Below are 72,089 nucleotides of genomic sequence, written 5' to 3'. Positions count from 1 at the left end.
TCGCAAAATAGTTCGTATCAGAACGGTGGACTCGCCTAGAGCACAAGCGTTAATAGAAGATATAAAGGATCAACTGTAATGCAGCCGACTTGAGGGACGCCGAATATCAACAAAAAGATGTAGAGGAAGTTCATGTCTACATATTACTTTGGAAAGTGAGACTACTGGTGATAAAGTGGTGGTGTGATAAACTTAACAAACCAGGCACAATGATACTACGAGTTCATGGGAGACAGACAAGTGTGTGGCACAAGAAGGCTGTCAACTATGAATTAAGGGCAAAATGGGATGGGAATGAATGCTCTACTCACATAGGAAATATATTACCAGCATATTGTCTAGACCAAAGGAAAAAAAAAGGGAAATGTTCAAACCAAATTGAGAGAGGATGAAAACTTGTTACGAACCAAACATGTTTAACATGATAGCTCTTAGGCTGCAATACCAGGAAAACTATTGGTGACTACAATACTGGGAATATGGTGAGTTACTCATCGAGGATGGAATCAGGTGGAATAAGTGCTACAATTATAAGGAAAACAAGAAGTATCGTTGAAGAATTTAAGAGGATGTCAAGTTTTAGAAAAGGGTCTGTTCGGGCCAATGACTTTGGTTGAATTGAATACATATGAAGGGTGTTGATATGTACTTTGGGAAGTGTTTTGCAGTAAAGAGGGATCGTGAGAATGTTCACAACGAAAAAAAAAAGTGGCTCTTTAAAATCCTTTAAGACTTCTAATGAGGAAAGAGGATAGCTAAGAAAGGTCTGGGCACGATGTTACCTCACATTTGAGGCAATGCCATGCAAGTTGATGTTATCAAGGTGTGCGTGCAAGCTAGTAGATGTTATTCATTTGTAACCGTATCAAGGAAATTTTTGTAGAACTCAGTTCCCATGATGGCATATGAAAGAAAAATCTGATATAGATGTTCCACTAATAATGCAATATGGCAAGATGATCATTTATGCCTCTAGGCAACTCAAGAATCATGAAAAGAACTATCCAACACATGATTTAGAACTTGCGACAGTGGTATTTGCATTGAAAATAATAATTGGCGTCATTATTTATATGGGGTCCATGTGGATATATTCACGGACCATAAGATCTTTCAATAAATTTTCAAACAGAAGGAATTGATATATGAGGCAGAGAAGATGGCTTGAATTACTCAAGGATTATGACATTGATATTTTATACCATCCGGGGAAGGCTAATGTTGTGCCGGATGCTCTTAGCCAAAAATCTATGTGTAGTTTAGCACACTTGGAGGAATATCAAAGGCCATTGGACAAGGAAGTCCATCGATTGGCTATTTTGGGAGTTTGTATTACGGACTATAGTGAAGGAGGGATGATTGTACAAAATAGAGCCGAATAATAACTTGTTGTGGAAGTGAAGGAGAAACAGTACAGCGATCCATTTTTGGTTCAATTGAAAGAGGGGATTCATAAATATAAGACCATGGCCTTTTCTCTTGGCATGGATGAGGGTACCCTAAGGTACCAAGGGCGACTATGTGTTCCAAACGTGGATGATCTTCGTCAAAGAATTATGACTGAAGCTCACACTTCTAGCTATTCCGTGCACCCAGGTTCTACGAAAATGTATCATGATCTTAAGGAATTCTATTAGTGGAACAATATGAAGAGGAATGTAGCGGAGTTTGTAGCGAAATGTCCAAATTGTCAGCAAGGGAAGGCTGAACACCAACGGCCCGGTGGGTTGGCACATAACATAAAAATTCCAATATGGAAGTGAAAAATGATTAATATGGATTTTGTGGTAGGATTACCATGCACTCCACGCAAGTTTGACTCAATTTGGGTGATTGTGGATCGGCTCACGAAATCAACACACGTTTTTCTGGTTAAGGCTACCGATACAGCAGAACAATATGCTCAGTTGTATATCAAAACAAATAGTCAGGTTGCATGGTACCCCAGTTTCCATAATTTCTTATCGGGGAGCACAATTCACTGCTAATTTTTGGAAGATGTTTCAGCAAGGTTTGGGTACTCTGGTGAATCTTAGTATAACCTTTCACCCGCAGACTGACGGGTAGGCAGAGCGGACTATTCAAACGCTTGAGGATATGTTGCACGCTTGTGTTCTAGACTTCAAAGGTAGCTGGGATGATCATTTACCACTCATAGAATTTGCATACAACAATAGCTATCATTCTAGCATTCATATGGCACCGTTCGAGGCTTTATATGGTAGGAGATGTATATCTTCCATTGGGTGGTTCAAAATTGGGAAAGCAGAGTTGATAGGGCCAGACCTCGTGTATCAGGCCATGGACAAAGTTAAAATCATTAAGGAGCGGTTGAAGATTGCTCAGAGTCATCAGAAATCCTATTCGGATGTTCGTGGTAGAAATTTGGAGTTCAAAGAAGATTATTGGGTATTCTTGAATGTTTCACCCATGAAAGGTGTAATGCGATTTGGTAAGAAAGGGAAATTGAGTCTGAGGTATGTCGGACCATACAAAATCATTCAGAGGATCGGTAAGGTGGCGTACAAGCTCGAGCTACCACCTGAGATGTCATTAGTACACCCAGTGTTTCATGTGTCTATGTTGAAGAAAGTAGTTGGAGATCCGACACTCATTGTTCCGGTTGAGACTATTGAGGTAAATGAGAAATTGACTTACAAAGAGATTCTGGTTTCTATTATTGATCGGCAAGTCCGAAAATTGAGAAATAAGGCAACTGCATCCGTGAAAGTGCTATGACGAAACCAACAGGTTGAAGAGGCTACTTGGGAGGCGGAGGAAGAAATGAAGAAAAAGTATCCTTATTTGTTTGAATGACCATGTATTTATAAAATTGTGATCTAGGAAAATTATAAGACTTATTTTCTATGAATTTTGTATCATCTGAAAAATTAGCGTTAAGGGTGTTCCTTTTTGGAAATATATTGCTTATGAGGCCACTGTTGGTATTGTTTTGTATTATGTTACGTCGTTGGATTATGTATATGTTGTTAGAATATGTTTCTGGGGCTCTCTAACCGGTGGATAGGCCTAGTTACAAGGGAAACTCTGGTGAAATATTTGGAGATTTAGGGGGTTAGCCAAGTTTTGAAGCTACTAGTGTGTGTGAATTAACAATTGGGCCACATTTGATGCTAATGACATATTTTTACCCTCATACGAGGACGAATGATCCTAAGCGGGATAGAATGTAACACCCCAGAAAATTTCAAAGTACTTGAGTGTAAAGCCCGGTAAAATTTGCAAAAGAAAATAATGTTTCGTGGTGCCGAATTGGGCTTACGTGTTTGAGGATTGTATAATGCACCGGAAAGTAAAGGAAACTTTTTGGCGGAAAAACTTGTTTATGCGGTCCATTATGCGATCGCAGAACCACTCTGTGGGCCGCATAATGGCCGCAGAAGTGAGGCACGAGAGGGTCAGTCTGGAAGCAGTTATGCGCTTGACTATGCGACCGCATAACTGTTCTGCGGTGCATTATGCGAGCACAGAATAGTTATGCGGACCGCATAGTGACCACAAACACAGACAAATTTTTGGTCGTTTGGGTCAGCAATTATGCGACCGATATGCGGTCCGCATATTGATTATGCGATCGCAGAACCTGTTTCGGAGCTCCATTTTTGGTTTTTAAAACCCGACCCTACTTCGTTAAATACACTCTTTGGGCCATTTTTGAGCTATAATCTGACACTTTAGAGTGAGAGAGAGTTTCCTAGAGTGAGAAGGTGTTCTTCAATAATTGTTCTTTAATTCTTGCTCAAGTTTTGGAAGATTAAGAAGGAAAACTCACTAGGTCTTCATCCTAGAGGTAAGATTCTACACTCTAACCCCTAATTTCGAAATTTTCTAAAAATGGGTAATTAGCAAGATAATATTTGGTCATTAGAGTTGTTTATTTTACATGCATGTGATACTTGGGGTGTAGGAAGATTGTTAAACTAGGCATGGTAAATATTGGGTTGTGGGATGATGGAATTCTCCAAAAAGGACCTTGATACCTTATGCACACCTAGTGTTTGATAAAATGCTCAAATGAGCTAGAACCATGATCATCTTCCTAATTTTCGTTCGATTTATTATATTTCTAAAATAGATTGAAGTTGCTAAGAATTAAGGAACATTTTATAGTTTAAGTAAGATCAATTGAGGTATGTTGGCTAAACTCTGCTCTTAGAATTGGAAGAATAAATTTTCATGTTGGAAGCTTAAGTTGAAATAGTTGACCAGATATTTAATTATGTGTAAACGACCTCGGAATTTAATTCTTATGATTCCAATAGATTCGTATGGTGATTTTGGACTTAGGAGCGTGTCCGAAAAATTATTTGGAGGTCCGTAGTGGAATTAGGCTTGAAATGGCGAAAGTTGAATTTTCGGAAAGTTTGACCGGGGGGTTGGCATTTTGATATTGGGGTCGAAATTCGATTCTGAAAATTATAATAGGTCTGTTATGTCATTTATGACATGTGTGCAAAATTTGAGGTCAATCGGACGTTATTTGATAGGTTTCGGCATTGTTTGTAGAAATTGAAAGTTTCAAAGTTCATTAGGCTTGAATTGAGGTGGCTATTTTATTTAAAACTCGGTCGAGGCACTAGTTACATTAATTATTTGTGAGAGCTATGCGCTATGTGTCCGCATATATGTGAGGTTTGAGCCAATGTGCAGGCACTAGAGCAAGTATTCATACTCGGAAGAATGTTTAGGCTGTAATATGCCTAGAGTTGACTGTTAAGCGTAAAGTTATAATGTTTCCCATATTCGTACCTTGTTGGGAACTATCTGGGCTATACTTGAGGTTACAAAGAAGACGATTCCCTAAAAAAATGGGGTAGTTACTAATTCAGTGTTAAATAATTATCGATTTGAAGTGTGATAACAGACTTTGCACATATTTACACTACGTCGTGCTATTTATACCAGTCCAGGAGCATGAGAATCTTATGTCATTATCATATACAAGTGTACTTGTTTAATTGCTCATGTATGATATGCTCGGACTGGAGGCCTGTGACCATGCCGGGCGATTCATATTATTGGCACGTGAGTTATCCGTGCCGTGTGTGAGAATTCTATTTCTATAATAATTTATCTGATCTATTAATTTCCTTCCTCTACAAATGTGCACATGCACCTACGGTTATCCTCTTCACGAAATTTGAGGAGTTGGTTGTAACATTGTGGTTGTGGTGGTGCTTGTTGAGCTTGCAATATGGTTCTCCTCCTTGAGACATCTCTCATAATTGGGTACACAGATTGCCCAGTTGTAGCTGGAGTTATATTGATGTGGAGTGTCTGTGGGATAGTTGTGTTTAATAGTATAAGGTCATTGAACCTAGAATGGGTACTATCAAGTTTGATTACGGTATATTCGGGAGGACAATATTGGAAGTCGGCTTAGAAAGTGATCATGGTTCTAGTTGGGGCGAGCGAGATCCATGACTTGTTGCTCTGATTTCATAACACCCTGCCCCGAAGGTGAAATCCAAGAAGATTGTAACACCGGCGGACCATAACGCATTCAAACAAGGATGACGACACAACATCACAATGAAAATTTGACCATGCTCGCAAATACCAAGTCTTGTTACTTTACCTGTTGGCAATTTAAACACCGGGCTACAAATCCAACTATATCATTCTTCATTCGCCTCCACCAATAGTGTTGCCTTAAATCCTGATACATTTTCGAGGCACCTGGATGAATGGAGTACCGCGAACTGTGAGGTTCCTGAAGAATCAACTCATGCAAATCATCTACATTAGGCACACTAGAATCAGTTACTAGCATTAGATGGTATCGGGATGTGCGCTAATTCTATTTGACTATGGATTCTACATTTTCGTATAAGAAAGGAAAGAGAAACAATTTTAAATTTGCATAAGGTATTTTCAGAGTGAGTGTTATGGTTGGGGTATTTATCAAGGTGCTTAAGATGAATAAAGTGGCTTCTGGGCCTTAGGGCGATGTGGTTTTATGTTAGGATATCTTGTAGTGAGCTTTGGGTAAGGATAGTAGTGTTTTGACAAGGAGAAATGTCAACCTGAGGGTGATTCAGAAGAAACTCGGAGAAAATATGACAAATGGGTAACATGTTGGATCAGTATGGTAATGGTATGCTCGGATCTTTTGGTTTTTATGATGATGTGGGGCTTGGCTTTACTGGTGTTTTGTGGCAATACTTTCGATTTTGGCAACCTGTGTGGCTTGGTCGAGTTAGAGGAATTCAGTTCTGATGGCTTGGTTATGTGCAATTGGATTTCAAAGTGTTCATGATGGTTTCTACCATGGTTTGAATCGGATATTTTCTACCAGTGTAGGGAACGTGTTGTGTATTGTGATTTCCTCCTGGAAAGAAGCATGAGAGAGGTTTATAACTAATAAGGTATGTAATTTGCTGGTGACTTAGAGTTGATAATGGGATTCTTGTGCTTGTCACATAATGGCATAATAGATATGGTGTGTTGTGCGGGATTAAGATTTATATGTACAAAATGACAGTTCAGTCTTGAAGAGAAGGTAATGAATGTTGGACAGCATGGTCAGTTTCAGATATTTTGATTAACGTTATAACTGCTCGGTAATTCCTAATAAGGGTACGTATTTCATAAGGCGTGTTGTGTTTTGATTTAAGGATGTTCATCGGTATTGCAGTACTCACCTGGTTGATAGACTGTTGATATTCAAATTATTTCTATGTGGAACGGAAGAATTATGAAAGTATTCCTCATGGGATTATCGGGAATCGAGGTCGTGTTAGTCATTTTAGCACTGGAGTTGGGATCAGTTACTGTGATTCGTGTGCTCGATGAATTTTGAGACTGGGAGTTCTTAGAAGGATATTGTTTCAAGGTTGCGACCTATTTGAGGTGGCTATTTTATTTAAAACTCGGTCGAGGCACTAGTTGCATTAATTAGTTGTGAGAGCTATGCGCTATGAGTGCGCATATACGTGAGGTTTGAGCCCATGTCCGGGCACTAGAGCATGTATTCATACTCGGAAGAATGTTTAGGCTGTAATATGCCTAGAGTTGACTGTTAAGCGTAAAGTTATAACGTTTCTCGTATTCGTACCTTGTTGAGAACTATCTGGGCTATACTTGAGGTTACAAAGAAGACGATTCCCTAAAAAAATGGGGTAGTTACTAATTCTGCATTAAATAATTACCGATTTGAAGTGTGATAACAGACTTTGCACATGTTTACACTACGTCGTGCTATTTATACCAGTCCAGGAGCATGAGAATCTTATGTTATTATCATATACAAGTGTACTTGTTTAATTGCTCATGTATGATATGCTGGGACTGGAGGCCTGTGACCATGTCGGGCGATTCATATTATTGGCACGTGAGTTGTCCGTGCCGTGTGTGGGAATTCTATTTCTATAATAATTTATCTGATCTATTAATTTCCTTCCTCTACAAATGTGCACATGCACCTACGGTTATCCTCTTCACGAAATTTGAGGAGTTAGTTGTAACATTGTGGTTGTGGTGGTGCTTGTTGAGCTTGCAATATGGTTCTCCTCCTTGAGACATCTCTCATAATTGGGTACACAGATTGCCTAGTTGTAGCTGGAGTTATATTGATGTGGAGTGTTTGTGGGATAGTTGTGTTTAATAGTATAAGGTCATTGAACCTAGAATGGGTACTATCAAGTTTGATTACGGTATATTCGGGAGGACAATATTGGAAGTTGGCTTAGAAAGTGATCATGGTTCTAGTTGGGGCGAGCGAGATCCATGACTTGTTGCTCTGATTTCATAACACCCTGCCCCGAAGGTGAAATCCAAGAAGATTGTAACACTGGCGGACCATAACGCATTTAAACAAGGACGACGACACAACATCACAATGAAAATTTGACCATGCTCGCAAATACCAAGTCTTGTTACTTTACCTGTTGGCAATTTAAACACCGGGCTACAAATCCAACTATATCATTCTTCATTCGCCTCCACCAATAGTGTTGCCTTAAATCCTGATACATTTTCGAGGCACCTGGATGAATGGAGTACCGCGAACTGTGAGGTTCTTGAAGAATCAACTCATGCAAATCATCTACATTAGGCACACTAGAATCAATTACTAGCATTAGATGGTATCGGGATGTGCGCTAATTCTATTTGACTATGGATTCTACATTTTCGTATAAGAAAGGAAAGAGAAACAATTTTAAATTTGCATAAGGTATTTTCAGAGTGAGTGTTATGGTTGGGGTATTTATCAAGGTGCTTAAGATGAATAAAGTGGCTTCTGGGCCTTAGGGCGATGTGGTTTTATGTTAGGATATTTTGTAGTGAGCTTTGGGTAAGGATAGTAGTGTTTTGACAAGGAGAAATGTCAACCTGAGGGTGATTCAGAAGAAACTCGGAGAAAATATGACAAATGGGTAACATGTTGGATCAGTATGGTAATGGTATGCTCGGTTCTTTTGGTTTTTATGATGATATGGGGCTTGGCTTTACTGGTGTTTTGTTGCAATACTTTCGGTTTTGGCAACCTTTGTGGCTTGGTCGAGTTAGAGGAATTCAGTTCTGATAGCTTGGTTATGTGCAATTGGATTTCAAAGTGTTCATGATGGTTTCTACCATGGTTTGAATCGGATATTTTCTACCGGTGTAGGGAACGTGTTATGTATTGTGATTTCCTCCTGGAAAGAAGCAAGAGAGAGGTTTATAACTAATAAGGTATATAATTTGCTGGTGACTTAGAGTTGATAATGGGATTCTTGTGCTTGTCACATGATGGCATAATAGATATGGTGTGTTGTGCGGGATTAAGATTTACATGTACAAAATGACAGTTCAGTCTTGAAGAGAAGGTAATGAATGTTGGACAGCATGGTCAGTTTCAGATATTTTGATTAACGTTATAACTGCTCGGTAATTCCTAAGAAGGGTACGCATTTCATAAGGCGCGTTGTGTTTTGATTTAAGGATGTTCATCGGTATTGCAGTACTCACCTGGTTGATAGACTGTTGATATTCAAATTATTTCTATGTGGAACGGAAGAATTATGAAAGTATTCCTCATGGGATTATCGGGAATCGAGGTCATGTTAGTCATTTTAGAACTGGAGTTGGGATCAGTTACTGTGATTTGTGTGCTCGATTAATTTTGAGACTGGGAGTTCTTAGAAGGATATTGTTTCAAGGTTGCGACCTATTTGAGGTGGCTATTTTATTTAAAACTCGGTCGAGGCACTAGTTGCATTAATTAGTTGTGAGAGCTATGCGCTATGAGTGCGCATATATGTGAGGTTTGAGCCCATGTCCGGGCACTAGAGCATGTATTCATACTCGGAAGAATGTTTAGGCTTTAATATGCCTAGAGTTGACTGTTAAGCGTAAAGTTATAACGTTTCTCGTATTCGTACCTTGTTGAGAACTATCTGGGCTATACTTGAGGTTACAAAGAAGACGATTCCCTAAAAAAATGGGGTAGTTACTAATTCTGCGTTAAATAATTACCGATTTGAAGTGTGATAACAGACTTTGCACATGTTTACACTACGTCGTGCTATTTATACCAGTCCAGGAGCATGAGAATCTTATGTTATTATCATATACAAGTGTACTTGTTTAATTGCTCATGTATGATATGCTGGGACTGGAGGCCTGTGACCATGCCGGGTGATTCATATTATTGGCACGTGAGTTGTTTGTGCCGTGTGTGGGAATTATATTTCTATAATAATTTATCTGATCTATTAATTTCCGTCCTCTACAAATGTGCATATGCACCTACGGTTATCCTCTTCACGAAATTTGAGGAGTTGGTTGTAACATTGTGGTTGAGGTGGTGCTTGTTGAGCTTGCAATATGGTTCTCTTCCTTGAGACATCTCCTATAATTAGGTACACGGATTGCGCAGTTGTAGCTGGAGTTATATTGATGTGGCGTGTCTGTGGGATAGTTGTGTTTAATAGTATAAGGTCATTGAACCTAGATTGGGTATTATCAGGTTTGATTACGGTATATTCGGGAGGACAATATTTTAAATCGGCTTAGAAAGTAATTATGGTTCTAGTTGGGGCGAAAGAATAGATGAGCATCTAATGTGAATACAAGTCTGGAAAATACGGTCTATAATAGTCTAAGTCCAAATACAATAAACAAGAAGATAGGGAAGGAAAGACTAGGTCTGCAAAACATGGCAGCTACCTCTGAATCTCCGAAAAATCAACTGTACGAGAGGATCATCACCCGCTATGTCCGGAAATACATGGATCGGCACACGAAGTGCATGTTGTAGTATGAGTACAACCAACTTAGCAAGTAACAATAATAAATAAGGAACTGAAGATAGTGACGAGCTACACAATTATAGTTTACTTTCAGTAATTCCAGCAAGAATAGACATGCTTACAAATCCAGCAGTTTAAGTCAAATCAGTTCTATACAGTTCAAGTTCATGTATTCCGGATATAAAATCTTTCAGGAAACTTCACAACAATGTCAGATTGCAACTAAGTGCAACAACAAATGAAATGCAAGTACAGCCTCTCAGGACAACAATCACTCATTGGGCTCCCAGCCCTCAGCACTCACACTCAATGGGTACCCGCGCTCACTAGGGTGTACAGACTCCGGAGGGGCTCCTACAGCCCAAGCGCTATAATCCGCACGGACAACTCACGTGCTATAGTATAATATCTCATAATCAGGCCCTCGGCCTCACTCAGTCATAAATCTCTCCAGTCTCTCGGGCTCTCAACAATCATGAAATTAGCCCAAACAACAATGATATGATGCATCAATAATGAACAATAGAGACTAGGATAAAATAATCAATTAAACTGTGACTGAGTACAAAACAACAATTAAGCAGATAGTTCAAAATGTACAGGACCTCTGTGGGTCCCAACAATACCAACATATATCCTAAACATGGTTTCTATCATGACTTACAGTCATATTTCCACAACACATAGAGAGCATATAGCTAACAACAAGTTATTCGACTTTACAGTTTCTATGGAACGGACCAAATCAAAATCCCCTCGGTGCATGCCCACACGCCCGTCACCTAGCATGTGCGTCACCTCCAAAATAATCACATGACACAAAATCCAGGGTTTCATACCCTCAGGACCAGATTAAAAACTATTACTTACCTCAAACCATGAAGTTCTTATTCCTCTAAGTCTTTGCCTCATGAATTGGCCTCCAAATGCCTCGAATCTAGCCACAAATAATTCGATTCAGTCAATAAAATTTATTGGAAGTAATTCCATAAGAGAATGTTAATTTTCCACAAATATCTGAAATTTACATCAAATATTGCCCGTGGGACCCACGTCTCGGAACCCAACAAAACTTACAAAATCCGAACACCTATTCCGATACGAGTTCAAACCCAGAAGAGCAAAAGATGTTAAAACTGAGCAAGGATAAATGGTTTACGCCTAAGAAGCCTGTGAGTTCTGAGGAAGCAGAAGAGTTTTTCCGAAAAATGAAAACTTCGGAATATGCAATAATTGACCAGCTCAGGAAGACTCCTTCCCAGGTTTCACTTTTATCTCTTTTTATTAGCTCAAATGAACATCAGAAGGTACTCCTGAAAACATTGAACGAGGCATATGTCCTGGTTCAAACTTCAGTTGAACAACTGGAAAGAATGGTTGAACAATTCTTTGAAGTTAATAGGATTTCCTTCAGCCGTGATGATTTTCCCCATGAGGAAGCCGCCCACAACAAAGCCCTTCACTTAACTGTCAAATGCGAAGGTTATCATATGAATAGAGTCATTCTAGATGGTTGGTCTGGGGTCGACATTTGCCCTCTCTCAATGCTCCAGAGGATGAAAATTGGAACAGAAAGAATCCGACTAAACAATGTATGTGTGTGCGCTTTTGATGGTCAAATTTGAACATGAAAACCAAGAAATTGTTGTCCACGGGGAGGATGAACAGTCCATTTACAGGGACCCTTTAGTCCCATGTCTCGAAGCTAGAGAAGGAAGTGAGTACATTGTCTACTAAGCCTTCGAAATTGTGATCGTTGATCAATGCGAAGAAGGGGCCCCGTTCCCTCAACCTTGCTTATCTAATGCCTCGGTCATGGTCGCCACTGAAATGATTAAACATGGGTACAATCCCGGAAAGGGACTCGGGGTATATCTACAAGGCATCACAGAGCCTGTTACGTCAACCGCCGATGAGAAGTTCTTCGGCGTAGGTTTCCGAGCTACAGAGGCCGATAGAAAATGGGCTGATGAGCGCAAGAAAAATGGGTGGGTCCTGCCTCAACCCGTTCCGCATCTCGCCAAGTTATTTATTGATCCCAAATATGTAGAAGAAGAAGAAGAAGAAGAGGCCTTCACGGCTGAAGAGATTGAGGATATTTGTGAAGCCATAAAACGAATGATGTATGAGTCCCACATGGTCCAGTCGGGGGAAGGAACGAGCACTGCTGAGGTGTTATATATGGGGTCAAATGCCAAGCTTCAGAATTGGAAAGCTACCCCATTCCCTGTCAGGCGGGAATCCCGGTAGTCCAGTCTTGCCATCTTTTCTACATTACGAGTTATTTCAGGGTGTAACTCGAATATTTTTATTTTATTGTCTTTTGATTTCGATGTAAAACCTCTTATCTTCAATTCAATGAAATGAAATAAATATTTCATCATCAATGGATGTTTCCTTTTTCTTTATTCTAATTTTGCTATTTTTCTTATATTTTCCTTTTCAGTTCTAATAATGTGGACTTAAATAACATGACATGCTTGCGGACTTCATGCCCAGATCCTAAAACGCTGTCTAACTGTGAAATAATGAATCAAGATCCAGAATATGATGAAGATGATGCTTTTAGGGAAATAAATCGAGAATTGGAACAATTTGAGAATAAGCCTAAGCCAAACTTAAATGAAATCGAGCCAGTTAATTTGGGCAGTCCAGAAGAGGTCCGAGAAATCATGATAAGCATTCACGCCGATGAAAGAACTAGGGATGCATTGATCCAACTTTTGTTTGAATTCAAGGATGTGTTTGCATGGTCCTATGATGATTTGCCAAGTTTGAGCGTTGATTTGGTAGTATATAAATTACCAACTTATCTCGGTTACCCACCCGTACAACAAAAGCAAAGAAAGTTTAAAACAGAAATCAGTGATAAGATCAAAGAAAAAGTCACCAAACAATTAAAAGCTGGTGTGATTCGGGTGGTCCGATACACCACGTGGTTGGCTAATGTGGTCCCAGTGCCGAAGAAAGATGGGAAAACCCGAGTGTGTGTTGATTATCAGGATTTGAACAAAGCAAGTCCCAAGGATAACTTTCCACTGCCAAACATTCATATTCTTGTTGACAATTGTGCCAAACATAAGATACAGTCTTTCGTGGATTGTTATGCTGGGTATCACCAGGTTCTGATGGATGAGGACGACGCAGAAAAGACGGCTTTCACCACGCCGTGGGGCACTTATTGTTACAGATTCATGCCATTCGATTTGAAAAATACCGGGGCAACTTACATGAGAGCCATGACTGGCATCTTCCATGACATGATGCACCGGGAAATTGAGGTGTATGTGGATGATGTGATCATTAAATCCAGAACACAAGAAGGCCATGTGCGAGATCTGAGAAAGTTCTTTGAGCGTCTGCGCAAGTATGATTTGAAATTGAATCCAGCCAAATGTGCATACGGATTTCCATCTGGGAAACTTCTAGGGTTTATAGTCAGCCGGAGGGGTATTGAGTTAGATCCAACAATGATAAAGTCTATTCGGGATTTGCCACCTCCGAGAACCAAGAAAGAGGTCATGAGTCTGCTAGGGAGATTGAACTACATCAGCAGGTTCATTGCTCAGCTTACTACCACGTGTGATCCCATATTTAAGTTTCTGAAGAAAGATGCAGCTATCAAATGGACAGATGAATGTCAAGAGGCTTTTGATAAGATCAAAGAATATCTGTCAAATCCGCCAGTGTTGGTTCCACCCGAGCCAGGAAGATCTTTGTTCTTGTATCTGACAGTCTTGGAAAATTCCTTTGGCTGTGTCCTGGGGCATATTGATGTGACTGGGAAGAGAGAGAAGGCCATATACTACTTGAGAAAGAAGTTTACCATTTATGAAGCCATATATACTTTGTTGGAAAGAACTTGTTGTGCCCTAACTTGGGTCGCCCAAAAGCTCAGACATTATCTTTTGGCCTACACCACATATCTCATAACTAGAATGGATCCTCTGAAGTACATATTCTAGAAACCAATGCCCACGGAAAGGTTAGCAAAATGGCAAATCCTGCTCACTGAGTTCGACATTGTCTATGTCACCCATACAGCGATGAAAGCTCAAGCCTTGACGGATCATCTAGCTGAGAACCCGGTTGATGATGAATACCAACCCCTAAGTACTTACTTTTTGGACGAGGAAGTAAATTCAGTTGAAGTAATTCCAGAAGACACCAATGCTTGGAAAATGTTCTTTGATGGAGCTGTAAATGCAAAAGGTGTCGGGATTAGGGCAATTTTGGTTTTACCCACCGGTCATCACTATCCGGCCACAGCCCGACTTCGGTTCTTCTATACCAACAACACCGCTGAGTATGAAGCTTGCATTATGGGCATGAATATGGTAGTTGATCTGGATGTGGAAGAATTGTTAATCATGGGAGATTCAGATTTGATCATTCGACAAGCCCAAGGTGAATGGGAAACTCAAGATATCAAGCTTATCCCATATAGGCAACATGTGGAAGATCTTAGCAAATGATTCAAGTCCATCGAGTTCAGGTATATTCCTCGATTCCACAATGAGTTAGCTGATGCATTAGCTACTTTGGCCTCAATACTGCCGTATCCGGGCAATGTCCATATTGACCCGCTGGAAATACAAATTTGAGAGAGGCATGGTTATTGTAATACAATTAAAATAGAACTAGATGTTCAGCCATGGTATCATGATATCAAAAGGTTTATGAAAATAAAGAAATATCCCGATCAGGCTAGTGGAGACCAAAAGAGAACCATTAGAAGGCTTGCCAGCGGTTTCTTCTTGAGCGGAGAAATCTTGTACAAAAGAACTCCAGATCTGAATCTCTTGAGGTGTGTAGATGCCCTAGAAGCTGAAAAGATCATGAACGAAGTGCATTCGGGAGTATGTGGACCTCACATGAACGGATATGTCCTTGCAAAGAAAATCCTTCGGGCAGGTTATTACTGGATGACCATGGAAAACGATTGCTTCAGTTTTGTCCGGAAGTGTCATCAGTGTTAGATACACGGTGACCGGATTCATGCACCGCCTTCAGAGTTACATCCTATGTCAGCACCTTAGCCGTTCGTTTCCTGGGGTATGGATGTCATTGGGCCAATCGAGCCAAAAGCTTCAAATGGGCACAAATTCATCTTGGTTGCCATTAATTATTTCACAAAGTGGGTTGAAGCAGTCACTTTCAAAGTCGTCACCAAGAAAGCGGTGGTGGACTTCGTGCATTCTAACATTATTTGTCATTTTGGTATTCCTAAAACTATCATTACAGACAATGCTGCAAATCTGAACAGCCACTTGATGAGGGAGTTATGCGAACAATTTAAGATTATGCATCGTAATTCTACTCCTTATCGCCCCAAAGCTAATGGTGCTGTTGAAGCTGAAAATAAGAATATCAAGAAGATCCTCAAGAAAATGATTCAAAGTTCTAGACAGTGGCATGAAAAGCTGCCTTTCGCATTATTGGGATATCGCACAACCGTGCGCACATCAGTTGGGGCTACGCCTTACTTATTGGTTTATGGCACTGAAGCCGTAATACCTGCAGAAGTTAAAATTCCCTCTCTTTGAATCATTGTTGAAGCTGAGATTGAGGATAATGAATGGATCAAGGCCCGATTGGAAAAATTAACTATGATTGATGAAAAGCGAATGGCCGCAGTTTGCCACGGGCAGTTGTACCAACAAAAAATGGCCCATGCTTACAACAAGAAAGTGCGACCCAGAAAATTCGAAGTGGGGCAAATCGTTCTGAGACGTATTCTCCCGCATCATGAGGAAGCAAAAGGAAAATTTGCTCCAAATTGGAAAGGTCTGTACATTATAAGAAAACGATTGCCGAAATGAGCGTTGTACTTGGGAGACATTGAAGGAAATGACCCCGAAACAGCTGTCAATCCAGATGCGGTCAACCCTTTTTTGTTTCTTTGATCACCCTCTTTGGAACCTGGAAGTTACTACGGAAAAGGAGAAAAAAAGAAAAACATAAAAAAAAAATTCCTTGAACTACGTTTGACTTGATTCCGAAAGGATACGTAGGCAGCCTCTCTCTGGGGTTCAGTCACACCAAAACAAAAACCCAAATTTTCTCAAAAGTGAAACTGGGGCAGATGTTATAATGGTTTGGCGATGGTTTTGTCTGAAAGGTTCCAAAGTTGTAATTCAATCCAAATCCTTTTTACCCAAATCCTTTTCAAGTCCTTCCGATCAATCGGCAAAGAGATTCAAAATGGGAGGATACAGTTACTCGGATCTGATACAACAAAATGAGAGAAATAAAATGAGAGAGTCTTATTGGTGAAAACCTCACGGGCACCATAGGGCGATGGTAAGCAGAGAAATTCGAAAATGAGAGTCTTGTTAGTGAAAACTCACAAAGAGCACTATAAGGCGATGGTGAGAAGAGAAATGAGAGAGGCAAGCTGGTGAAAACCCGCAAAGGGCACCACTGATCGAAAAGAAGATCCTCACAGTCACTGGCATCGACACAGTCCTTGGCAAAGTTTCTCAGTCTCAAAGCAAGAGTTGTGATGAATTTCTGAGAGTTGGACAGTTTACACAGATCAGGCATCTAGTCCAAGAGGCATGTCATATTCATTGAAGTCTGCATACACTCCAGATAAGTCCTTCTTTCTTTTCCCCGAAAGGGATACCTCTTGTCTAAATTCATTTGTCCATTCCATTGTTTGCTTTTCTTTGAATCCTTTTCGGTTTAACTCTGTTTTGAAACTAAGACAAAGAAGGGAAGTCATGATTGATTTACAGGGTTCTCACTTGATACAAGCCAATATGCAAAAGAAAAGGCACCCAATCTCGGCAAGGGCATCAAGTTGACTCCAACTGGCCATGTTGGCCGATGTTTCGAAATCAAAAACTGTTGAAAGAGGAAATTCAAAATCAAATGCCCACAAGGGAAAAATAAAAGTTGAAAAGGTTAAGTCCCACGTGACTAACCATCATGGCAAAGTACGGAAAAGCCAGAGGTTCTCCGAGGTTAGAAATGCAATCGATATTCAGGAAACAACCAGTTGCAACTGAAAGGACCGAGACCAAGTGACTGAAACAATCAAGGCCACAAAACCAACCACCGTTTCAAACTGACAAATTATTCTTTGTTTGAAAAAAAATAGGGAAACATGTGCAATCCAAAAGCAACCTTGCAAGAAGCAGGTGCAACCAAAATGAAATTACGCAAAGGCTAGAAACAGTTTTGCAGCAACTACTGCAAAAGAGAAGTATTCTCCAAACTCTTTCCCGCATTTTACTCATTATCTTAAAAAAATATATGAAATTAAAAAAAAAGAAAAAAAATGGTAGTATAAGGTCTCCAATCCCTAACTGCGTTTTCCAACATAAGGTCTCCACTCCCTAGTTGATGATTTTTAGACATAAGATCTTCACTCCCTAGTCGCTTTTCCAACATAGGATCTCCACTCTCTAGTTGATTTTATTTTAGACATAGGGTCTCCACTCCCTAGTCATTTTCCAATATAGGGTATCCACTACCTAGTTGATTTTATTTTAGACATAGGGTCTCCACTCCCTAGTCTTTTTTCGAACATAGGGTCTCCATTCCCCAGTTGATGTTTTTAGACATAGGGTCTCCACTCCCTAGTTGATGATTTTCCAACATAGGGTCTCCACTCCCTAGTTGATGTTTTTAGATATAGGGTCTCCACTCCATAGTTGATAATTTTCCAACATAGGGTCTCCACTCCCTAGTTGATAATTTTTAGACATAGGGTCTCCACTCCCTAGTCTCTTTTCCAACATAGGGTCTCCACTCCCTAGTTGATGTTTTTAGACATAGGGTCTCCATTCCCTAGTCTTCTTTTCCAACATAGGGTCTCCACTTCCTAGTTGATGTTTTTAGACATAGGGTCTCCACTCCCTAGTCGCTTTTCCAACATAGGGTCTCCACTCCCTAGTTGATGATTTTTAGACATAGGGTCTCCACTCCCTAGTCGTTTTTCCAACATAGGGTCTCCACTCCCTAGTTGATGATTTTTAGACATAGGGTCTCCACTCCTTAGTCGCTTTTCCAACATAGGGTCCCCACTCCCTAGTTGATTTTATTTTAGACATAGGATCTCCACTCCCTACTCGCCTTTTCCAACATAGGGTCTCCACTCCCTAGTTGATTTTATTTTAGACATAGGGTCTCCACTCCCTAGTTGATGTTTTTAGACATATGATCTCCATTCCCTAGTCTGCTTTTCCAACATAGTGTCTCAACTCACTAGTTGATATTTTTAGACATAGGGTCTCCACTCCCTAGTCTGATTTTACAACATAGGGTCTCCACTCCCTAGTTGATGTTTTTAGACATAGGGTCTTCACTCCCTAGTCGTTTTTCCAACATAGGGTCTCCACTCCCTAGTTGAAGTTATTTTGGACATAGGGTCTCCACTCCCTAGTCGTTTTTCCAGCATAGGGTCTCCACTCCCTAGTTGATGAGTTTTAGACATAGGGTCTTCACTCCCTAGTCGCTTTTCCAACATAGGGTCTCCACTCTCTAGTTGATGATTTTTAGACATAGGGTCTCCAATCCCTAGTCGCTTTTCCAATGTAGGGTCTTCACTCCCAAGTTGATTTTATTTTTAGACATAGGGTCTCCACTCCCTAGTCGTTTTTCCAACATAGGGTCTCCACTCCCTAGTTGATGATTTTTAGACATAGGGTCTCCACTCCTTAGTCGCTTTTCCAACATAGGGTCCCCACTCCCTAGTTGATTTTATTTTAGACATAGGATCTCCACTCCCTACTCGCCTTTTCCAACATAGGGTCTCCACTCCCTAGTTGATTTTATTTTAGACATAGGGTCTCCACTTCCTAGTCTCGTTTCCAACATAGGGTCTCCACTCCCTAGTTGATGTTTTTAGACATATGATCTCCATTCCCTAGTCTGCTTTTCCAACATAGTGTCTCAACTCACTAGTTGATGTTTTTAGACATAGGGTCTCCACTCCCTAGTCTGATTTTCCAACATAGGGTCTCCACTCCCTAGTTGATGTTTTTAGACATAGGGTCTTCACTCCCGAGTCGTTTTTCCAACATATGGTCTCCACTCCCTAGTTGAAGTTATTTTGGACATAGGGTCTCCACTCCCTAGTCGCTTTTCCAGCATAGGGTCTCCACTCCCTAGTTGATGAGTTTTAGACATAGGGTCTTCACTCCCTAGTCGCTTTTCCAACATAGGGTCTCCACTCTCTAGTTGATGATTTTTAGACATAGGGTCTCCAATCCCTAGTCGCTTTTCCAATGTAGGGTCTTCACTCCCAAGTTGATTTTATTTTTAGACATAGGGTCTCCACTCCCTAGTCGTTTTTCCAACATAGGGTCTCCACTCCCTAGTTGATGATTTTTAGACATAGGGTCTCCACTCCTTAGTCGCTTTTCCAACATAGGGTCCCCACTCCCTAGTTGATTTTATTTTAGACATAGGGTCTCCACTCCCTACTCGCCTTTTCCAACATAGGGTCTCCACTCCCTAGTTGATTTTATTTTAGACATAGGGTCTCCACTCCCTAGTCTCATTTCCAACATAGGGTCTCCACTCTCTAATTGATGTTTTTAGACATATGGTCTCCATTCCCTAGTCTGCTTTTCCAACATAGTGTCTCAACTCACTAGTTGATGTTTTTAGACATAGGGTCTCCACTCCCTAGTCTGATTTTCCAACATAGGGTCTCCACTCCCTAGTTGATGTTTTTAGACATAGGGTCTTCACTCCTTAGTCGTTTTTCCAACATAGGGTCTCCACTCCCTAGTTGAAGTTATTTTGGACATAGGGTCTCCACTCCCTAGTCGCTTTTCCAGCATAGGGTCTCCACTCCCTAGTTGATGAGTTTTAGACATAGGGTCTTCACTCCCTAGTCGCTTTTCCAACATAGGGTCTCCACTCTCTAGTTGATGATTTTAGACATAGGGTCTCCAATCCCTAGTCGCTTTTCCAATGTAGGGTCTTCACTCCCAAGTTGATTTTATTTTTAGACATAGGGTCTCCACTCCCTAGTCGTTTTTCCAACATAGGGTCTCCACTCCCTAGTTGATGATTTTTAGACATAGGGTCTCCACTCCTTAGTCGTTTTTCCAACATAGGGTCCCCACTCCCTAGTTGATTTTATTTTAGACATAGGGTCTCCACTCCCTAGTCTCGTTTCCAACATAGGGTCTCCACTCCCTAGTTGATTTTATTTTAGACATAGGGTCTCCACTCCCTAGTCTCGTTTCCAACATAGGGTCTCCACTCCCTAGTTGATGTTTTTAGACATATGGTCTCCATTCCCTAGTCTGCTTTTCCAACATAGTGTCTCAATTCACTAGTTGATGTTTTTAGACATAGGGTCTCCACTCCCTAGTCTGATTTTACAACATAGGGTCTCCACTCCCTAGTTGATGTTTTTAGACATAGGGTCTTCACTCCCTAGTCGTTTTTCCAACATAGGGTCTCCACTCCCTAGTTGAAGTTATTTTGGACATAGGGTCTCCACTCCCTAGTTGCTTTTCCAACATAGGGTCTCCACTCCCTAGTTGATGAGTTTTAGACATAGGGTCTTCACTCCCTAGTCGCTTTTCCAATATAGGGTCTCCACTCTCTAGTTGATGATTTTTAGACATAGTGTCTCCAATCCCTAGTCGCTTTTCCAATGTAGGGTCTTCACTCCCAAGTTGATTTTATTTTTAGACATAGGGTCTCCACTCCCTAGTCGCCTTTTCCAACATAGGGTCTCCACTCCCTAGTTGATTTTATTTTAGACATAGGGTCTCCACTCTCTAGTCGCTTTTTCAACATAGGGTATCCACTCCCTAGTTGATTGTTATTTTAGACATAGGGTCTCCACTCCCTAGTCTCTTTTCCAACATAGGGTCTCCACTCCCTTATTGATGCTTTTCCAACATAAGGTCTCTACTCCCTAGTTGATGATTTTTAGACATAGGGTCTCCACTCCCTAGTCGCTTTTCCAACATAGGGTCTCCACTCCCTAGTTGATTTTATTTTTAGACATAAGGTCTCCACTCCCTAGTTGCCTTTTCTAACATAGGGTCTCCACTCCCTAGTTGATTTTATTTTAGACATAGGGTCTCCACTCCCTAGTCGCTTTTCCAACATAGGGTATCTACTCCCTAGTTGATTGATATTTTAGACATAGGGTCTCCACTCCCTAGTCTCTTTTCCAACATAGGGTCTCCACTCCCTAGTTGATGATTTTCCAACATAGGGTATCTACTCCCTAGTTGATGATATTTTAAAAATAGGGTCTCCACTCCCTAGTCTCTTTTCAAACATAGGGTCTCCACTCCCTAGTTGATGATTTTCCAACATAGGGTCTCTACTCCCTAGTTGATGATTTTTAGACATAGGGTCTCCACTCCCTAGTTTCTTTTCCAACATAGGGTCTCCACTCCCTAGTCACTTTTGCAACATAAGGTCTCCACTCCCTAGTTGATGTTATTGTAGACATAGGTTCTCCACTCCCTAGTCGTCTTTTCCAACATAGGGTCACTCCCTAGTTGATTTTATTTTCGACATAGGATCTCCACTACCTAGTCGCTTTTTCCAACATAGGGTCTCCACTCCTTAGTTGATTTGATCTTAAATGCAGGGTACACTATCCCCCGATATCTTTGCCAATATAGGGTATCCCATTCCCTGGCCACATTTTCCCAACATAAGGTACACCAATCCTTAGTTGAGATCCTTTTGACAATAAAAGAACACAATCATAAAAATAAAAAAATAAAAAAAAACATGACATTTTCAGGGTACACCACTCCCGACCTTTTATTGCTTTCAATAAAGAAGTGGTTTAGAATTTTGTTACAATAACTCACGAAATTTTTCTAGTACAAACTGGGGCAAAAAATTTTTGTTTGATTGCTTATTTTGGTGTCTGAGTAGGTTTTACCTCGAGGCACAGGGTTCGAAATGACCAAAAGAAGAAGTCTCAATTCACAATAAAAGAAAAGAAAAAAACAAGTGAATCCAAAATGCAAAAGCAATTGAAAAGATGTGGAATGCTAAGACATGACTGAAGCCACGAGCATTGGAGTTCCGTTTTGATTAGAAGAGGCTATAGAACAATGAACTAGAACCTACAGCTAGCGAGCATCAAGGTTTAGATCAGAGTCTGCATGAAGAACCAGCGAAGACTCAAGATCAAGTTTCCGAAGACTCATAAATAAGAATCTTGTAACTCATAATTGATAGTCTTGTTTAGTTTCTTTTTTATTTTGATATAATAGCAAACCGCGGACCGGAGCCTCGACGGAACCTCCCTCGACTCCTCAACTCATCATTCCACCATTCTCCTTAAACTACACGCGACCTGATTTCCCTATAACTCGGGATATGTAGGTTGTCCAAAACCAGGACTTGGTTGCACCCTATCATTTATTTCTTTTCCTTTTGAATAATGGTTTGGTCAAAAATTAGTCACGTGGCTCACCTAGTCTTTGCCTGAAAACTCTTCATATTTCCAAGCAAAGAGAGGCAGCTGTGAGCATCTAATATTTTACTATATTTGAATTTTTATCACCTTCTACTATGTAAATATTTTCAAAATTTAATATATATTTTTTAGCTTTGTTAGCTTTGTTACACTTATATATATATATATATATATATATATATAGAAAAATTATTAATAATTTAAAAGGTCAATTATTACTATTAGTATTATTATTATCTTTATTTTTGAATAAAATGAATTAAAAACCGAAAATAAATAAATATTAATTTTTTTTATTTTATTTTTTTAAAAAAAATAATAAATTTCGGATGGGAATTGAAAAATAGGAAAAGTAGAAATATAAAATTAAAAAGTAAAAGTAAAAGTAGGTGGAAATTATTTAATAAAAAAGTAAAAGAAAGTGAAAAATTTTAAAAAATAAAAGTAAAAGAATGTGAAAATTTTAAAAAATGAAAAATAAAAGAAAGTTGGAATTAAAAAATAAAAGTAAGGGTATCTGATTTTTTTTAAAAAAAAAGTAAAAGTAAGTGGGAAATAAAAAAAAAAGTAAAATAAGTGAGAAATAAAAAAAAAAAGTAAAAAAAGTGAGATTTTAAATATATTAAAAGTAAACAAAGTAAGAAATTAAAAAATAAAAGTAAAGGAAAGTGGGGAATTATTTTTAAAAAAAAATAAGAAAAATGGGAAGTGAAAAATTTTTTTAACTAAAAATAAAACAATAAATAAAAAATAAGAATCTGAAAATTCCAAAAAAGTTTTCTATAAATAGAAGAGAAATGTGAGGGAAAAAAAGAGGAGAGAAAGAGAAAAAAATAGGGAGGAAGGAATTGAGAGAAATTTATTTTCTTCTTCTAGGATAAGAAAATTTCTACTCGTGTCATTCTTTTCGTCTTTCTTTCAAAAAATCCAGCAAAATCACTCCACCCCCCCCCCCAACAAATAGCCTTAAACCTAGCAAAAAACAAGCCACTAAATCATCGGTCTTGCAAGGTTGATCGGGGTTGCAAGTCGCGATTTGTTGTTCGAGGTTTCGTGGCCGGTGAAAGCTCCAGTCAACACTCGTCGAATTGTTTAGCGCTCTTGTAATTTCATCTCTGTTAATTTATATCAAAGGTCCGTTATTTTTCTTTCTTCACTGATTATAATTGTCCATTTACCTTCTTGTCTATTGACTATTGGTGTGATTATTGGGTAGCATGAAGTAGTAGTTCACTCTATTGATATTTGGATCATTTGAATATAATTGTTTCATTGTTCATATGTTTATTGGACCATGATGTTAATTTTAGAGTTGCAAAATTTTATTTTGAGTTGATTTAACCAGATAAAGGGTCTATTGAATCACTGTAATTTGGCTTGTTTCATGAGATTGTGGTGTCATTAGTTTTGTTTAAAAAATGTACAGAATATGGGATAATGTGTTGGATAATTTGCTTGGGCCACGATTTGTTTCTAAGGAAATTATTTTTTTTGGGCTGTTGGAGAAGAAAAGATTTTGGGCAAAAAAATTTAGTCTCATCATACCCAAAGTAATAAATAACATAGCTGGCCCATCTTTCTCTAAACTAGCCTACTTTTCTATAAATAATAAATCTAATTCTTTCACAAATAATTACATACCTCATGACCTTACAATAATCTCAAAATTAGTAATTGAATAATATTCGAACATCGTAGCTTGCTTTAGGCGCGATTAATAATAAATCATCGTGACTGTGGGGTACGGTTCCCGTGGCATGGTCACGATATGTAATTCCCAATTCAAGTGTGCGTTTCACGTGACTCGACCACAACTTCAAATAATAATAAATAAAATTAAACACGTTGTAGATTGCGGGTGCGTTTCACGTGACGCGATTTGCGATATGTATAAACAATGAGTGTACGACAACGTAACTCATCTCATATTAATTTCATAAAAGTTTAAAATGTAGTAATATAATAAAAGCGGTAAAAAAAATAAAAATACACATATAGGTTTAAAACATGTATTAAATCAGATAACTATGCCAATTATTAATAGTTGAGCGACCGTACTAAAACCACGGAACTCGGGAGTGCCTCACACCTTCTCTCGGGTTAACAGAATTTCTTACCCTGTCTTCTGTGTTCGCAGACCATAAATAAGAGTCAATTTTTCTCGATTTGGGATTCTAAAATAAATCGGTGACTTGGGACACCATAAATTATTCCAAGTGGCGACTCTGAATAAATAAATAATCTCATTTCGAATAATGTCACTTAAATTGAAAAAACTCCATATCCCCTATCCCATCGGGAAAAAAGAGGTGTGACACCCCACAGATATGCAGGCTCCCTTACAGAGGGATTTTGTGATGCTGCAATGAGGGGGTAGTGACCCATCTCGCCTAGGGGAGACATTGGGCGTTGCGCCTTCACCTGCTGTTTCGCAACTTTCGTTGATGACGTTCATGAGGTTAGTTGGGAGGTCATTGATTATCCTCGTCCTTTCTTCCTTGTTACCTGTTATGTTAGGATTTGTACACAAAGAAAGGAGATCTTTTTTTTTTACGTTCGGGATCCGCGTCAGTAATAGATCTAGAAGAAACTAAAAATTTAACTAGAAAATTCCCACAGACAGCGCCAAATTATTTGACCAAAAAATATAATTTTCGACTAAAACAGTTGAGTTTATATAATAATGGGTTAAACTTAGTTAATAATAATATCTCTAGATGTGAGTCCCGAAAACGTGAATAATGTTAGACATATCTGGTCGTGGATTGACAACAACATGCATTAACTGTTTCAAAAAGTATGAGAAATAATGGAGGAAGAACTAACAATAAATAACAATAAATGACATTTAAGTAAATAGGAGAAGTGGTTCACCCAATAAATGATGAACTAGATGATTGTCCCTCCTGACAATGATGAGTGACAGACAAATCCTAGAATGTTCGAATTATTTTCGGATCTGATGGAAAAGTGTGGAATAATATGAACAAGAATCTTGATGAAAAGGTAGTATTTGTATCTTTATAAGAGAGAATTTTTTTATCAAAAGTGTGTTCTTATCAAATGAATGTCACACGCCCCCTCAGTGTCTTTTTTTCTTTCTATTTATATGGAACATATCTCTAACAAACCATAATAGTACAAGTGTAGAGAATATCCACTAGAATATGCTCTTTAGTATCCTATTCTAAAAACTAGTCGTCACAACTCTATCTGCGGTGCTCGACCTCGATCATTGTTGACATCTCGACCACGAGTCTCGCTGCTTCCTGGTCGACCTTGACTGACTCTTTCCTCGATGCTATCTTACCCTAAATATTCTGGGGCAAATTTCGACCTATACAATGAAACCATTCTTGTTTAAGTAAATTTAACACATCTACAAATTTAGTTAGTGTTAACCTTTCAAAAATTTAGTGCGTAGTTACTTGCATTTCGATCTGCATAATTAAATGCCAGCTAAACTGGATATCTATATTTGCTTAATTGCATATGTTTGTTATCATCAATGTGCTCTTGTTATGTCCATCTCCAATTTGTACAAAAAGTTGTACGGTTTGGACAATTTTATGAAAGAGCTTTTTGAGGATTTGTTTTTTTTTTGGGAAGAAGTTTTGGTAGAAAGTTTTTATTGCGGGCAGGGGAGTGAGCACAAAGAGTATAAAAAAACAAGCTTGTACTAAAACAAAAAGGCAAAACAAAGAGTTCGAAATACCCTTTTGTGTTTTTAATGCTGGTTTTGTTTATTTGATTCGTTTCGAAGTAGCCGTAAAAAATTTCATCTGCTGTGTGGAGTTGCTGATTCCTTCAACAAAAGTTGTTGGGATAGAAAAAAATTTCATCTCCATTTTGATGGAAATAATAATGGAGAACGACTCAACTTCTAGAAATTCATGTTTGGACATTTACATCACTTATGTAAATGTTGTTGGGATAGAAACTAACAAGATGTATGAGGAAGCCAATGAAAACAATTTTAATGACGAAATCAGGCATAAAACAAACGTATCAAAAGAAACTACTATCATTTAAAAATAGTTAATTTGGTTAGGTGACCTACATCAATCTACTAATATAAAAAAAATATATAGAGAGAGAATAAATTCTCCCTCTAAATAAAACTATGTGGATATTGTTGTTGTTCTTATTGTGAGAGGCATAGATCATCAATTTATAGATGTTCAATACTTTTTCTCCAAAAAAAAAAATAAGTCATATGTAAGAGATTTATTCCTTTTAGAAGTTTTTCCCCTTCTTTCAAGAAAGAGAATTCTAATAAATTAGAAATTCAGGGAAAAACCTAACAAATGTCTATCCTTATAATTTGATTGAGTAAACCAAATTACGTATACTAGTTGCATAAATATAAATATATTCTATACCATCACACATAATACATAAATTATACTCCCTCCATTCACTTTTAATTGTCAAGTATTCTAGAAATAAATTTTCATTTTTACTTGTCACTTTTCGCATATCAAGAGAAAAATAATTTATTTTTTCTATTTTGCCCTTAGTATTAATTGTTCATTCCAAATAATTTTCCAAATCCATTAAGACTATACATCAATTAATATGAATATCATGGTAAATTATGCATTTTATTTATTATTTCTTAAGGGGTGTGCAAAATCAATAATGAACAAGTAAAAATGAACGGAGAGAGTATACTGTAAAAGTAAAAATTGTGTGACATACTTATATTAGTTCTTATATTAGACCTTAAATTTAAATTGTATGCTAGTGTGTTGTTGGAAAAACACTTAAGTGGACCGAGTATACTAAACCATATTAATTAGCTATTGACTATTTAGTTATTAATAAATAAAATAGGTTGTTTGGACTATGTTCAATTCTGTAAAACATGTTACACCTTCCTCTGGTTTCGGAAGACATTTCTTTTTCGTAATGCAAACACAATTTTTCCAGTTAGGCCATGATATGATTTAGTTAACAGCCTATAATTTGCTCAACATAACATTACATTCCATCAAACTCAGTGCTTTTCTTACCATACAACGAAAAAAAGAAAGAACAGATAATTAAAAAATATAATTTCTTTCATTCCCAGTTTGGGTGAAACAGTTAAAATTTAGTTTTGTAATTTTTTGGACCAAAAAAGTTTTATAATTTTTCGGAAAAAAGTAATTTTGATCTATTGAGCCTTTATTTATTTTTGTTAATATTAAAACAACAATAATAGCAAAACATTAGTTCCAAGCAAGTTAGGTTTCGCTAAATGAATCCTGATCTACTATATTCTCCTATTAGACTCATCTAAGGCCGGGGCGGCACGACGTATTTTGGACCTCATTAAAGCCAAACTTTAATGAGGGGTCTTAATGTTTTTAATTTTTTTATTATTATTTGAAGTCAATTTTTTTAGCTTTTTTTGAATTCTTCTTTTCTTGAGTTTTTCATAACCAGTTTCATACTTTCTATTTGACATACTTATCTTCTAATAAATAATCTAAAAATGCACTAAATAGCAAAATATTAAATTTTAGATGAGAAAATAATAAAAAGATAGAATGATAGAACCTGGTTCAAGAACGGATAACTTGATATCAAATTAAATTTTCTGCTCGAGTATGCTTGTCGTAAGACTTGAATTATAAAAATAGAACGAACAAAAAAACACTCCACTATTTCTTGAATCAATACACAGAACTCTGAAGCTCCAAAATAATACTTGATCTTTGGCTATTGCAGAATGGAGGCATGAATTGAAGAACAAAGTATAAAAATAAAATATAGTGCACACGTCTTTTTTTTTACTTTGCTCGAGAAAATTGTGGTGCACTATCTTAAATTTGTGTTCTCTTTTTATGCAAACTTCTCACGTATTAATTTACTTTATAGTTTTTTTTATTTTTATTTTATTTTATATATATATATATATATATATATATATATATATATATATAGAACTTAGGTATAACCAAAAAATGGGCCCCCATAAATGTGGGGCCTAAAGCAATTGCTTTACCCGCTTTATGGACGGGTCGCCCTTGATCTAAGGCAAATATTTATAGTATAAAAAACAAAAACTAGAAGTACTAAAGTTTTCTATATTTTCTAATATATAAAAAATGAGACAAAATTTTCAAACATGCAAAAGGTAATTAAGAGACAGAATAATAATGAAAACATAAAAATTGACTTTCTGACCCATCGTTTAAAGAATGACAAAGAAACCTCCAAAAAATCAACTACCAAAAATCAACTGGGAGCAAGGACCGTGGTGACGAGAGCAGCTTTCAACATTAATGTCTATAAGGTATTTTTCACTTTCCTCTCGATCCAATGGATCACTCATATATATATATATATATGGAAGCTGAATTTCGAAACTCCAAACTGATCTTCAGTTTATTATTTCATTCTCAATTATGTTTCCGATTGTTGATTTTAGTGGCCAATTATTAGATCCCGTAGTTCGAATTTAAAGCTATTATTCCTGAATTTTCTCTCACACAGTTTTTTTTCATCGCCATAATTGATGTGACATTGTGAAATAATTATATAATGAGTTTTATATGCTATTGAAAACCGAAAAGACGATTTTGACTTTGCAATTGGTGGTCTTAGATAATTTTGTGATTTTTTTTTTGTATGTCATACCCTAAACCGTAAGATCATTTGAATTGAATTGAAATGTGATTATTCGGAATGTCGAGTCAATTTTCCTTTTCCTGCTATTTGCCTTTTTGGTATGGGATTATTTGTTTCAGTGGGTGGGGTGGTGCTGGTGTTTTTTTTCCTTACTAAATTATACAAATCAATTATACCTCAATGTTAGGCTGGTTGCAGTCAGTTATACAATCTTCTAAATTCATTTTGCTCTAATGGTGCTCATTTCATTCCAATGCTAAAAATTTACATTTTAAGCTATGTTGTTTTGACTCTTCAAAAAAATTTCTGGGTACCTGTCGGATCCTTCAAAAATAGTGCATTTTTTGAGGATATGACGTTGGTGCATCAACATTTTTGGAGAGTCCGAGCAGCATAGATTATAAGATTTATTAGGGGTTCTCCATGATAATCATTTAGGAGAGAAATTCAATATTGATTGCAGAATGCTGAAGGCAAAGCGCACCCAAGGGTGTGGCCTAGTGGTCAATGAAGTGAGTGAGAACCATGAGGTCTCAGGTTCAAATCCCAGCGGAGGCAAATACTAGGTGATTTCTTCCCATCTATCCAAGCCTTGGTGGATAGAGTTACCTGGTACCTGTTGCTTGTGGGAGGTGTCAGGTATCCCGTTGAATTAGTCGAGGTGCGCGCAAGCTGGCCCGGACACCACGGTTATCAAAAAAAAAATAAAAAAAAATGCTGAAGGCAAAGCTTATTCTTGATATTTCTAAGAATGCAAAGATCTATGGGTTAGGACAAAGCTTTTCTATGTTCTTGCTTGAGAGTATTGGATAGAAGTGCTTGACAGAATGATCTAGATGATATATTAAATGAACGTAACATAGCATTTCGTGTTGTGCTCCTTTTAACTTATCTTTATTTTCCACTTGTTGCGTCAAAGAAAGATAACCATATAAGAGAGAGAGTTTGACATTTGAAAGCAGCAGAAACTTGGAAACTTGGATGCCTAGAAGAGTACTTGAAGAGTAGGGTTGACTTTCTAATAATTGATATTCAAGTTGGAGAAGAATTATCAATTATTCAGGAAATTATAAATTTATTTACTTACCAACATTACCAAATTACTTAAACCCACTTATTAAACTTTCATAATAATTTTTTTTTATTACTGCCGAAATCTCTATTGTTTTTCATTGGCAAGGGGAAAGTTAATTTACAGAGAAATTCAATTTTGAATGAATCTATTGGATGACAACATTATGATTGGAATACTCTTAAGTCACTGACGATAATTTACAATGCTGTAAATATGGTGTAATGCTGCAAAGGAATTCTTTGTTCAAAAACTATTAACTTTATGTATTAAAAAATACGTATTAGTTTAAGTACTTGGAACGAATTTGGTTTTATTAAATTTTACTTATTTTCTTGTAGAATATTAACTTTAGAGAGTCGACTATACCTATCGACTAGCTAACCATTTTACTTTTTCCTTGAGATAATGCGTATTAGCATGCAAAGATATCCAAAACCTTCTTCAACATGTAACTTTCTTTGGTGCTTCGTGTGTGGTATTGAAGTTGTTATGCATTAGATAGATAATAAATCCCTCTTGCATGTGTAATCCCCTAATGTTTATCACCACATATGTGGGTTCTAATTTAGTGTTTAAGTGTCTGGGATTTAATATTTTAATTACATTGGAAAAATCTTATCCAGTACTATGCTGCTGTAGCTATGAAGACGTCCAGTTATTTGCTTCATCTATAATAAATTGAATCTAGAATGACTCATTTTAGTACAGATGTAAAAGTATCTCTTGGCATCGTTTTTTTCTTTCTTTCTACATTTTCTCTTTTTTATCAGATATAATAGTAGAGCATAATTTGAAAATGGTTCTAGTCAGTGTCACTCAGTTTTCTATCCCGCTCTTTTGCAGGGACTGATTTTGCCAAGATGCTGCTTGATTCATGCTGTAGCCTTTTGATTCTTTTACAATTCAAGTGAGCTGAATTAAAAGTTAAATCATGATGGGGTGCCTTAATCAGCAGAATGAAGTCCATACTTCATTTTCAGAACCCAAGGATTGTACTTTAAAGCCTTTAAAAGGTGCCTTAGCATGTATGGTAAATTCAGAAATTGGTGCTGTTTTGGCCGTTATGAGGAGAAATGTAAGGTGGGGATTTCGTTATGCTGATGATGACGATCAACTAGAGCATCCTCTCATCCATTCTTTCAAGGAATTGCGGAAAAATATCTTCTCATGGATACATCATTGGAACAGTGTTGATCCGCTCATATATCTACAGCCCTTCTTGGATGTGATTCAATCTGATGAAACTGGTGCACCAATAACCGGTGTCGCATTGTCATCTGTTTACAAATTCTTAACCCTTGAAATAATTGATTCAGCTATCTTGAATGTGGACAAAGCTTTGCATCAGATAGTTGACACCGTAACAAGTTGCCGCTTTGAAGTGACTGATCCTGCCTCTGAGGAAGTGGTGCTGATGAAGATACTTCAGGTTCTTTTGGCTTGCATGAAAAGTAAGGCATCAGCAAATTTGAGTAATCATCATGTGTGCAACATTGTAAACACCTGCTTTCGGCTTGTTCATCAAGCTACTGCCAAAAGCGAACTACTGCAGAGAATAGCAAGACACACGATGCATGAGTTGGTGAGACATATTTTCTCTCACCTGCCTAACATTGACAGCAGAGGGCATGAATTTGATGAGCAAAGTAGATTGTGTGCTGACGCAGAGGTAATTGGGACTCTTGATTTGTATATTTACATTTACTTTTTATATCTCTTTTATGTTTTCTTTGAATGAGACCATAGCTGCATGTACTAGTGATTCCTTACCAAATTTGACTTTTTAAAATGTACAGTTTAAATTAATAAAATCAATATTAGGATTGCAAATTGGCCTTTTGAATTGAACCTATTGTGATTCTTATCCAAGCCTTCTTAACTTTTATGCTGATTCACAAAATTGGTTGAAGCTTGCATATGGCTTACACTCAGCTCAAGATGAATTTGGGGCTAGGCCAAATACTGAAATCTGACAGAATCCCTTCTTGTTTACCGTCACTTACTTTTATGCAGGCAGGCGAAAAACAACATGACAATGGTTGTGTTAGTGCAGAATCGACTGGTAAGTCAGTATCGGCTGCAGTTCCTTCAAATGCATCATCAGTCAGCAAGAGGGATGAAACAGCAGATGAGAAAACTCAAAAGGAGGAGATTGCTTGTAATAGAGAAAATTCTATGATGGATCCACATGGGATCCCTTGCATGGTGGAGATATTTCATTTCCTATGTTCTCTTCTGAATGTGATGGAGTCCATTGAAATTGGTTCAAGATCGAACCCTATAGCATATGATGAAGATGTTCCCTTGTTTGCGCTGGGTTTAATTAATTCAGCCATAGAAGTAAGTGGTGCCTCTCTTGGAAATCATCCCGAGCTATTGGCTCTGATACAGAAGGAGTTGTTCCACAATCTGATGCGTTTTGGCTTGTCAATGAGTCCTTTAATTCTTTCAACAGTTTGTAGCATTGTTCTAAATCTGTATCATCATATACGTACTAAGTTAAAACTACAGCTTGAAGCTTTCTTCTCTGGTGTGTTATTGAGGATTTCCCAAAGTAAGCACGGAGCTTCTTATCAACAGCAAGAGGTTGCGATGGAAACGCTTGTTGACTTCTGCAGGCAGCTTATGTTCATGCCTGAGATGTATGCAAATTTTGACTGCGACATTTCTTGCAGCAATGTATTTGAAGACCTTGCAAACTTGTTATCAAAAAGTTCCTTTCCGGTCAACACTCCGCTATCAGCTTTAAATACGCTTGCCTTGGATGGTCTAGTTGCCATGATCCAGGGTATGGCCGAGAGAATAAGCCAGGATTCATTAGTTTCTGAACAAGCTTCAGTAGATCTTGGTGAATATAGACCATTTTGGACAGAGATATGCAAGGACTACAGTGATCCTAATCATTGGGTTCCATTTGTTCGTAAGATGAAGCTCATAAAGAGGAAATTGTTGATCGGAGTCGATCACTTTAACCGAGATCCAAAAAAGGGTATGGAATTTCTCCAAGGAGTGCATTTGTTACCTGAGAAACTTACCCCAATAAGTGTAGCATGCTTTTTCAGGTATATGAATGGCCTAGATAAGAATCTTATCGGGGATTTCCTGGGAAGTCATGAAGACTTCTATATTCAAGTGCTTCACGAATTTGCTGGAACATTTGATTTTCGGGACATGAACTTAGACATAGCCTTGCGAATCTTTTTGGATACTTTCAGATTGCCTGGAGAATCGCAGAAAATACAGAGGGTGCTTGAGGCATTTGCTGAAAGATATTACGAGCAGTCACCAAATATTCTGGCCAATAAAGATGCTGCGCTGTTGTTGTCATACTCACTTATCATGCTTAACACTGATCAACACAATACACAGGTCAAAAAGAAGATGACAGAGGAAGATTTCATCCGCAACAACCGGAGAATAAATGGAGGAAATGACCTCCCTCGGGAATTTTTGTCTGAGCTTTACCACTCCATCTGTGAGGATGAGATCCGGATTATCCCAGATCGAGGTGCTGGTACTACGATGATGGCACCAAGTCATTGGATTGGCCTAGTTCATAAATCAAGGCAAACTTCCCCATATATTGTATGTGATCTTGGTCCTTATCTTGATTACGACATCTTTGCTATTTTGTCTGGTCCTGCGATTGCTGCCATCTCAGTGATTTTTGATAATGTGGAGCAAGAAGATGTTTGGAAAACATGTATCAATGGATACCTTGCCATTGCCAAAATTGCAGCTGCATATAGCTTCGATGATGTATTAAATGATTTGGTGGTATCTCTTTGCAAGTTCACTACCCTATTGCTTCCTTCTTATGTTGATGAATTTATTGTTGCATTTGCGGAAGATGGTAAAGCTAGATTGGCCACATTGGCAGTCTTCACAATAGCAAACAAATATGGTGACCACATTCGCTCTGGTTGGAAGAACATCCTGGATTGCATTTTGAGTTTGCACAAATATGGCCTTCTTCCCACACGTCTCTTTAGTGATGCTGCTGATGACTTAGAGCCTCCTGCTGATGTGAACCCAAGGAAACCTGCGGCACTTTCTCCATCACCAACTCATGTTCCTTCTTTGGCTCCATCAAGGAAATCATCTGGCTTAATGGGCGTATTTAGCCAACTGTTATATCTTGATGCAGAAGAACCTGCACCACAGCCAACTGAAAAACAACTTGCCGAACGTCAGCAGACTCTTCAGACGATTCAGAGATGTCAAATTGATAGCATCTTTGCTGAGAGTAAATTTTTGCAAGCAGAGTCCTTGTTGCAGCTTGTTCGCGCCCTTGTGTTGGCTGCGGGCCAGCCTCGCAAAGGAACTAACTCTTTGGAAGATGAAGAGACTGCAGTATTTTGTCTAGAGTTGCTTATTGCTATCACAATAAATAACCGGTACAGAATAATGCTTCTTTGGCGGGTTGTTTATGATCACATAGAAAGTGTTGTCCATTTAACAACAATGCCGTGTACTTTGGTAGAGAAGGCTATCTTTGGTCTGCTTCGCATATGCCAAAGGTTGCTTCCTTACAAGGAAAATCTGACAGATGAGCTCCTCAAGTCTCTGCAACTTATATTGAAGCTTGATGCTCGGGTTGCTGAGGCGTTTCTTGAACAGATAACCCAGGAGGTTATGCACCTTGTCAAAGCAAATGCTATGCAGATACGATCACATACAGGCTGGCGGACGATTATATCTCTGCTTTCTTTTACTGCTCGGCATCCAGAAGCATCTGAAACAGGATTTGAGACACTATCATTCATCATGCATGATGGGGCCCACCTTTTGCCTGCTAATTACATCCTCTGTTTGAATGTGGCAGCGCAGTTTGCCGACTCCCGCATCAGAAATGTTGATCAATCTGTGAGATCTTTAGACCTGATGGCTGGATCACTTGTTTCTCTGATTAGATGGTCTCACAAGGCGAAGGAGGCACTTGGGGAGGAGGCTACTATAAAAATGACCCAGGATATAACGGAGATGTGGCTCAGGCTGATACAAGGACTCCGAAAATTTTGTTTGGACCGGAGAGAAGAGGTTAGGGATCACGCCATCTTGATGTTGCAGGGTTGCTTGACCGGAGTTGATGGGATTCTTATCCCGAAAGAATTGTGGTTGCAATGTTTTGATCAGGTGATATTTACATTGCTGGATGAATTACTCAATCTTGCCCAGAAGAGTTTCGTGAAGGATTACAGGAGCACTGAAGAAGCAATTGTTTTGGCCCTAAAGCTCATGTTCAAAGTGTTTTTACAGTCTTTGCAGCAACTTTTCCAGTCGACATCCTTCTGCAAACTATGGTTAGGGGTATTGGGTCTAACACAGAGATGCATGAAGGTGAAATTCAAAGGGAAAAGGAGTGAGAAGATCCCTGAACTCATTCCCGAGCTCCTAAAGAACACTCTACTTGTCATGAAAACAAGTGGAATTCTGGTGCCAAGTGATCCCAGCGGAGGGGACAGTTTCTGGAAGTTAACATGGTTGCATGTCCACAATATATGCCCATCCCTTCAATCAGAAGTCTTTCCCACTAATGAATTGGAGCAGTTGGAAAAGCAGCACGTCCAAGCAGGTTGTAGTCCTCTTACAGAGGGAAATGTTCTCGTCTCCCCCTAGTAATATCACAGTTTTGGTATAGTGAAATTGACATATTCTTTGTTGGCACCATCATTAGCATAATTAGATGGTGAATTTTGCAGCTGAGAGCAGATTAAGCTTAAAAGATATATTGCAGCACCATTTGGGAGCTGCAGGAGCAAATCCAGTATCAGCTTCTTCGCTGTTTCCTTTGTGATATCTTCATCTGAAAGCTTTATAGTGCTTTCATTTCACTTTTTAAAAGGATTTATGCAGCCCTGTTGGCTGTCGATACAAGATTTAAGTAAGGGGGTTACTTAAGTGCAATTTTGTGTTGCCATCGCGGTACCTGTACTCAAGTCGGATAGTTTTTACCATTTTTGCTGTACAATACTAGCATACTAGTACAAAATAGTGATTGATAGTACAAAATATTTCGATCAGGTTGATACATAGTTTTCTTCAAATGATATGTTCCAATTAACTAAGAAATTTCATAGCCGATGTTTATTAGTTCACTGAATTTTATCAGTTTTTCAGCTGCTTTATGCTATACGGTGCTGCTGTTGGAGGATGGGTGGTAAATTCATATACGTGAAACTAGGGGTTTACATGGACCGGGTTGGTTCGGTTTTTATCAAAACCAAACCAAACCAATTATATCGGTTTGGATTGATTCGGTTTTGTCGGGTTTTTCGGATTTTTTGTTACTTAAATATTATTTTAATTTGACTTTGTTAATTTTTTGATAAGTAAATATATGTTTAGTAAAAATATAAAAAATTGACAAACATATTATCTATTAAAATATTTTTACGGGAGAATTTTCTTGGTAACACATAATAGTTAATTTTTTAGTCGTCTGACAATAATGTTTTGTTGATGTACATTTTTAAGGTTAACCACATTTAGTAATTAAATATAAAAATCAATATGATACCTAAATAATAATAATCACTTCACATTCGAAAAAGATATAAGAATTTAATCGATCTTAACATATGATATGAATATGGAACAACAAAGAGATTGACGCATTTCAGTAACACTTGACGAGAAAGTGATCATACAAGCAATTATTTAAGGTTAATAAATATGGAGCACTTCATATTCTATTAAATATTATATCCCGCAAAAGAATCCCAAATATTTCTAGACATTTTTTAAAGAAAATTCTATATAAAATCTTAAAAGTATATACAAAAATTATATATTTATATGTCGGTTTGATTCGGATTTTTTTACTCAATACCAAACCAAATCAAACCTAATCGGATTTTTTAATCGATTTGGTTTGATTTTTCGGTTTGATGCGATTTTCCGGTTTGATTTGTACACCCTACATTAAACACAAAATATATGCGAAGTAGAATAAAAGACTATTCCAGTCTACGTAGAAGTAGGATTAAACATTGATCATTTGGCCAAGAGTGGAGCAATGTTATCTTCCATCAGATTATAAAAATGCACTCGTAATCTTTCTTGAAATGTTGACTATTTTTAGTCAAAGAAATGAGGGACCCTCATTTTTACTTGGAATGGATTATTTTTTAACTGTTTCGTCCATCTTCAACTAAAAAGAAAAAATCGATGTAAGAATCATATATTCCTCTTTTCATCAGTTTACAACTGTATATTAAATTCAAAAATGTAGAAATTGATTTAGTAAGTCTTTGAGGAAAATACAAGTTGAAAAAGTGACTTTATAATAAGTACTTGAGAAAAATACAAGTTGATAATGTTCAAACTTGTTTCTTTGGAAAAATGATGAATCCAAGGGAAAACTTGTTTACAACTTTAACCTATCATTCACTCACTAACTACTGATACCTTAATAATTGGATTTAGTTATATGGTCAATGTAAAATAATTATATAATAACTGATCATAATATATTACTCGATCTCAATACTTTCCGGTTGTTCTCTGGATGTTTTTATGCTATTACTTGTTTCCTCTTCCGATTCCACACTTCTGTGTGCTTTTTCTGAAAGTGTTTTCTGCATTAGGGGAAGGGAAAAGGGAACGAATGAATACGCAATGATCACGTTTTTGGAATTATTCTCGTGCATGGATAAGTGTACTTAGTGCCACCGAAAGTTCCGGTGAAGTATAAGTATCCTTCCATCCTTAATCAGAGGTATCGGTTTCGAGCCATGGAAATAGTGTGCCTATGGTAGGGATTTACTTCTGAGCGATGAAATTTTCTGCAGCGAATTCGGATTAGTCGAACCCAAAAACGGGTAACAAACATTAGGTGGAAATTATTTTTTTTTTAAAAAAGAGATAAGTGGGTTTAGTCTACTCAATGTGCACACACAATTGTCAATAGCTTTGATACATCAAATCAAGTATATTGGTGTGACGAAAGTCATTTTTCATGAATCTTTTTTTTTTTTTGGGTATTTGATTGGTTTGGAAGAATATATATTAAAAATTAATAATAATTCAAGTAATGTCTAAGTATCAATTGGACAAAATTATATGAAATTAAAAGTTAGAATAGTTGAAAGAAAGATCATTTCCGCTTATAAGGGAGTGAAGTTATTTACACCCTTTTGACTTGGTGCTGGAATATTAGATGGGAACAGGTACGGTTCTTATGCACTACCTACAAGTTATAATAGTTAATCTCCTACAACGATGTCACAAGGGGATGTAGCTCAAATGGTAGAGCGCTCGCTTTGCATGCGAGAGGCACGGGGTTCGATCCCCCGCATCTCCATCTTCCTTTTTATAACTCATCTAAAGAAATATTTCAAACGCAGAAAACACAGGTCTCAAATTCTAATGAAAACATCCCTTGTCGCTTTTGCATCTCAGAAAAGAATTAACTTTCAAAATTTTGGGAATATTTGTCTTGTATCTTTTTACAATCCCTATGAATAAAATTACAGAAGTTCCTCACGCTTGGATAACAACCCCAGTGAATACTAGTGTCAATTACATCCACCTATATCTGTGGCATCTGAAATATTTCTATCTAGTTAAACTGTTCAGACTAATTCCTTCTGCTTTTCTCTCTTGAATTCACCATAATCCGAAAGCAGGCTACCATTTACTTTATTCTTCATGTTCTGCAATAGTCCTCTTAGTACCTGTTCAAAAAGGCATAGGATTGTTAATTGTCAAAGAGCTTCCTTTGTGCCTAACCTTCTTTTAAACTCCAATTTATGCAGTCGACAATAGGAGCAAGACAATGTTTTCAGAAGGGAATTAACTTACATATGTATACTGACAGCATAAAATTGCCTACTTTATTTTACAGGTAACTAGCTCCACTTATTACGGACAATTACCTCTAATTATCTTTTATGTGATCTTTTTTTTTGTTTTTGATAAGTACTATCTTTTATGTGATCTTACGTTTTATGATCAGTGTAAAGAAGTTAAACTAGAGATCAGGTTTAGCATCTAACTGTCTCAGCAACATCTCTGCGAACATCTTCCGGGACCAAAGCTAGCATTGGTGGAAGAACAAAGCTAATGCTCATCTGTAGTTGACCTCTCAGCTTACTCCGTGGTCCATTCCTGTCGGGGTAAAGAGACCCTTTTACACCAAGGGAGAACTGAGATGGCTTCAGCGCATCATCTAGCCCCTGAAGCTCCCATCTTATCTGCATAACCATGTCTTCGGCTCCATGTCATTCCATTACAAACAAAATGAATGAATAATTAAAAGAATGCGCTTGAGATTTGGCTTGATACTTACTATGTCAAGTTCAAGAACCTTAGAAACATCATGGGGAATCCCAGGTGGGTACTCGACTCCTTCGGATTTACATCTCAATCTCATATCGATAACTGGCCACACGGTGATAAATAGGAACTCTATGGGTAGCATGTGAATTCTCCACTCTTCCTGCATGGAACTAGTAGTCAAACATATAACAATGCATGCTGAACTGCTGAATAGCAGCAACAGATTGAACAGAGAACATCAGCCATTCATTCTCTTGACATTTTAAAAGAGGAAAAAGAAATTTTATTTTTGGATTTGATGTCAAACTAAGACATTTACGCTTATTCATTTCCGCTCTTCTTGTTTACAAAATCGAGTGTACATTCAGTTCAAACTTCAAATTAAGACATTCATCACCAACTGTCTAACCAGATAGCTCCCCAGCTATAAGATCATTTAAATTCTATGCTTGAACAGAACATTCGTTATCAGACTGTCTATTAGAAAGGTTTGAATGTAGCATAAAACTGGAGAAGCTTTAAGTATTTCAGAGATTCAATTTTTTTAAGAAGATAACACATAACAAAAAGGTCACAGTTAGCCAACAAAGGAGTAAGCATGAGCTTATTTCTAAATGCCTAGGATGGTGAAGGTTTCAATAGAATATAAACTTAACCACCTGATGCATTTTGTTAGTAATAACAATCACAAGATCTGAGGATATTCAAACCCATGCCCCTGCCCTAACTAGGCAACAAAGAGTTTGAAATGAATTTGTGCAGGGAAAAAAGAAAGTGTTTGAGCTAACACCTGGATAGCAAACATTATTGAAAGGTTGTAATGGTGCAGAGTAGTAATACCTAAAATAGTATAGTCAGAGAACGAGCATCTGAAAAATTTGATTTCCTTAAAGATGCAAGGAAACAGGACAACCTCAATAGATGAATTGCACAAATCACTATGGAAGTAGAACTAGCATGAGACCTACCTGTTACCCCTATAGTTTTGTTTGCTGAAGTACATTCTTAACTTTGTTTACGGCCAGATATTATGTTCGTCAACAAGAAATTCAAGTTTTCACTTGAACTACTGAGGTTAGGAAGCATATACAAGACGAGTCTAATGTTCATCGATATACTATCAGAGGCCAAGAGGTAAACAAGGTGACTTTCATGGGATAATGGTCTTATGAAAAAATATAATGAATGCGTATCTTCATGTTTAAGGCCTGAAAACTGAAGAGCAGAAATTCAGACAAGTGATGCGTTGGTGCTCAATTAGCATTGCATAGTACACAAAGAAACAAAAATGCAAAGGGGATTAAAAAGATGAATTGGCAATTCATGTTATGTAAATGGACCTTCAAACCTAACTAAACTCTAAAAAATAACTCATGATGCGAGTATTATCTGAGACCATGCACTTGCAGGGAACCAATACCTCAACCAACGTGGGATAATTAACACTCGCTCGAACACCTAGAATTGAACATCTGGTGCTTGGACAATATAACATGGCAGGTCCAACATTCTGTAAACCAAGAATATGGATGGGTCTGGTACCATATTAAGAAAACGAACCGTGCCCGCTAGGGTTGGATGAGTTGGTTGGTGAGTGATTTCCCACATGGGAGACCCGGGATCGATTCCCCCGACCAGCAACCTCCTCAGTCAGAGCTCGTCGCACCGGGCTTGCCTAGTGCGATTTACATCTTCTATGTGGTTTGTGAGCTATTGCACAATGAGCAAGTTACCCAGTGCACATCTGAAGGGTAACAACTATGGGTTTTCCTGAGAATTTTCCAAGAAAATGAACCGTGGGCTACTTAACTCCAAAAATTAGCTCTTGAGTTGAGGATTGCATAAAACAATATAAGGAGACAACAGTCCATTCCCTCAACCAATGTGGGTGGCTTAACAGTTCAGGAGTTAGTGATGACTTAACAGTTCGGGAATAAGTGATGAATACCTCATTGAGTTGCTGGCTCCTTCTTTTGTCAGGAAAAATGGCCTTGAACACTCGAGGCTTATTCTCCAGATATCGATCAAAGGAAGCCTGAAAATTCAAATTTTCAACTTGCACTATTAAAATTCTGAATCACTGAATGCGCACAGTAAAGCACGATTTTATGACAATACATGAAGTAGATTTATAAAGACGGAAGGTTAGGTTGACATACAAGGATAATCAAACTATAATACAAATTAAATGATTCATACAGCTGACACACTTAATTGAGTTTAAGATATAGTTAATTGATACGTATGAGACAGATATACAAAATTGCATATAGAAGAGAAATAGAAAACGTAGTAGCAGAAAAATAGTACCCCAGGGATTTCATAGAGAGGAATATCAGTGCTAATTCTAGAAGAGTAAGTTGAAGCATTTATCATCTGGGATTTTCCAGTTAATGGCTGTAACTTCCATTTCTTGCTCTTTTGCTTTGCCTGCGAGAACAAGAATCCTCCTTTGGGCACGAAAAAACTGTTGTGACAGTATGAACATGATGTGTGAGCAGCTGTAATCTTTCCCATTCTTTAATTTTTGTTTTTTCTCTTTGATTAGTTAATTGATTACTCTAGTTTTTGATGGTTTTGACAAGGACTCCATTGAAATTGAGGAGAGAAATGGACTGTTGGAAAAGGAAAGAGAAACAAGATAGGGACAGAGAACCATATCTACATGCGGCTTTTTTGCTCTGATTTGGCAACCTGTCAGTGGTATGAGAGATGAATATGGGTCCACAACTGCAATTCATCAAAACGCTTTCTAATTTGTCAATCTCACTGCTCTTTCCTTTTCAATTTACATGATATAATCTTTTTTATTAATTTGTTCCGAACAAAATAATACTTTAATATATTTTTATAACTTTAAAATTTCTATCTTTTGTCGAAAAGCTTTTATGGCTATACAAATAGTTTGTCTCCACAAAGTTTTTAACTCGTTAAGCTTTTAGGACTACACATTTCAAGTTTTTTTCTTTCTTTTCTTAAACTTAATATCAAGTCAAGTTATCTCATATAAATTGAAACGGAAGGAAAGTATTAATGTATCTTCTCTCGTTTCTATTTGTATAGCATAGTTTGACTGCACACGAAAATAAAGAAAGATCTTTGAAATTTGTAATCTTATATCGTAATATTTGTGTTGCTATAAGATTTTTAAAACTTGTGCACTCCAATATGTCATAATATTTATGTGCGGCTATAAAACTTTATCATTAAGGGCAAAATAAAAAAATTATAAATTAAAAATACGTATTTCTTTTTTAACAGGAAAGGAGAAATAGATTTTCTCAAACATATTTTTACCTACCATAGATGAGCCAAACTTTTAACGAATGGCTAAGTTAGCCCTTTTCGTAAAGTACAAGAACAAATTTGGATTTTCCCCTATTATTTGTTATCAAAATATTATATTGTGGATGTTCATTCATTACTCCGCTATAGATAATTTTTCTGAAGAAGATTATCCATTTAGTACTCTGTTGAAGTTTATCTACAAGCAGCTCATGCAGGCAGGTTGCAAGCAACTCAATGAAATGATTTGCAGCAGTTTCTTATTAAACAGGTAAGTTGCAAGCAGCTCATGCAGACAGCTTACAAGTAGCTAAAGAAAAGCCTTGCAGCTGCTTCCTTTCTTCTATAAATAGAGAAGTTCTCAGTTCATTATGAACATAACTTTGAAAGTTGAATAAAATATCAATCTCCCTCTATACTTGTTTTCAGTTTATTTCTTTTATAGTCTTTATTTTATAACACATTATCAGCACGAGACTCTGTCATTTTTAGCACTTACATCGAATTTAATTTCTATTTCAGTGTTCATCTCCAATATAAGGCGACATTCTTATGTCCGTGGTCAGATCTTGTTCATTCCGAGCATCATAAGGCAGATTATATCCTTGAGGTGGTGGGTTTTTCTTCTTGGCAGTAATGATGTAGATATCACTTACATATGGAGTGGCCAAATTTGCATAATTTAATTTGAGCCTTTTGCTTATATTTTAATATCATTATCATCGCTTGCTTGGTTATATGTTACGTATACAGTACCTATTTTGGTATTTGTTTTCATCCTTATTATCTTAATAAAGGATTACAAAGTGGATACCATTGTTAGATCCACTTAAACTCCAGCAGAGTTTGCTAGAAATATACAACCACCAGAAGTGGTTATATTTCATATATCTCATTGTAACTAAATTTTGTTAACCACCAGAAGTGGTATATGCCTATGACCATCAGAAGTGATAATTTAGACTTTCTATGGTTACAATTAAAGATAAGCTAGAGAAATATTCTTTATATTACATGCACGCCTCGATTTGCTCCTGAAGTAGTAAAAATTTTAAAAGAGGTTGAAACATCACAATTTGATGTGATTAATGTGCGTTCAGATAATTATGTTCGATTTCCTAAAGGATGAGAATTTTTGATAAATATTAATCTATTCCCGAAAGTGAATGTGATAATATTAATAAAGTCATAAATATGAACACGCTCTTATTATAAATATATTACAATTCACCTCCAGAAGAGTTAATATGATTGAGAGAATATATACTCAATATTTCGTATTTTAAATTTGCTCCTGAAGAAGTAATACAATTGAAATTTCCTCCTGAAGTAGGAAACTATTTTGAAGTAGTATCCTTATGTACTTAAACAAAATAATGAGCTATTCACAGTTATTTTTGAATCACATTTTCATTCCCTGGAGTGAATGAAGAAATATCACAACTCACCTCCTGAAGAGGTAGAATAATAGAGGATATAAATATTATTTTTGTAGCATAAAGATTATTGCCACACGTACTTGTTGTACATAAAATATCTTGGATAATTTTACTAAGTATCAAAAGCATTCTTGTAGAATACTTTCTACTACAACCACATTAATATATTATGGTTAGTTATTGAGTTCCCCGAAGGAAATAACTACTTGTGTATCTTTCCTTAAAAGATGCAATGACTATGTGGTTGCCGTATTGATACAAAATATTCAGATGTTAATGATATTTCTCCCTGAAGGAGATATTTGTCATAAAGTTAATGGTAGAAATATTAAAATTCTTAATTTTCGTTATTTATAAATTTAGAATTAGCTTTATGTTGTTCATTTGATTATGATTTTCTCTCATGACACCAGAAGTATCTGAGCAATATTTGGTAGTACAACAAAAGCTCTTGAAGAGCTAACTGTTTGTCTAGAAGACACATGACACAAGTAGTGTCTGAATAATATTTGATTGTGGACAATAAATGGAAGGTTCCCGAAGAGATTATTTGTCATTATTGTGGTCAAAACATATTTTATGATAAACCGAAATTTACTAATACATATGACTATCATACTGAGACTAGAAATGATTGAAAGATTAAAAATCTTTATATTTTCACAATCATATGGGGTAAATATGTATGTGACAATATACCAGAAGTTTACTAATGCAAAAGCAGTCACAGTAAATCAGAAATTTACTGATACAAAAGTAGCCACAGTAAATCAGAAATTTACTGATACAAAAGTTTATGCCATAGTAAACCAAAAGTTTACTTAGAGATAGCACATGCCATGATAAACTTGAAGTTTTTATTTGTCATTTTTAAATGAGCTATTTGAGAATTAAGATAAGCATATACTAAAGAACTAGAAGATTCTTCAAGAATTTTCTTGTGTTGCTTGTTCTCATAATAACTTGATTATACCAGCTAAAGTTGGGACTAAAATTTTCGAATTCTGGAATATATAAAAGGTGAATATGGGCTCATTCACCTATCATGTGAACCACTTATAGATGCATATATAAGATGGTTACATGTATGTTTATTATCAACCTACAGTTTGGCATTTGAAATTGTCTTTCTCAATTAAGAGCATAATTTTTAGATTATGAAATCAAGATAGTTCATCTTGATGATGCTGGTTTATATCCAAGCTAGTTTAGCATTGAATACCTCCTATTAATGGCTAAACTATTATTTATGAGAATAAAGCCTCATGTGTTGGTCTAAAATTTTCTAAATTGCATACAGCAGCACTTGTATGCATCAAACCAACAAAATATGATAAGTCCTTCCCTCACAATTGGTTTAGGATAAAAAATCAAATATTTTTACTATCTAATAACTTTTGATGTGTAGTATATGATTAATTTCTCTACCACAATGCACAAAGATATGTTTCCCAAAGAAGATTGGGGATATGAGTTAGCTTTTCTAACATTTGGGGGATGGAATAAAACAGCTGGAAAATATGTTATATGAATCGAATTATCATTAATATGGTCCTTGCTTAGAAGATAATTCAAGTCAAATGCCAGAAGCATTTGCTGATCCAAAATTAAATATCATATTTCACCTGTAAATGCTCCTATTAAAATTAAAGTCCCTGAAGGATAGAGTTTACTGTACGCAAGAAGCGTGTTAGACCAATCGGTTCCAAAGGTAACAATCCTTGAAAAGAATAGGAGCAAATGATCAAAATGATCATAATAAGGAGGAAATAAGCTCTGGAAGAGCCCACGACATAACATTTCATGAAACTCCAGAAGAAGTTCATGTACCTGAAAATAAAAAAAAAGTGATGAGATCTCAACAAGTTATGTCGCTTGCAAACTGATACGAAATGATCGTCGACGATATATTTGATACAATATAGTACACAATATTGTAAAAGATTGTGAGGATCGGACCTGTAGTCCAGACACCTGAAAATGTCATGCCATTTAAATGTAAGTCATAACCTATATGACTCATTTGATTAATTCTATATGAAGATCCCTGAAGGATTTAAAATGCCTGAAGCAAATTCAAAATCTCGAGAAATGTATTCAATCAGATTACAAAGATCTTTGTACGGTTTAAAGCAATCTGGGCGCATGTGGTATAATCGCCTTAGTGAATATTTATTGAAAGAAGGTTACATAAATGATGTTATTTGTCCATGTATTTTTATAAAGAAAATAGCATCAGAATTTGTTATACTTGTTATTTATGTTGATGACATAAATTTTGTTGGAACTCCAGAAGAGCTCCAAAAGGCAATTGAATATCTTAAGAAAGAATTTGAGATGAAAGATCTTGGAAAGACAAAACTTTGTCTTAGTTTGCAAATTCAACATTTAGCAGACGAGATCTTTATCCATCAATCTGCCTATACATAAATGGTCTTAAAACGCTTTTACATGGACAAAGCGCACCCATTGAGTACACCAATAATTGTTCGATCACTTGAAGTAAATATGGACCCGTTCTGAACTCCAGAAGAGGATGGGAAACTCCTTGGTCCTGAAACACCCTATCTCAGTGCAATTGGTGCACTTATGTATCTTGTTAATGCTACAAGGCCTGACATAGCATTTTCTGTTAATTTACTAGCAAGATATAACTTTTCTCCTACACGAAGACATTGGAATGCGATTAAGCATATATTGCGATATTTAAATGGAACTCTTTATATTGGTTTGTTTTATGCTAACAAAGGTAGTGCAGATCTTGTTGGTTATGCAGATGCAGGTTATTTATTTGATCCCCATAAAGCTCGATCTCAAACCGGGTACGTGTTTACATGTGGAGGTACTATCATATCATGGCGCTCCACAAAGGAATCTATTGTTGCTACTTCTTCAAATCACGCTGAGATAATATCTATTCATGAAGCAAGTAGGGAATGCGTATGGTTGAGATCAGTGATTCATTTCATTCGAGAAAAATGTGGTTTGGAATGTGATAAAAGATCCACAATTTTATACGAAGACAATGTTGCATGCATAGCCTAATGAAAGGGAGGATTTATAAAAGGAGATAACGAAGCACATTTTACCAAAATTATTCTACACATATGATCTTCAGAAAAATGGTGATATTGATGTGCAAAAAATCCGTTCAAGTGACAATCCGGCATATTTGTTCACTAAGTCTTTGCCAACTTCAACTTTTGAGAAGATGGTATACAAGATTGGAATACGGAGACTCAAATATTTGAAATAAGGTTTTCATCAGGGGGAGTGAAATACGCACTTTACGCTTTTTTCCTTACTAAGGTTTTTTCCTATGGGGTTTTTCTTGTAAGGTTTTTAATGAAGCAGCTAGAAATGCGTATTACTAAATATGTATACTCTTTTTCCTTCACTAGATTTTTTCCCACTGGATTTTTCTTAGTAAGGTTTTAACGAGGCACATTATCTTTTAATGAACATCCAAGGGGGAGTGTTATGAAAATATTATATTGTGGATGTCCATTCATTACTCCAATATAGATAATCTTCCTGAAAAAGATTATCCATTTAGTACTCTGTTGAAGTTTATCTACAAGCAGCTCATGCAGACAACTTACAAGTAGCTCATGCAGGCAAGTTGCAAGTAACTCAATGAAATGATTTGCAGCAGTTACTTATTAAACAGGCAGGTTACAAGCAGCTCATGCAGACAGCTTACAAGCAGCTAAAGAAAAGTCTTGCAGCTGCTTCCTGAAAAGCCTCGCAGCTACTTCTTTTCTTCTATAAATAGAAGAGTTTTCAGTTCATTATGAACATAACTTTGAAAGTTGAATAAAATATCAATCTCCCTCTATACTTGTCTTCAGTTTATTTCTTTTATAGTCTTTATTTTATAACATTATTTAATTTGTAACTCTTTAAGTTATTATTTGATTTGACATAAATACAACTTGGGATATCCAAAACTGCAATAACTATAGGGGTATTAAGTTGTTAAACCATACGATGAAAGTTTGGGAGAGGGTGATAGAAGGGAGGATGAGGAGGAGTATGTCCATTTCCCAAAACCAGTTTGGTTTCATATCGGGACGGTTGACTACGGAAGCCATTCACCTTGTGAAAAGATTGGTGGTCCAGTACATATGAAAAAATTGACTTGCATATGGTGTTCATTGACCTAGAATGTGCCATTAATACTTAAAGGTAAGTTCTACATAGTAGTGATTAGACCGACTATGTTATATGGGACAGAGTGTTGGCTAGTCAAGAACTCCCATGTCAAGAAGATGAAAGTTGCTGAAATGAGGATATTGAGATAGATGTGTGGGCATACTAGGTTAGATAAAATTAGGAACGAAGTTATTAGGGACAAGGTGAGAGTGCCCCCTGTGGAGGATAAGATGAGAGAGGCGAGGCTTCGATGGTTCAAACCTGTTAAAAGGAGAAGCAAAAATGTCCCGGTCAGGAGGTGTGAAAGGTTGTCCTTGGAGGGTCAGAGGAAGGGTAGATGTAGGCCAAAGAAGTCTTGCGGAGAGGTGATCAGGCGGGACATGGCGCAACTTGAGCTAATCGAGGACATGACCCTTGATAAGAGGGTATAAAGGTTGAGAATTATGATGGAAGGTTAGTAGGTAATCGAGTGTTTCCCTTCGTCTTCCTTAGTTCAGTAGTATTAGTGTTAGTATGGTATTATTTTATCCTTATATGGCTATTACTACATATCTTGTATTGTATTACTTGTTATAAGTGCTTCTTTCATCTTTTATTTTGTTATCTTAGTCTCGAGTTTCTAAATATCTTGTATTGTTATTACTTACTATCAGTACTTCTTTCATCTTTTCTTTAGCTGAGGGTCTATCGGAAATAACCTCTCTACCCATCCAGGGCAGGAGTAAGGCTACGTATATCCGACCCTCCCCAAACCCACTAATGAGAATATACTAGGTCGTTGTTGTTGTTGTCTGTGGGGAGTATGTACCCTTCAACCATAGTAATATGACTAGGGTGTTTGTGTTTGATTTGGTAGGTTTTGCTATATTAAAAATTAAAAAATTAATTTATAGGAGTACACAACAAGTTTTGGATTTTTTCCTTTCCAAAACTAGACACATGAATCAATTGACGAAATTAAGAGTAATTCGTTTATGTTAACAAACTAGTACTAAAATTATAGCAAATAGATAAAAGAGTTTTCGTATTTCATCAAATGTACCAAGTGTGTATAACGTGATGCCCAAATCTTCTATTTATAAAATAATATTAAAGTAATACAAGGGATGTCAGAAATACGATATTAACTATTGAGATCACGAGGGAAGATCATAGAAGAGGTTATGAAGGTGTGAGAGTTACAACCATATATAATGGTGAAGAATAATGGTGAGGTTATTTACATAATGGAGAAGAGTAGTGAGATTTATATTTATGTAGTCGATATCCATATAAATAATATATTTCATAACATCCCCCCCCCCCCCCCCCGGATGATCCAAAAAATGTGCCTCGTTAAAACTTTACCTGTGGAAAAAGAAATCCCAGTGAAGAAAAAATATCACACATCTTGTAATACGCATTACTTGTTGCTTCATTAAAAACCTTGTTAGTAAAACCAAGTGGGATAAAACCTTAGCTAAGGAAAAAAGAGTATAGTGCGTATTTGCCTCCACCTAATAAAAATATTACTTTATTTATCGAAGACAATGCGTTCCAGTTTTGTCTCTCAACTCCTCAAATGTTGAGGTTGGTAAGTTTAACATATCCACCAAAATATTAGGCAAACAAATTTATTGAATATCTATTTCATCATTCTATTGAAGATTGTCTCATAAAGAACTTTGCTGAAATGTGCTTTATTCTGTCTCCTTCAATATATCCTTCTTTCAATTGAGATAAACAATCATCATTGTCTTTCAATTAAGATAAACAAGCACCATTTTTAAAAAAAGAAAAGTCATACATCTCCTTCATATGCAAATAGATTATTTGAAGAACGGACTTCAAGAAATTTGCATAACCAACAAAATTTGACAATATTTATTAGGATAAAAAAATCTTTATCAATGATTCCCTTTTGCAATATAATGTTGATCGCATTCCAGTATCTTCAAATAGGAGTAAATTTAAATCTTGCCAGCATATTGTTATACTCATAGTTCTAGCAAGAAATATAAGTGCACCAACTGCACTAAGACATTAGACAAATCATATATGTCATTGAAGAAGCTTAATTTAACAAATTTTTCAGGAATCTTTATGTGCTTTAGAACAATTAAAATCCTTCAGGGATTTTTATTATAATCATATAAAGTATTTCATGTACTACCAAACTAAAACCCAAAAGTGATTTCATATGCCATAGGAGAATATGTCTCCATATAGTCAATACCAAGATATTTACAAGAAAATAAACTTTATATTATTTTATTTATTAATTTTATAATATTCGTACATATGATTTTTCCTTAACGTTAATTTTCAAGATATATAGGTAGCATTTTAAATATGTTAATAACATTATTGTGAATAAATCTTAAGTTAATGTTCTTAACCATGCCTAATGAAATATTTTTAATAAAAATTATAAAATCAAAACTCACAGATTTATCAGCCAAGCCATATTTGTTAATCTAATGAATAAAATACCCATATTTAGAATACTGGCACATCAAATTAGTACTTTTAAATAAATAATATTAACAAATAAAGCTTTAAAACCTAATATTAAGCACAAAATATCTTTGATTTTTTAAAGTTTTACTGACTATAAAAAACTCATTTATTAAAAATCTGTTTTTATTATTTCAAATAAATATTAAAAAATAAATATGTTTTGTCATATTTATATTTTAAAATATGTTCATGTTTGAATATGATTAAACAAATTGAGTGTCATGAAAAATATTAAATGTACGGATATATTATAAAAATAATAAATAAAATAATATAAATTTATTTCAATTATAAATAATATACCTATGTAAAATATATTATATAGAAGGTATTACATAAACAAGAGAATTTATAATGTCAATGGCATAATTTTCAGGTAAAAGTATTATAAAATCTGATGAAGGTGACTATTGTGGTAACTAGAACAAAGTAAAATATTTTTTGTATAACAAAAGGAAAAAAAATAACTTTTGGATAATGTATACAAAGTTAAATAACTTTTACCTAATAAAAAAAGAAAAACGACTTTTGAGTAATGGACCAACCACCCATGAAATTTACTATCTATAAGTACTTAGTGGGATTTTATAATAACTCAAATAATGATTACCGTTTATTATGAAACCATCTATCACTAAAATAATCTGTACCGTTAATTTGAGTGATTTCAGAAGGCACACGTGTACTGGATAACAACTCCTCTAAACAAATAGGAGTAACAACCTCGTTTCCGAGTCCAACGACTCCTAACTGTCTTTCCCTCCTTTTATGTTTCAACTTACTGCTCATTTTTCTTGTGAAATCAAAGAAGAAATTAAGCTACAGAAGAAGAATCTAGAAATTAATTACCACAAACCATGTCTTACTACCCAAAAGGTCACCGCGACAATGACGATGTCCCTGAATTCGATGAGTATGATCACACTCCCTATGGTGGCGGTTACGATATTTCCTTGACATACGGCCGCCCAATTCCGCCTTCAGAGGAGACTTGCTATCCTCCGACGTCTTCCGCCTCCGCCGACTTCGACTACGATCGTCCCCATTACTCTTCCTCTGCAGAGCCATCTGCCTATGCTGATGAAGCTCTTGATAATGAGTACCAAAGCTATTCCAAGCCCAAGACCAAGCCTCGTCCCTCGCGTTCCCGCCCATCTAAGGAAGAGGATGATGAAGATGAGAAGCCTCAGCGCAAGCCCGGGATGAATCGTCCTAGCGATGGTGGGAGTGGAATTGAATCTGATGAAACCGGGTATGGAAGCCGGACTGAGTACGAGAAACCCAAAAAGGGATATGGACGGAAGAGCGACGAGGATGAGGAGCTCAAATCCGAATATGGATCTGGATACGGTCGAAAGAGTGAGCCCGATTCAGAATATGGATCAGGGTATGGGCGAAAGAGTGAATACGAGAAGCCAAGTTCCGATTACGGATCTGCTGGGAATGGGAGGAAGAGTAAATATGATGAAGAACCCACATCTGAGTATGGATCAGGTTATGGGAGGAAAAGCGAGTATGAGGAGAAAAGTTCTGAATACGGGTCTGGCTATGGAGGAAAAACTGTGTCTGATGAGTATGGATCAAGGCACGGAAAGAAAAGCGAGTACGAGGAGAAAAGCTCAGAATACGAGTCTGGTTATGGACGAAAGACTGACTCTAATGAATATGGATCAGGGTATACAAGGAAAAGTGAGTATGAAGAGAAAAGTTCAGAATATGGCTCTGGTTATGGACGAAAAACTGATTCTGATGAGTACGGATCAGGATATGGAAAAAAAAATGAGTACGAAGAGAAAAGCTCGGAATATGGATCTGGTTATGAACGAAAGACGAACTCTGATGAGTATGTGTCTACCGGATATGGGAGTAAACCTGCATCCGGATATGGAAGGAAAAGTGAATACGAGGAGAAGAGTTCGGAATACGGGTCTGGTTACGGACGAAAGACCGATTCTGATGAAAATGAATCTGGTGGATATAGGAGTAAACCTGGATCCGGGTATAGAAGAAAAAGTGATGATGAGGAGGAGAAAAACTCAGAATACGGGTCGGCTTATGGGCGAAAGACCGACTCTGATGAATATGGATCTGGTGGATACGGGAAGAAGAAAAACCACGGGGAGGAAGAAGAGGAGAGTGGGTATGGTTATGGAGGGAAATCAAAGAGTTATGGCCGTTCAAGCTACGATACGACAGAGAGCGAAGGGTACGGGAGGTCAACAATTGAGAGGCCTAGTTATGGAAGGTCCGAGGAAGAGGACTACAAGAAGCCTAGTTATGGGAGGCGTGACGATGATGATGAAGATTATGGTCGCAAGAAATATGTAAGTAATACTTGATTACAAACGGAATGTACTTATCTTTGTTCAGTAACATGCGACTTAGATTTTTATTCTTCCATTGATTTGATCTGATAAATTGGCAGGGTGATGACGACGATGAGGATGACGAGGAGAAGAAACATCGCAATAAGCAGCGCCACCATCGCAAACACTCCGATGATTGAGTAGACTGCTTCTGTCACCTGCTCCATATTCATCCCTTATTACAAGTTATAGTAAATAAGTTGGCATCGATCTCTTCGATCCTACTGTTTGTTCCATTGCAAACACTGATGATTAAGTAGAGTGCTTTTCAAGATTCATGCCATTTTACTAGTTATTAGTCAATAAAAATTATCTATGTATTCAGTGTTTTGTATGTTGAGACAAGGAAATGTTGGTAGTTATCTGTATTAGGTATTATGCTTCTCTTCTCTCTACTATAATAAAATTCCAGACTTTTCAGGTGATACTATGCCATAAAAAATTCTCTTTTGCTGTGTCATTGTCTCAGGATCAATATTCAAAAGCGTAAGTTGTGACATGTTCAAATTTAGCTGAAAGAACAGTATGTACCCAATGCTATAGGGGCGATAGAAGGGAAAAGTGCGTAGAGTACTCTGTTTCGTCCACTTTATTGAAACAACAGTTGACATAAAGTATACTTCTAAAGATGATAAGTATATAGGATAAAATATGTTAGGCTAAGTGGCTTTTCAAAATAGGGACAAGTGGAACCTAAGACTGGCATAGCTAAAATCGAAGGCAATTATATTGTCTGTCACCGGAAAGAATAACTGATCACGCCCAACTCTAGTCCTAAAAAAGATAAGCGGTCGCTACAAATATAATCCGGTCTAAGAGTCCGAAGTCAAATCCCACAGAGAACTAAGGCTTAGCTATAATTGTTCAATATTGCTAAGAAATACAAGTCCAAATAATTTTTTAATTATAAAGATTATAATGTTTATTTTTATCTAATTAACTAACAAATACTAGAAAGCAGTACAACTATCAATTAACAAGGATAAGGATTGAAGACAAGACTAAGGAGGTCTGGAGTTATGATTTCCCCAATTGTCGGAATCCTTCCCGTTGTGTCTTCTATAATTTCGCTTAAATATTCTCTACCGATCGTGAGTACTTTGGTTGTCGTAATTCTCTCTCGAGCAATTACCGCAATTTACTAGATGTATTCTCTCGAACTACACTGGCTGAAACTTATTTCACCGCTCACTACGATCGCACCAAGGTTTCGTTATCTTTAATCCCGCCTTTAAACCTTCTGTATTGATCTCTCACATATGTTAAGAGTGATGTTGTTCAACAACTACCTAAATATATACTCTCTCAAGCAGTACACACTAAATAGGCAAAGTCAATTGATGGCCATTCAATCAACAGTAACAAACACATAGTTGAACAAGTAGAGAAATTTAACGGCTCAATTATATTAAAACATAACACGAATTCATCCTCCAAAAGGTTCCATCAAAACCCTAGATAACAAATTAGCTATTCATAATAATATGCATAACTACAATACTAGAATTCATAACAAATAATGGAAATAGGAAGAAGGATGTGAGAAACTTGTAGAAGAATTCTCCGCCTTTCTCCTAGTGTGTTCTTGCCTCCTTAGGTCGAATCCCTAGTCTCCTTAGCCTCCTTAGGTCTAAATTATGTCAAAAGTATGTCAAAGGTATGTCAAAAGTTCTCAAAATACCATTTTCCATGTATATATACCAAGTAGGGTTGAGCCCAAACAATTATACCTTCTCCTACGCAAAAAGGACACTTTTTCAGGTCAGAACGTCCGCGGCCGCGGATTCAACCGCGAATTTGGCCGCGGATTTTACCCAGTGTTCTGCCTCACATCCGCGGCTAGATCCGCGGCCTAGGATTCGACCGCATTTTTTACTCTGTTCTGTGTGGAATTTGAAAAAATGTAAAACATGAAAGTTGTAGCTCTTTGAATTATTTTCCAACCATATATTGTGGAGACCAAATGGAGTTCTTAGCGAAAAGTTATGTGATTTTACTAGACAGTGCACAATATACCTACTCGATTCTTCGTTCGTTCTTAACTATCAAATTTGATCCCCGAACACGATCCCGCCTTAATTCCTTGGGCTTTTACTCAGATTTCAAAGCTCCAAATCACTTGAATTCATTCTCTAACATCTACATAGCTCGAAATCACTCCTACAAGGCATAAAACACACAATTAGTGCAAAACACTAGCGATTAAAGCTCAAACTTAATTAAAGTGCAGTAAGTTAGAGTGTAATAAGCGACTAAAATATGTAATTATAGCCTATCATCAATAACGCTCATAAAAATTGCAATAAATACACTCCGCCCAGTAGCATTTAATGGAGAATATTCCACAGCATTTAGTGCGTTGCCCGTTACAAAGAATTTATGTTCACCATTACACCTTCTTCAATGACCCTCATAATTGACATTAAAGAAGGCATGATCCTAGGACCTTATTCCCTAGGTGCAACTATAAATAGTGATCTTTGTTATCATTGTGGAAGACACGATTTTCCCGGCAAACTTACGCTATAATCAATAAAAAGCTTTATACAATTTTACTTTCTTGTTACTTGGTTTCATCACTGTTGTGCCCGGAAGCTCTACTCTCAAATCATTGTTCTTCGTGATTTTATCATAATTTCAAGGTTAAGTATTGTGCATTTCTTTAATTATTTCATTATTTAAGGATCAAATTAATTCACTTGTCTAGAAACAACGTATAAATTCAATTATACTGTTTTATGGGTAAACAATTAAGGTTTAACGAGATGAAAACTAATTTAACAGAAAGATAATGACAAAATAAATTGTTAAGAGTCCCATTGTGATACTTTTCTTTAACTTGATAATAAATTTTTGAAAATTTTAAATTTGTAGAATATCAATTACTATAATTAACATGTACTAGTAATTATATAAGTGAACTACCTACTTCATCTTCCGAAAAAGATGCAGCAGAAGAAGACGCATGCTAAAGCAACAAAAATAGGATTGCCACTTAGGATAGCTGAGAATCCGCTCTCTTGTCTTCTCCCCTAGCTAGGAACTAGGAAGCAACAATAGAAAAAAATTTCCCAGATGTGGAAGTAAGAGAATACAAGAATTAAAATGCTTACTTCTATCTGGCCTTTGTTGGCAAACTTTAACCCATTCTCTTTGGCAGCTGCCCAAGATTTCCACTCAAACTGGTTTACTGGTGGCTTCTATCTAATTCTTGGCGCAGGTGGAATTAATTAAGATGCCTTTATATCCTCCAGCTGTGGAAGCGTCTATCACCCAACTAATAGCTTCTATATGTGGAGTGTGTGAACATTCAGGTTATATATCATGTGAATAACTTGAACCATCCACCAAGGACCATACTCTTTTCATCACTGCTCTTAAGCTCTTCCTAGTTTTTTTTCCTTTCCTTTATTGCAGAGCTCGATCTCTTCGTAGTTGCATTTGCATCTTTTTGGCCTTTGTTGTGCTTCAAAGAGAGAGAGATAGAGAGAGAGATTGAGATTTCACCAAATATGTTGTACTCTTGGACCATCTTAAAATCCTTGACTTTCAACTACTAGTCTCACATAGGTTCTAAATTTTAGGGCCAACTCAATATAATCGGTCTAAAAGATACTATAATTTTTTAAATAAAATTCATGTATATTTTTATTTAAAGTTCACTTTTCTAACTTTTTGAATGCAAAGCTATAAAGTAATCTTTTTAAGGATTAATTTCTTTAAAGTTTTGTTTCAATATGAAATATTATTAATTGACTCAGAAAAATCAAAATAAAATCGTCATAATAAAAAAGAAAATGAATGAATGTACGTGAAGAAATAACAACCAGAACCAAGAGGGTAGGTATATTTATCGATTAATGAGAAATAAAAGCTTAACTTAGGGTGTGTTTGGTACGAATGAAAATGTTTTCATGTAGAATGTTTTCCTAGAAAATGACTGGTTTTATCACTTATTTTTACTTGTTCGGTTGGTGAGTGAAAACTTTTTTCCGAAAAATATTTTCTAGTGTTTGGTTAGAGAATAGAAAATATTTTTTTATGCTACTCTCCTCACCTCCTTCCCCCAAGTCCCTATGTTTCATGTGCTCCTCCCCCCCCCCCCCCCCCCACAAATACTCAACATTTTCATGACTCTATTTTCTTCAAGAATTTAATTATTCTTCTAAAAATTCACAAAAACCCAAAGGAACTAATGCGTTTCTTTACTTTTTACACAAAAACAATGCTGAAATTTGTGTTCCATAACCAAAAAAAAGTATTATTTCTACAACATGAAAATAAAGCACTCATTTTATCGAAATGAAAGAAAATAATTTTTTTACATCATTTTATTGAAATGAAAGAAAATATTTTTTCTACATCATGAAAAGAAAGTACTTTTTTAAAATGAAAGAATTTTTTTTTTATATCGTGAAAACAAAATACTCATTTGTTGGAACGAAAAAAAAAACTCTATCTATAACATGAAAAGAAAGTACTATTAATAATATTTTTATTTAGGGTAGGGATGGGGGTGGGGCAAGGATGGGGTGGGTGGAGTTGGGGCGTGTTCGGGGTATGGGGTGGGTTGGTGGAGGTTGGGAATGAGAGGAAGGTTGGAAAAGAGTTTTGAAAAATGTCTCCCATTCCAGTTCTTCTCTTTTTTTAGGGACAAGTTCATTTTCATTTCCTCGATATGGCAAGGTGTGAAGCAACTTCACGATTGAATGAATTTCCTAAAATCGGATGACACAAATCGAACTAGAATAGGCTGATTGATCCAGGTAGCGACAGGCTCCAATCGAAAGGAATCGTGTGTACGCTAGAAAGACGTATATGCAAGCCTTTCTTTATGATCATATGGATTGCTTTTCGAGCGGTACCATGCTCTTCCGTGCTCGTAGGTTGACTGCTCTCAATCAAACCTTTGATCTCATGCCAAATTTTACTATTGGGATTTCCTATACAAGCCTGGGCCCTCTTAATATGATGTAACCGCTGTTGATTAGACTCGAAGTGGTTCAGATCGGCGAAGTAAGAAAAGACTTTTTCAGTGGAACTAAAAAGAAAAGGAGAGCTATTTCCGCCAGCTAGGGTAGTGGCGAAGCACTACTGAGCAATTCACATATCACTTAATATAGACAACTTTTGTTTTTTTCATCGGACCACAGTCTTAACCTCCGATCGAGCTACGAACACGAGTAGATAGGCGGTTAGGGGGGAGAGGGCCGGCTGGGCCTGCCTTTTCAATCAATGGGAAAATATTTTCCTCCAATTGAAGGAAAATGAGTTCATGAAGAAAATATTTTCCCAAACATTTAAGCCAACTAAACAAGCGAAAATTAAAAAATATTTTCCAAAAAATATTTTCCTACATACCAAACACACCCTTAATTTACTCATTTGAATAGCCTAAACCAAACCTAAAAGAAATTAAAATCTTTTATTTATGTTACGAAAAGCTTTGATTGTATAATATATATTTTTTAAACGGCATTCTTGAAACGAGCTAAGAAAATTACTGACATATTCGCCAAGTAAAAATTTTCTTAAACTATCCAGATAATCTAATGGATTGGATCATCTACTTGACGATCCTTTCATTACATTCCAACCATTGGTGGTCAAGTGAGAAAGTCAACAATAATAGAAGTTCAAATCAATGACAAAACCGCAAAAAAAAGAAGGAAAAAAGAAAAGGAAAATTGTTGCAGGTGAAATAGCCTATATGGACTCCAAAGCCTGAAGAACATCAGCTTTCACGTCTTCAAAGTCTTCCACTCCGAAGCTGAACCGAACCAAGTTGTCCATGATCCCATACTTGGCTCTATCTGACTGGGAAAGATCCCTGTTTTCGAAATGTACAACAATATTATTTACAAGTTTCCAATATTTTTTTTTTTTATAAGGTAAAAATTTTATTGATAAAAGCACCAAGATGGTACATAAGATTACACCAAAATCAGACAACACCTATAACAGCATACTTCCAGTTACAAGTTGCTTAACACATCCAAAAACTCCATAGACTGATCTAGACTTTCAACTAAACATTTCTTACACCAAAAAAATAAATTTTGAAGACAAGTATTTTTTATTCTATCAATGTGATTTCCAATATTTTCATTTCTAATCTACCTTGACTTCTCAAAACTTCCGGAGACTACAGTACAGCGGGAGGTTATAATTCCTATTTCAATTTCCGCATGTAGTGCGGACAGTGGATCAGGTGTGAACATCTTGATTCGGGGCTGATCTCTTGTATCGGAGCAAACATTCAATGATTTTCTACATTCTATTGATTTATTTTAATTTTTATTGTCGCACCTCTCAAGATGTTAATCCTTGATATCAAATTTTTTTGAGTTTCCTCAAGTTTCCCCAAACATGCTCGGAGAAAGTTAAAGGGGGAACAGAGACACCGCCAGCTTAAGAATAGAATATATATTTTGGATAAGTAACCATGGAATAGAATATTGACATACCAGTAAGACATTATTGCTGGTTGGTCCACAATGCTCTCACAACCTCCAAATGATGGAGCAATATAGGGAATTCTCAGAGCATCCACAAATTTTGCAGTAGTTAGGAGGTCTCCGTCAACCTAATAAAAATTATAGCCTTATGATTTACTGCAAGTAGAGGAAATGAAAGGAATATTTGGTTAACCAACAATCACAGATTCATCATAAAATACAAACCTCAAAACTGACCACACCACCAAAGCCAGTCATTTGTTTCTTTGCAATATGATATTCTGGATGACTCTGCAACCCTGGATAATAGACATGTTTCACCTGCAACTCATTTTTTTCAGATATGATAGCACTTGCAAGACCCACACAGATCCTAGTAAAACAAGACCTCTAAACTCTAACTGAACTGCACAAAGAAAAGCTAAAAGTGTGGGATGACAGCAACTTCTATGTTCATTAATCAGGCAATCATGCATTAGGATGAAGTAGCTACATGACTTGAGGTGGATTATACAGGAGTATAAGAAAATAGAAGCTCCACAGCTTAATTCAAGCAGGTAAGATGTAGGATTTTACAGAGGTAAGAGAATACAGATCGTGATGCCAATGTTAGGCTCCTAAGATTGGCGTTTGCTTTAATCAATATCAAGTTGAAAATTCTTACTTTTCTCATGCATATCAATTAGGTAATTGTGCTCTGTTCCAAGTTTGAATTTCAAATCATGACTGATAAGAGTTATTGAAGCCTAGATACCTTGGGATGAGCCTCTAAAATCTCGGCCATCCTCAATGCAGTTGAGTTTTGTTGCTGTACACGAAGATGTAGCGTCTTCATGCCTCGGATGATAAGATATGCAGCATTCTGGTAGATGGGAAAATTGAATCAGACTGCAATACAATACAAGCTTAAAATGCAAACTACACTTCATACAACATCAACCACTATGCCGCAATCCCAAGCTAGTTCGACCCAGCTTTATGAATCCTCTCTATCCATGTCACTCCATTTAGACCTGACTCGATCCAATATTCAAAACTGTAGGTTCTCAAACATTAAAATTTCTCTGCATTTTCTACTGGCATAGAAACCTCTAACAAGAATAAAAGACGCCTAGTGAATATTGGACCTAAAGTAAGTTGATCAACATGACTAGGCCTTAATCCCAAGACTTCATACATTTTATTTATTTATTTATTTTATGGGCATACACTTCATGCATTTTTAACCAACCCAAATACCGTACTAGTGCTAAAGTCCATTTTATGGAGCAATTTTTCCTTCACCAAATTTAACTTACACATATACAGCATGGTACGCCAGGGAATTAAGTCGAGCAAGACTTCAATTAAGGAAACTCACTGGATTGATAGCACCACCGAGGATATGATGCAAGTTTCGAACTACTGAAACTAATTCTAAAGGACCACTAATGCAACCTGCAAGAACCTGTATGAAGTATACCACATCAAAGCAGTCAGTTTGATATTGCTACTGGCGGTATAGTTGTTTAATTGTCAAAACACCAGCTGATGTCACGTACATCATTGTGCCCACCAAGGAATTTTGTAGCAGAGTGCAGAACAAGGTCAGCCCCTAGAGCAAGGGCCTTTTGGTTAAGAGGAGTCGCAAACGTCCCGTCTATGCAAACCAAGGCTCCATTTTCATGACAAAGCTTTGAAACCAGCTCAATGTCAACACATCTCAGGAATGGATTTGTTGGAGACTCGGTAAAGAAAAGATTCACCTGCAAGGTACCAGACATTGGAAACCATCTTCATTTTTCTATCTATTTAAGTTCGGAAATGTTGAGTGATAAGCAACAGTGTGTCTGCATACTGACTTTCTTCTGATTTAGTGCTAACTCCAAAGCTCCAATATCCGCTGGATCAATGACTGTGGCCTGCAGGAATGGAACACTTAAGCATTTTCCCCCTTAGATTAATTAACAGAAGAGAAACATTATGGTAGGATTATATTATTCGCCAGCAGCTTTTGGAGAGTGTTGCCTAGAATGAATTTATGACATTCATTTTCATTACCAAAATAAAGACAACAACTCAATTCTGAATAACATTTTTTTCTCTTGTCAAAAAATCTTGTAATATCTCTACACTTAAAGCTAGAATGACCGATATCTTAAGCATTTGGATTAGCGGAAGTACCGTAATTCCCATTTTAGGCAGTATCGTCTCAATAAAAATACGGGTCTTCCGGTAGCAATCTGTGGTTGTTACAATATGGCCACCAGCAGGAACCAAGGCCAACAGCATTACAGTACTGGCACACATTCCAGATGCCATTACCAAGGTTGATTCAGCGCCCTCGAGTGCACTGTTAGAGATACAAGCACCTCATTTACTAGAATACATTGCCACTTAGTACCAATCCCATAAGACAAACTAGAGAAAGTAAAAAGGACAGACAAAAATAAACAAATGAAAAACTAGTCAATCAAAGATAAAGCTAACCTTATTTTCTCCTCTAGAACAACAGTAGTGGGGTTACCATAGCGCCCATATTCAAAACTTGCAAGTCTTTTCTCCTGCCAAAATATCATAAAGTGAAATTAATCACAAAGACAAATTCAGCTTGCTGAAAAGATGTGCTTAACATTCTCTTTTACCAATATGATGGTACATCATTATACTATTTAACAAAAGCTGACAGCAAGTGGCTAGGGCTGTGCTATGATTTCCCCTTTCAAGCCAGGAACTCTTCATTGGAACTAGAGAGTGAATATCTTTTTAACTCAACTCAAGAATCCAATACAACAACAGTAAATACCTTGAAATCAATAAGGTCAGAAGTTTTATTGAAGAAGTAAGCAGACGTGTTAACCACTGGGGTAGTTATGGCATCAGTAACAATACCGCGTCCCAACCTTTCACCTGCAGAAGAACAAGAACAAACAAAGTATGTTTTTATCTCCATTCACACAGCTGATATGAAAGCACATAATTACTCTTATCCTCTCAAAACCTTGTTGTTGCCAGTTGCACTATACAAAGGTAATTCTTGAAATATTCTTCATTCAAACAAGAGAATATACATAAAAGTGCGTATATGTTATTTGACGAAAGAAACTTTTTTTGTCATAGGAGGCAACCCAACAACCCTCATGCATTTGGGCAACAATATTCAAGGAACAACATTCCTTTTTCTTTCTATCATTTTGTTGTGGTTTGCCAGAAGAGGAAAAGAAGGACAAAATTAACAGTGTTGAAATCAAAATCCAAGTTAGAAATGGTGGGTTGGAATGGAAAATGAAAGAATTCCACTCCAACCCACCATTATTTATTGGATTTGGATTCCAATAAAGAGTTAGGGTAAAAGAAAAAGTTCGGAGGGAATACACAGAAAACCCTCATTTCCTCCTCCTTCTCTTCCTTCCCACATAAAACACATACAGCAAGAATGAGCATTGAGCAAATATAAAGAGAACCTTAATTCTTTTTCTTTTTCTTTTTTTGGATTGGTAGAACCTCAATTCTACTGAGCATTATGAGCTAATTCAAACATACCGATAAATAAAGTTGAACGCTTTTCAAATTTCAAACCCTTATATCCAAAAAATCAATCCAATTTTAATTTGAAGTGCTACATACTTTTATCCTCAATTTGAGAGCCTTCACTGTGATTCGTCATCTTCAGTCTAAACATCAATGGAAACTGATTAAGGCCCCAAACAAATTTCATTTCATGCATCTTGTAACGACCCAATCGGTCGTTTTGCTTTCTAGATCCCCGTTCCCCTAAATAAGACTCCCCGTATGTGCTTTTACTACTTTATGACTTGCGGGGATGGTTAGTTCGGATTTGGAAGGGTTCGGGTTGAAATCGGAACACTTAGTTCCTTGTTATTGGCTTTAAAGGGGCCAAGTTCGACTGGGGTCAACATTTCTAGTGAACGACCTCGAAACCGGGATTTGATGGTCCCAATAGGTTCGTATGATGATTTTGGACTTGGGCGTGCGTTCGGATCGGGTTTTGGGTGACCCGGGAGTGTTTCGGCGCCTAAAGTTGAAAGTTGGTTTATTGAAGGTTTTAAAGTTATTTAAATTTGGTTTGGAGTAGGTTTTGGTGTTATCGAGGTCTGTTTGGGATTCCGAGCCCGGGAATAGTTCCGTATGGTGATTTAAGACTTGCACGCAAATTTTGGTATCATTCCGAGTAGTTTAAGTATGATTCGGCGCGTTCGGAGCAAGTTGGAAGAACTCGAAGTTCATAAGTTGATTCGTTGGTTTGGGGTGCGATTCTTAGTTTTGGTGTTGTTTTCCGCGTTCCGAGGGAGTCCATCTCATGTTTACAAACTTGTTGGTATGTTTGGACGAGGCCTGGGGTGCTACTCGGACGTTGCACGGATCGAGTTAGAGCTCAAAAGGGGCTGCTGGTGCACCAGTTCTGGTGTGCCCGCACTTGTGGCGAGCTTTTGGCCGCAGGTGTGAGCTCTTGGCCGCAGAAGCGGTTTTGGCCATTTGGCCAGTGGTCCGCAGAAGCGGAGGAACATGCGCAGAAGCGGCCTCGCTTCTGTGATGAGAAGACCGCAGATGCGCTCCATCCTCCGCAGAAGCGAGAGCCCGTCCGCAGAAGCGGAGTCAGCCAGCCTGGGCTAGGACCGCACCTACGATGACTTTTCCGCAGGTGCGGCACCGCAGATGCGGCCCCAAGTCCGCAGAAGTGGAAATGTTGGAGGTAGTGAGGTCCTTTTAATACGGGACTTAGGCCATTTTGGGTTCATTTATTGCATTCTTTGGGCGATTTTGGAGCTCTTATTGCATTCTTTGGACGATTTTGGAGGTAAGTAATTTCTATCAAATGTAAGTTAAATACATATATTATGGATAGATTTTAACATGAAAAATTATGAAAATTTTGGGTTTAGATGAAAAACCTAGGTTTTGATAGAAATCGGATTTAACCACGAAAATGGTTATGGAATTGGGTGAAAATTATATATTTGAGTTCGTGAGGTTATGGGTAACAATTATCTTCGAAAATTTTCGAAATCCGAGCACGTGGGCTCGGGGATAAATTTTAGGAATCTTCCAATTGGGATTGGGTAATCACTCTAATAGTTAGATTATGAACTTTTGAACATGTATTGATTAATTTACACAACATTTGACTAGTTTCGGATTGTTCGGCACCGAGTTGAGGCTTTAGAGTGAATTTGAGGCCGGAAAGCGAGCTTTGAGACAAGGTAAGTCTCTTACGTAACCTTGTAAGAGGGAATTTATCCCATAGCTGATTTAAATTACTATTTGCTTCTAATTGTGGGGGCTACGTACGCACGAGATGACGAGATTCGGTGCGTAGCTACTAATTATGCTTATGTACGGGTAGTTTAGGACCCAAATCATAAAATATTTATAATGTTTGCACCCTACTTGTTAATTAAAAGTGCCTAAATTATATTGGAACTTGACAGAGGAATTGAAAAAGACCGTTAATGGAAATTGTGCTCCTTTGTGTATTAGTCTTGTAATAATTTTGGAATCGGATGTTCATAAAGTATCCTCTCTTCTTGTGAAGCGGGTCGAATGCCTCAGCAGTAGAATAGATGCATTTATGGTTCGTGTCGCTCGACCCTCGGCAGTGTACACATTATTCCGGATCGGGTCGTACGACCTTGGCATAAATCGTGCGTAATAATACACGAAACCTAATTATACTTGATATTGTTTTATGGCCTGAGAGGTTGTAATTATTAATGACAGAATTTGACCTGGAATTTACGATTTGTGAAAGAACTATGTATTTACTGCTTGTTATTGAGTATTTATTATTGTTTATATAACTCATGCTTATGTAGAATTTCTGCATTTTATTGTAAGCCCATAGTAAGGGTCGAAATCGACCCCTCGTCGCTACTTCTTCGAGGTTAAACTAGATAATTACTGGGTACATGTTGTTTATGTACTCACGCTACAATTGCGGTCATATCGGCGCGCACCCCCGTTATTCTGAGGCCTAGTGGTGAGCTGCTTCTTGAACCGTTCTGCAGCACCTAGAATCTCTTTTTATATCTATTTTTCTGTCGACTTTATTTCAGACAGTAGTTAGAGTCATACACTTGTGATACCAGGACTTGGAACACCTACTAGTAGACTTTATGGTTTTGGGGTTTTATTTCACTGCATTTGCTCACTCCTGTGCCTTCGTCTTATTTATTTAAAAAATTTCTACTCTTTAATTTCTTAATAAATGGAATTTAATTACTTGGTGACTAATTAAAAGAGTAATCACATGGTCAGTTCACCGTTGGCTTGCCTAGGGCCGACGTTGGGCGCCATCACGGCCTATAGGAGGAATTGGGTCGTGACACATCTCTTCCAAGATTGTCAAGTAAACATTGGGTTTAAACCATTTAATTAATCAATCAACTACACCTCAATCCTAGATACTTTATAAAATCTCTATATCTGTTACCATTATAAGATAAAAATATATTCATTACACACCATTGCACGGAGAGTCAATTGGTTTTTTGACCTTTTACAAACTTGTTTTTAGTTTTATGACCCTACCTCTTTTCTTACACATGGGAGATTTACTTTTACACGCATGAAATATTTATTTTACACGTAAGAGATCTAAAAAAGACATTTTCTTAAATTCAACATTGTAAAAGGCCTTGTAGGCCTAAAACCTCTTGCATGGATGATGGACCGTCCAATTTTATACTCCCGGCATTCCACATTACGTGGAAAAGTTGAAAGCACGGAGTTTAAAAAAATAAATTTTGAAATTTCTGGTTATAACATGTGATAACAGTTGATTTTCCAAGTTTAGATTGTTACATAAACAGTGACAGACGGTAAAGTTTTCAGAATATAATCCACGAACCAAGGCATAACATAACAGGGGAAACCGAGAACAAAGACGTCAAAGAGAGAGGCCATAGAACCATACCGGCATGAATAGCGACGCTTCCATCGGAATTCAAAAACGAAGCGTATTTATTAACACCTGTAAAACCCTCAATCTGTACAGTTTCATCATTAAAAGCCGCATTTTCCACCAGCGGAGCAACGGCGGAGGAATCGACGGCATTAGCCGCCGGAGTGAAGTCAGGACCGGCATGGTTGTTGGACCACGACGCCGCCACAACTTGAGCCACGCCGATGTTGCTGCAGTTCCTCCGAGCCTTAATGCTTAGCTGCCTCACGAAGTTCGGCGGAAACCGGAATATCAGAGAAGACAGGCCGTGTACTTGAGATGGGTGACTCACCGAGCTAGCCTTGCCGGGGAATCGAACGCCGGCTTTCGGGGGCGGAAGACTGCCGGAGAAATCGGGGTCCGAACGGCAATCGAATGACGGAATTACCCTAGCAAAGCTGGAGACAGCCATTGGTTCTAGGGGGTTAAAATGTAATTCTCCGACGGCTAAGAGGCCTGCCTTTCTCTATGAAAAATGAAAATATAAAAAAATGAAAAAGAGATGAAAGTTCGTTCAGGGTTGCGTTCCACACAAGTTTAAATACTTATCACAAAAGGTACTGTACTATGAGAAGAAGAGAATATGCGCAGTTGACATTTGTCGTCTTGTAAAAGGAAAAAATTAAATAATGGGCAAAACACAATAGTACAATACTATTATGATAGTTGAGAGGAAATGTGACCGTTCTTAAATTTTAGTTGGTCCAAGTAGTTTAGGCGACGGACGTGCATAATTTAGTAAATATTAAATTATTGTATCAAAATTGAAAATTTTAGTATTTGTTATTCTATATTTTGGTATTCGATATGGTATTTGATTTAATTTTTAAAAAAAATTGATATTAGGTATGATATTTGGTATTTTAAAATAAAATACCGATATCGTACCGAAATATATATTATATTGCATAATACACATATTATTAATTATAACATAAATATAAAAAAATCTAAAATTTTACTTTCCTTTATTCTCTAAGTTCATCAATTAACCCTAAGCAAGTAACAAGACATTTTTAATGATCAAATTTATTCTTTTATGTATAGTTTTCTCTCTTTGGGTTGATATTTGTGGGTTTGGACAATTTTTTTGTCAACAAACGTTTTTAGTTTTGTACTTTTGAGTACTTTAATTAAGAATATTACAGTCTCTGACTCTACATACCAGTTAGTATTCAAACCGAATAAACCGAAGTTACCGAACCGAAAGGAGAAAAACCGAACCATACAGAAATTAATTAGGTACGGTATTGGTATAATATTTTAAGAAATCGAATACCGAAAATATCGAACTGAAATGTCTAAATATCGTACCGTACCGACCAACGAACACCCCTAGTTTAGGTCAACAAGGTGAAAAGTGACCTCAACCACCAAGGAATCTCCACATTTAATAAAGGTCTCGATGTTAATTATTGCATAATAATTCTTTTATTAGTTATCACAAATTTATGCAGAAATAATCTTTACATTGTTAATTCATGCCTAAACTTTATCTTCTCAACCAAAATTTTAAATAACTACGTATCTTTTAGTAGGAGAAAAAAATGGATAGTTGGAAAGAGAGTGGCATGTGAAAGATGATAGGGTAGATGAATGTACTAGCATATGCCAAAGAAAATTGAATCTTCTCAATTTTTGTTCTCTGTAGCTACACTTGACGTTAGAAAAGGGCGCTTCACTCGCTATCAGCGTTGAAGCTAGAAGATTAGCAATGGGTTCGTCCAAACTCGATAATTTAGTTTAAATCTTTGTACGTGTTTATTCTAAAAAACGGATAACAATTGAATTTATATATGATTTTAAGGATATGTGAATTAATTCAATAACAAGTGATTAATGACATTAGATTAAGCAAATGAAAAATGTAATAAATGACCATACCGATGATAAGGGCGATTCCGAGCTCGGTTTATGGCTTGACGAAGAACTTGCCCTCGATTCCAAGCTTGTACTTATAAAGAACACAAGAATAAGAATAAGAATTGTGAACAACAAAGAGAATTGAAATAAATTGCCTTGATATGCGTGTTACAATGTGTGTCATGAATAATAATCTTCCCCCTTTATATAGTAGGGAAGTTTTACCCTAAGTACAATTCTAAAAAAAGGTAAAAATCTTTTGTTTCGCTAATTACTGATTTTCTGCTGATATGGGCCGAGATTCAGGCCGTAATATCCAGTTGGTCACGGACATCACGACCCTTTGTTAGTCGTATGCAGTTGTTGGGTAATGCTCTCCGGAGTCTTGACCCTTGAACCGAACCCGGAGGACACGGCCCCGACATCCCCGAGGGCAAGTGTTTTGCCCGAGCCCCGGTACGAGGGGCTCCTTGCTTTGACTCTGATTTATTATGGTCACATTCCTGCTCTGTTTGTCTTACCAGGAAATCGAGGTGTTCAGTGAGCCCGATTTTATCCGTATACATATAGTCTCCTCGTTTCTAAGAGAGTAGGCTTGCCGACATGATGGGAAACGACAGATGACTCTGGTTCCTTCCTTCGTATGTTACGACGAGGGAGCCGAAACGTCTCATCAATCGTATCGTTCTGACTTCGGACACGTGTCGCTCACCGGCAGGTCGCCTCCGAATGTTAAGTGTCGGTTGTTTCCCTATAAAAGCTTCCTCCTTTTGTCTTTTTTTTACTTTTCAACCAAATCACTGCCTTCGAGCTTTCCAGCTACCATCAAATCTTCATATCTTCATCCTTGTTCTTCAATTTCCATAGCAATCTCCATATTTCTGTCCAGATTTTTCTTCAAATCTTCATACTATGTTCTTCATCTTCAAAACCCGTTTTCCCAAAACTTTGCGTTCTTTTCTCAAACTTTCAAATACTCCCTCAGATGATAGTGGCCAAAACATCGAAAATCGTGCCTTAACAAGTTGCCTCTTCATCTTCTCAACCCGCCACTGGTACTGAAGCGGTTGTCCTTGAAATGGCTTCCCCCGTTGTGGCCGCTAACGAACCGGCCGTCGAGCCTCCTTTGTCGGTGTTCATTCCCGGGGGCTGCTCAATTACAAATGACTTTAAAGTCGAGAAGTCCTCGCGCAAATAGGATCGGGGTGAAGGAGTCTCGAGGTACATATGTTCTGTGACTGAAGATGTTCTTCCCAAAGTTCGTAAGGAGTGCAACTGGGAAGGAAAGAACGTAGTAGTCCTCGGGCCCAAGGACGCCGTCACCACCCACGTGGAGGGATACTTAAGTATTTACACTTATCCCTTTACACTGGGTCCGACAGACCCGATCATTTTTGTCACGCCCCGACCTCGGGGAGCGCGACCGACGCTCAACCGAGATAACCCGGCTAAGCAAGCATGTACAAATGTCTTCCACCCAGACTCACCCATGAATAAAGAGAAGGTATAATTCATTAATTAGACAATGAGAAGGTTATATGAACAATCTAAATTTCATTACAATTAGAACTTCATTCAAGATTTCCCCAAAATATTACATTAAACGTTCATAGTTTAGATGTGAAAACATATGGTACAAATACAATATTTCTAAATTGACTTCCCAAAACGAAGGTACCACCCACGCTATGTCTACGGAGCCTCTAATAGATACAAAAGAGTAGCATGATGGTGTCGTCAACAAGACTCCAACTATACCTCAAAACAATATACACAAAGGACAAGAGATACAAGACCCCAAAATGAAATGTGGCTCACCAAGTCAGTTGCGGAGAGGTTGTGCTGCTATCACTGATCAATACTACCTGCTATGGAACCACCTGCATCAATTAAAGATGCAGTGCCCCCGGCAAAGGGGGTGTTAGTACATATGGAATAGTACTAGTATGTAAAACTAAACACCCTCTCAATAGAACGAGTAACAGTAAAAGGAGAAAAAAAATATAAAATCAATAAGAGTCTCAATTAGTATCAAGGGGGTCAAGTTAGGAGAAAAGTAAATTTCAAGTAAGCTTTAATATTTTTAAGTTGGGAGATCTTTAGTACCGATATACTACCGTGCTTTTAGGCACGGAGTCCGTTCTCAGCCCGATCACCTCAGTCATCTCACCCCGAGACATCCACTCATAACACCACCATGTGCGTGGTATGTCGTCCGATCTCAGCCCGATCGGCTAAGCCGTCTCACCACAATGCTGTGTGGGTCGATATCACATCACATCTTGCTAGCAGTAATCTCATCCCATTTGAGGGGAAACATCTCAACACATCAATCTCATCCCATATAAGGGGAAATAGTCTCATCACATCAACACGAGGATTTACCCCTCAATCACTCCTGCACCGACACGTGTAGTTTCGGGGTTAGGTTATTTCGACCTACCCTTCTTCGGTGACTAAATGATACTCCCAAAAAATTTATTATTTAAAGGTTTTACAACTCATTTCATAATCTTTCACACGTCTTTCCATTTCATTAGCACTAGTGGCCATAATTGTAATATCGTTCTTGGTACGTCGGGCGTATTTCATATTTCATACTAACCCCTATAACTTTCAAGCGTTACCATGGATTATCATCAATAAGAGAATTTTTAAATCAAAACTTTAAGTACACATATGGGCAAACAAAAGTCTTAAGCACATTGAGTTTTTCTACCACGATTAGGCATGATAGCTTGCAATTGAAACATGGTTTTTAAATCACAAAACTTTTGATACATTGATCCTACTAGATTACGTTCTCGGAGGGAATCATGATATGATAGGAATATTTGGAGAACATTTTGGGTACGTACATCTTTCAACAGAACACTCAATTTTAAAACAATCAAATCTATTAGGAAGGGCTCGGAACATGAGACATAAGCAATTTAGCCAATTATGATCGCAACTTACTAGGACATCATGGAAGTCGATTCTACAAGAGGAGTTTAGCCAACATACCTAGCTTTGAGCTTCCTTAAATTATTACAATATTTCGAAAATCTCAGCAACTTCGATCTATTTAGAAATATAACAAAATTGAACACAAATTAGGAGGGTATTCGTGGTTTCAGCTCATTAGAGAATTTTATCAAACACTAGGTAGATATTATGATTTCAAGGCCCTCATATGGTGGATTCCTTCATTTCACAACCCAAAGTCTACCCATTTGAGCTCAACAACCTTCCCACAAACTTTGATAGTATATGCATGCATAAATAACACTCGCACACCCAAGAATCACATTCCTTATTAACCATCTTCTATACCAAATTCGAAATTGAAACTAGGATATGGAACCTTACCTCTTGGATGAAGAACTTGTGAGTTTTCCTTGTGGATTCTCCAACTTTTGAGCAAGGATTGATGATCAATAAGCT

General features: G+C 37.1%; 4 protein-coding genes, 1 long non-coding RNA gene and 1 other non-coding gene across 8 annotated transcripts; 3 read left to right on the top strand and 3 right to left on the bottom strand.

The window, feature by feature from the left end:
* Positions 1–28,803: 28,803 nt before the first annotated feature.
* LOC104119216 (ARF guanine-nucleotide exchange factor GNOM-like) lies at positions 28,804–36,509 on the top strand. 2 transcript variants are annotated; one of them, XM_009630659.4, is made up of 3 exons: positions 28,804–28,966; positions 31,220–32,045; positions 32,390–36,509. In XM_009630659.4, the coding sequence occupies exons 2-3, from the start codon at positions 31,308–31,310 to the stop codon at positions 35,993–35,995; spliced, it is 4,344 nt and encodes a 1,447-aa protein (XP_009628954.1). In that variant the 5' UTR covers positions 28,804–28,966; positions 31,220–31,307; the 3' UTR covers positions 35,996–36,509. The 2 variants fall into 2 exon arrangements, with proteins under 2 accessions (XP_009628954.1, XP_009628956.1); XM_009630661.4 differs by lacking the exon at positions 28,804–28,966 and adding an exon at positions 29,036–30,068.
* Positions 36,510–38,608: 2,099 nt separating this feature from the next.
* TRNAA-UGC (transfer RNA alanine (anticodon UGC)) lies at positions 38,609–38,681 on the top strand. The gene has a single exon. It is a non-coding gene; the product is annotated as a tRNA-Ala (tRNA).
* A 60-nt stretch (positions 38,682–38,741) lies between these two features.
* LOC104119215 (uncharacterized) lies at positions 38,742–42,308 on the bottom strand. 2 transcript variants are annotated; one of them, XM_009630656.4, is made up of 5 exons: positions 41,969–42,304; positions 41,607–41,693; positions 39,669–39,818; positions 39,376–39,573; positions 38,742–39,054 (listed from the first exon to the last, which is right to left on the bottom strand). In XM_009630656.4, the coding sequence occupies exons 1-5, from the start codon at positions 42,173–42,175 to the stop codon at positions 38,953–38,955; spliced, it is 744 nt and encodes a 247-aa protein (XP_009628951.1). In that variant the 5' UTR covers positions 42,176–42,304; the 3' UTR covers positions 38,742–38,952. The 2 variants fall into 2 exon arrangements, with proteins under 2 accessions (XP_009628951.1, XP_009628952.1); XM_009630657.4 differs by having other exon boundaries at positions 38,966–39,054; positions 39,323–39,573; positions 41,969–42,308.
* A 9,488-nt stretch (positions 42,309–51,796) lies between these two features.
* LOC104119214 (uncharacterized protein At5g39570-like) lies at positions 51,797–53,770 on the top strand. The gene is made up of 2 exons (XM_009630655.3): positions 51,797–53,360; positions 53,462–53,770. Exons 1-2 carry the CDS (start codon positions 51,894–51,896, stop codon positions 53,540–53,542), a joined length of 1,548 nt encoding a protein of 515 aa, XP_009628950.1. The 5' UTR covers positions 51,797–51,893; the 3' UTR covers positions 53,543–53,770.
* Positions 53,771–54,788: 1,018 nt separating this feature from the next.
* LOC108949051 (uncharacterized) lies at positions 54,789–56,910 on the bottom strand. Its single transcript, XR_001973823.3, has 2 exons — positions 56,516–56,910; positions 54,789–55,562 (listed from the first exon to the last, which is right to left on the bottom strand). It is a non-coding gene; the product is annotated as an uncharacterized lncRNA (long non-coding RNA).
* Positions 56,911–58,947: 2,037 nt separating this feature from the next.
* LOC104119212 (cystathionine gamma-synthase 1, chloroplastic-like) lies at positions 58,948–67,322 on the bottom strand. The gene is made up of 11 exons (XM_009630654.4): positions 66,774–67,322; positions 62,646–62,749; positions 62,330–62,403; positions 62,024–62,192; positions 61,702–61,761; positions 61,402–61,605; positions 61,221–61,307; positions 60,615–60,722; positions 60,086–60,181; positions 59,870–59,988; positions 58,948–59,232 (listed from the first exon to the last, which is right to left on the bottom strand). Exons 1-11 carry the CDS (start codon positions 67,210–67,212, stop codon positions 59,109–59,111), a joined length of 1,584 nt encoding a protein of 527 aa, XP_009628949.1. The 5' UTR covers positions 67,213–67,322; the 3' UTR covers positions 58,948–59,108.
* Between the last annotated feature and the right edge of the window lie 4,767 nt (positions 67,323–72,089).

The sequence above is a fragment of the Nicotiana tomentosiformis genome, chromosome 2, assembly GCF_000390325.3.
Source record: "Nicotiana tomentosiformis chromosome 2, ASM39032v3, whole genome shotgun sequence".
NCBI lineage: Eukaryota > Viridiplantae > Streptophyta > Magnoliopsida > Solanales > Solanaceae > Nicotiana > Nicotiana tomentosiformis.
Note: the sequence above shows the minus strand (reverse complement) of the source record. Positions and strands in the feature narration are given on the sequence as shown.

Excerpts from the sequence above, each read along its gene's own strand:
- LOC104119216 (XM_009630659.4), top strand. The coding sequence starts at position 31,308 with ATGATGGGGTGCCTTAATCAGCAGAATGAAGTCCATACTTCATTTTCA. Across the intron at positions 32,046-32,389 it reads GATTGTGTGCTGACGCAGAG|GCAGGCGAAAAACAACATGA; the intron begins GTAATTGGGACT and ends ACTTTTATGCAG.
- LOC104119214 (XM_009630655.3), top strand. The coding sequence starts at position 51,894 with ATGTCTTACTACCCAAAAGGTCACCGCGACAATGACGATGTCCCTGAA. Across the intron at positions 53,361-53,461 it reads ATTATGGTCGCAAGAAATAT|GGTGATGACGACGATGAGGA; the intron begins GTAAGTAATACT and ends ATAAATTGGCAG.
- LOC104119215 (XM_009630656.4), bottom strand. The coding sequence starts at position 42,175 with ATGGGAAAGATTACAGCTGCTCACACATCATGTTCATACTGTCACAAC. Across the intron at positions 39,574-39,668 it reads AGGTTCTTGAACTTGACATA|ATAAGATGGGAGCTTCAGGG; the intron begins GTAAGTATCAAG and ends ATGGTTATGCAG. Across the intron at positions 39,055-39,375 it reads GCAGAGATGTTGCTGAGACA|GTACTAAGAGGACTATTGCA; the intron begins GTTAGATGCTAA and ends CTTTTTGAACAG.
- LOC104119212 (XM_009630654.4), bottom strand. The coding sequence starts at position 67,212 with ATGGCTGTCTCCAGCTTTGCTAGGGTAATTCCGTCATTCGATTGCCGT. Across the intron at positions 60,723-61,220 it reads TCGGTGGTGCTATCAATCCA|AATGCTGCATATCTTATCAT; the intron begins GTGAGTTTCCTT and ends CCCATCTACCAG. Across the intron at positions 60,182-60,614 it reads TTTTAGAGGCTCATCCCAAG|GTGAAACATGTCTATTATCC; the intron begins GTATCTAGGCTT and ends AATGAGTTGCAG.